Below are 60,948 nucleotides of genomic sequence, written 5' to 3'. Positions count from 1 at the left end.
AAGTCTGAACCAACAGGTTCTTGAACAGCTTCTATCTCCAAGCAATACAAATTATAAATAGCTAACAAAATAGCTACACTGGTTATCTGAGTTAACCTTGTACCTTTATTGACCTTTTATTTTAAGTTTTACACTGTCTCTTTGCACACTCACAGGACCCAACACACTCACACACACACTCACTCCATCATCTGCTCACTCACACATAATATGCACATACATTTATACTGACTCTACACACATGCACACCCACTCACATACAAGCTGCTGTCATCAAGTGTATATATAAATTATTGGTCATACCCCATGAGAACCCAAAATATAAGCTTGTTTTACTCCAATGTTTGTAAACAATGGAAATGTAAACAAACACTGCATAGCCTCAAAACATGGTTAAAACTATAATTTTGATATCATGGATGGTCAGTCCTTGCATTCATAGCTGTCTATGAATTTGAGAGTGGTTACATTTCTCCAGGCCCATCCCTCAGCTTTATACCAAAACAGGGGTGACCGCTTTGCTATTGTTTCAATTAAGGATTATAGCTTTAAAAATCTGTTAACTGAGGTGTATTCACTAGAAACCAAACGGAACGAAACGGGGAGGGACCTACCTGAATTTGTCCAATATAAACTCTAGTTTGTGTTGCAAAACGTTCTCCATTTGGAGTAAACGGTTTTGAGACGTTTTTCAACCGAATACGGTAGTGAATACACCTCTGGTAAGGAACATTTGACACAGCAAGCCTTAACATGTGACTGTTGTTTTTTCGACTCTGCCTAAACCATAAAGAATGATAGAGGACTCTTCTTTGTATAATAATAATAATAATAAATAATATGCCATTTAGCAGACGCTTTTTGTAAGTGCACGGGCATTGAGGCCATTTCCATTTTGAGTAGTCCATTTTATTCTTCTACTACTTGGTAAACAAACTAAACCGGTGAATACTACCACCTGGAATGAGTTGTTGGAACAGGTATACATTTACTGCCACCTGCAGTTATGGAATGTTTACTCACGAGCATAATTCATTGGCTATGGATGGGATTATGTGATCCTTCCTTAACCCATAGGTCAGGGTTTCCCAAACTCAGTTTTGGTTTTTGCCCTAGCACTACACAGCTGATTCAAATAATCAACTAATCATCAAGCTTTGATCATTTGAATCGGCTGTGTAGTGTTAGGGCAAAAAACAAAACGTGCACCGACTTTGGGAGACCCTGTCATAGGAAGTCCCACCCGGTTGACAATTTCAATATGATGAAAGTCCATAATGGCGCTGCCCATGCTAACATAGGCTTTTGTGCACTAGAGTCCTCTATCTTTCTCTATGGCCTAAACGCATTATTCCCTTCATGATCTGTGCTTCCGGACTCATAGCCATCGGAAAGATCATACTACTGTCACTTTTATTGATACAGGGCTGACTGTAAATCATTCTCTGTCCTCTCTTACGATGTCGGTTTTACCATTTATTGTGTTGATCTTGGCATCTTTTTGTATTGGTAAGTAGCTACATGGCTAGCGCATATATATTCTTCTATGTTGACAGTCTTTTTGGCAAACCCTTCCATGTCTAACGAGTCGCTGTCACTAAATGGCTGTCGCTACATATTAACAGTTACAAAAATAGACCTGGATTCTGCACAAACACATCCGTTAAAACTGCGCTAAGAAGCAGTCGTGCTATTTTCTGATTTTGACCACAGTGCTTTTTTTCTTCAATTAGCAATGCCAGATTATGGAAGATATTTTGCTTCCTTCCCACTGGGCACACACTGGTGGAATCAACGTTGTTTCCACGGAATTTCAACAAAATTACGTTGAACCAACGTGGATAGACGTTGAATTGACGTCTGTGCCCAGTGGGTTTTTCCTTTGCATAACGTAGAATACGTTAGGCCTGTTCAAAATTTGGGACATGATGCGGTCTGGTCCTTGCCAGATTAGGCTGGACAATTAAGACGGCAGGTATGAATACATTTTTCTAAAGATCGATCAAATATCGGTTCAACAGGGGTGTCATTTTCTTTTGGAACTTGTCTTTATTGCGACAAATGATGGAAACGGTGTTTTTCGAATAAATGATTGCCTAATCATTTTTAAGGTACGCGGGGCACGTGATGTCACGCCTAACTACACTGAACAAAAATATAAACGCAACATGTAAAATGTTGGTCCCAAGTTTCATGAGCTGAAAGAAGAAATCCCAGCAATGTTCCATACACACAAAAGTCTTATTTCTCTCAAATGTTGTGCACAAAATTGTTTACATCCCGGTTAGTGAGCATTTCTCCTTTGCCAAAATAATCCATGCACCTGACAGGTGAGGCATATCAAGAAGTTGATTTAAACAGCATGCTCATTACACAGGTGCACCTTGTGCTGGGAACAATAAAAGGATACTTTAAAATGTGAAGTTTTGTCACACAACACAATGCCACAGATGTCTCAAGTTTCGAGGGAGCGTGCAATTGGCATGCTGACTGCAGGGATGTCCACCAAAGCTGTTGCCAGAGAATTGAATGTTCATATCTCTACCATAAGCTGCCTCCAGCATCGTTTTAGAGAATTTGGCAGTACATCCAACCAGCCTCACAACCACAGACCACGTTTAACCACGCCAGCCTAGGACCTCCGCATCTGGCTGGGGGGGTGCTGAGGAGTATTTCTGTCTGTAAAAATCCCTTTTGTGGGGAAAAACTGATTCTGATTGGCTGGGCCTGGCTCTCCAGTGGGTGGGTCTGGCTGCCAAGTGGGTGGGCCTATGCCCTCCAAGGTCCACCCATAGCTGCACCCCTGCCCAGTCATGTGAAATCCATAGATTAGGGCCTAATTTATTTATTTCAATTGACTGATTTCCTTATGAACTGTAACTCACTAAAATCTTTGAAATCGTTGCGTTAATATTTTTGTTCAGTATATAAAGTTCCACTCCACACATAATTCTTAATGTCTACTGCTTGCAAAGTCATTATTTTTCATATAAATATAAATATGACTTTCAAGAATCCCTGACTCGCTTTGCATTTCAGGTTGGCAAGTTTCACCATTCAATTATTTCAGATCTATGGGAGTGCAAGTTTCACCATGGCACGGACCGTGGCGATACGTTGGCACATGAGAATTATTGGAATATGGCAAATATTAGTCAATTGCGTTCTATCCATGCTTGCTTTCGCAGGCTACCTGAGACACGAAGATAGGTGGGAGGGCATACAGGCTGTCGCCAATTTATTAATGCGCAATTTGCCTAAATGTGTAATGAAAACATTTCAACCACTACATTTTTATTCGACACTAGGTTTTTGCGAAAAACCGTTTTTTAGGTGTGACGTCAATACGTCCAGCTGTTTTTTATCGACACAAGATAGTTAAATGGAAACGCACCCAAGTAGGCAATTGTCGCATCTATTTTCAATGCGAACTTTATAAATGTCGAAAAAAAATCGCTGAACAACTTAATGGACACAGCTGTTGGCAAGAGAGCAGAAACAAGACTGGCACCAGGCTAGTGCCTTATTCCAATATCTGAATAGAAATGATGTATTGTACTAGTCTACATCTGACCTAGTTAACAACTTTTGTTTATACTAACAAACTAAACTGGGGGTTATTCTGCGGGATCTTCACAGGTGAGACCATGGTCATCGGTGAGCCTACCAGGGCCAAGTTGGGCATCACACAGCAGTCTTCAGTAAGATATAAATTGCTGTATGTGTGAAACCAAAATATCTAACATGTCTCCTCCAGGACCAGGTTTGATGGAGACTACACCCATTAACTCAAGTAGTCACCTGTTAATAGTTACCAATTGTATAACTTGTATTCTCTATTCTAGGGGATATAGCCCTGTACTTGGTTCATAAATCATTAATCACATCTATAGAAAACTCCATATCTTGGCCACATATTTCTAGTAACACAGCCCGTTTCACCAAGCCTGTGCTTTCACACACTACAAAACAAGTTATTTTTAAACTTCAGAAAGACAGTTGTTGTGGTGTGCCGTTTTTCATCAGAGATTCCATGCCTGAACTGTACACATGCTGAAGAGCATGTGGTTATTAGGTTAGAGATGTAGGGGGTTATGCCTGAACATTTTAAATTATAGTTACTCGCTGACCTCTCACTTCTGACCTTCCCCTTCTACCAGACAACTGACATCTGCTCAGACTGCAGCCAGATCATTGAGCTATTCACAGACATGATCTCCAACACAGACACCCAGGTGAGTACCCATTCTGATTCTGCTGAAGTATGTCTTCTGTCATTGTATTTTTGTAGCCAGAGTTGCAGATAACACCCTGATCAGAAAGTGGTACTTCGGATTTCATTTCTGTAGACAAGAGATACAAGGAAATATGAAAAAAGCCTTCTGGTCTCACGCCATTCCTCCCCCATCTTTCAGTTCCTGTTTATTGTGCAAATATAGAATACCATATCTCGGAGCAACTCCCTTATAGTAGTCAACAGAGACTACATTATATTGAACTCTAAGCTTGAAACCAAGACTGCTAGAAGGATGTCAAATTCACATGTCATTGTGCATCTCACCCCTCAACAAAGTGAGCCACCAGTAGTGTACTGTAACTGTATGTGTACCTGTGTTGATTGTTTAGGAGCTGATCCACAACACCCTGGATGCCCTGTGTCTGCGCCTCCCCGGAGATGAGGCTAAAAGCCACTGTATATCCCGGGTGCAGATGTACCTGCCCCAAGCCATCCAGTACCTCACTGGCATACTGGTGAGTGTCTGAGCACTTCAAACATACAGAGAGGGAAGTCCAGTTTACAGGGATTTTATACAACATAACCATCCAAAATGTTCCTACATTCCCTTTATCATGGGCAATAATGTTGTGATTCTATAATAGAATGACTTCTCAATTGTCTTTCTCCTTCTTCATATCTGTAGAAGCCAGGTGAGACATGTATGGTTCTGGGCCTGTGTGCTGTCCGCTCAGAGAGAAGAGCACCTGAACAGCTTCCTCCCACTTTCACTGACATCGATCTGTCCAATGCTGTACTCGACTCAGGCACCAGCCCAGAGGTGAGTGTGAGAGCTGAACTTTTGTACAGTCTAGGAACGGAAGTCCCTTGCCTGCCCTTTTTGTTTGTTTGTCAATGTGTTTTTTTTTCTAGTTCTGCATTTGTAATTTTTCTGTCTGCATTGAATGCTCTCTCACCAGCTAATCTCATCTCTAGGTGCAGGTCAGCCCACAGTGTACCTTCTGTGTTTATCTTATGAAGAAACTGGAGAGCATGTTGCCTATGGAGAAGACTGAGGTAACTCTCTCAATACGTCTATATTTTCCCCACACGTGTCCACACTCACTAACAAATTGTTGGACACCCTTGACCCTTACAGGATGCCGTAGTGAAGCTAATGGGTGAGGTGTGTGGCCTCCTGCCTGCAAGCTACAAAGACCAGTGTGATGACTTCATCAACAAGTATGGAAAGGAGATTGTTGACTTCCTGCTGTCGTCAGCCGCCCCTCACTCCATCTGTGTCATGCTGCACCTGTGTCTGTTCCAGGAGACCCCCAGCATGGGTGAGTGGGGTGATTTGGTCAGACCAGAGCTCATGTCTCAATCATAAGGTCATACAGTGCATTCGGGAAGTATTCAGACCCCTTGACTTTTTCAACATTTTGTTACTTTACAGCCTTATTCTAAAATTGATTAAATTGTTTTTTTCCTTCATCAATCTACACACAATACCTCATAATGACGAAGCGAAAACAGGTTTTTAGAATTTTTTGCAAATGTATCAGACCCTTTGCTATGAGACTTGAAATTGAGCTCAGGTGCATCCTGTTTCCATTGATAATCCTTGATGTTTCTACAACTTGATTGGAGTCCATCTGTGGTAAATTCAATTGATTGGACATGATTTGTCTATATAAGGTCCCACAGTTGACAGTGCATGTCATAGCAAAAACCAAGCCATGAGGTCGAAGGAATTGTCCGTACTGCTCCAAGACAGGATTGTGTCGAGGTACAGATCTGGGGAAGGGTACCAAAAAATGTCTGCAGCATTGAAGGTCCCCAAGAACACAGTGGCCTCCATCATTCTTAAATGGAAGAAGTTTGGAACCACCAAGACTCTTCCTAGAACTGGCCGCCCGGCCAAACTGAGCAATCGGGGGAGAATGGCCTTGGTCAGGGAGGTGACCAAGAACCTGATGGTCACTCTGACAGAGCTCCAGAGTTTCTCTGTGGAGATGGGAGAACCTTCCAGAAGGACAACCATCTCTGCAGCACTCCACAAATCAGGCCTTTATGGTAGTGGCCAGACAGAAGACACTCCTCAGTAAAAGGCACATGACAGCCTGCTTGGAGTTTGCCAAAAGGCACCTATAGGACTCTCAGACCATGAGAAACAAGATTCTCTGGTCTGATGAAACCAAGATTGAACTCTTTGGCCTGAATGCCAAGCGTCACATCTGGAGGACACCTGGCACCATCCCTACGGTGAAGCATGGTGGTGGCAGCATCATGCTGTGGGGATGTTTTTCCAGAGCGCTCAGGACCTCAGACTGGGGCGAAGGTTCACCTTCCAACAGGACAAAGATCCTAAGCACACTGCCAAGACAATGCAGGAGTGGCTTCGGGACAAGTCTCTGAATGTCCTTGAGTGGCCCAGCCAGAGCCCGGACTTGAACCCGATCTAACATCTCTGGAGAGACCTAAAAATAGCTGTGCAGTGACGCTCCCCATCCAACCTGACAGAGCTTGAGAGGATCTGCAGAGAAGAATGGGAGAAACTCCCCAAATACATTTGTGCCAAGCTTGTAGCGTCATACCCAAGAAGACTTGAGGCTGTAATCGCTGTCAAAAGGTTCTTCAACAAAGTACTGAGTAAAGGGTCTGAATACTTATGTAAATGTGATCAGGTTGTTATTTGTAATACATTTGTAAACATTTCTAAAAACCTGTTTTTGCTTTGTCATTAAGGGGTATTGTGTGTAGATTGATGGGGAAAAAAAACATTTAATACATTTTAGAATAAGGCTGTAACGTAACAAAATGTGGAAAAAGTCGAGGGGTCTGAATACTTTCCGAATGCACTGTATGTGTGTGGTCTCATACTGATATGACTATGTGGGCTACACATTTCCTTTCTGCTCTCTCCTCTTCTTCCCTCATCGCTTATGCTCTCCTTGATCTGTAGATTCTCTGTCTCACTTGACACTGCTCTCCCACATTGTAGCCCTCTGTAACCCTGACCCTCCTCTCCAGAGATGCCCCTCCCCTCTGACTGTGATTCCTGCCGTACCCTTGCGGTTCTGAGCCGGCTCCACCTGGGTCTCAATGCCACTGAACCTCAGACCACCTCTTTCCTCCAGTCTGTCTGCCTGCAGCACCCCAACGCCATCCCCAAGGTCTGCCCAGTCCCTCTACTTTACATCCACCCGTTAGCCCCTACATGTTTATTTAGTGTATGAGAAGCACAACAGAGCTTATGCAAGTTGCCTCCACTACCAGTACCAGGAGAATAGGCCTAAATATAGTGCTCTGTGCTGTAGTCACCGTAAGAGACAAGAATAACAAAACTTTAGTTGTGTTAAAAGTAGTTACGTCAGTTTCATTGTACCGGTCTTTGTGTTCTATCCAGTGTGAAATGTTCACCAAACTCTATGGCCCCAGGCTACAGAAGGTTCTGGGAAGCCAAATGGATGCTCCGGATACATGCGAGGTAATTAAACCATTCCCATCCAGCCGTAGGAGGTCCTCCTCTGACTCTACAGTGTCTGTGACATTGCTAACCTCACCATCTATATCCCCAGACCACTTCTTCTAATTACTAACCATGACCACTGCTCTTATATAGAGTGACTGTCCCAGTGACAAGTGGTTTGATTGTGTGTAAGGTGACGGAGTCTTGTCTTAGTATATCAGCTGATTATACACTGAGTGTACAAAACATTAGGAAAACCTGCTCGTTCCATTACATAGACTGACCAGGTGAAAGGTATGATCCTTTGAGGTCACTTGTTAAATCCACTTTTAAATCGGTCTAGATGAAGGGGAGGAGACAGGTTAAAGAAGGATTTTTAAGCCTTGAGACATGGATTGTGTATGTGTGCTATTCAGAGGGTGAAAAATATTTAAGTGCCTTTGAACGGGGTATGGGTTTTTCACGCTCAACAGTTTCCCATGTGTATCAAGAATGGTCCACCGCCCAAAAGACATCCAGACAACTTGACAACTGTGGGAAGCATTGGAGTCAACATGGGCCAGCATCCGTTGAACGCTTTCAACACCTTGTAGAGCATGCCCTCGGCAAATTGAGGCTGTTCTGAGGGCAAAAGGGGGTGCAACTCAATTTTAATAAGGTGTTCCTAATGTTTTGTACACTCAGTGTATATCTCTGTGTCCTCCAGAGAGCTGATGTGTGTGTTGCTGTGAAAGAGCAGCATCTTCTGGGGAAGAACCAGTGTACCTGGGGACCCAGTTACATCTGCAGGGACTTGAAAACCGCTCAGGGGTGTGGCGTAAGTAAACTAGATCTGCCATGGGCCCGGTTTCCCGATAGCGATAGAACAAGTGTTTTTAACAATGCATCTTTCCTACAACGATCGTAGATGTAACATGAGAGAGCGGTCGCTAAGTGTGTCGATACTGATAGGATCGATAGAAAGGGAGTGCTGCTCTCAGATCAGGTTTCTCCTTTCAAATCTTTCCTTAACATTATAATTATTTCACAATACTGACGGATCAGCTCCTAGAGAGATATTACCACCTACGGCTGCAAATATTGAGGCGGCTAATTCTAATGCTTACCCAATAAAAATGCACTAAATAACCGATTTGGCACATCATTGCGCACTTGTTAGGCTACACATCATGAAATATTGAGACAAATTAGACAGTAGCCTATAAGTAGCAAAATAACTTAGCCTACATTTCATGTTCAATCAGTTATTTCAATATGTTTGAAATAGGCCTATAGCCTTCTGCTTATATTTTAATGCAGTCATCTGGGTTTTCATTTGAAGTATATTTTTATACTGTACATTGCTTGTTTGTATCAATTGCAAAGACATTGACAACTTTATTTGTAGTCAACTTTGTTTTGTTATCGGCGGTCAGAGACGGATAAACCATGTGATTCCATGTTTAGCGGAGATCTTCTGTGTATAAAAGCATCTAACGATACTTAGCTGTTCTACGAGTTGTCTGAGGCAGGCGTTAGATTACGACTTCGTTAGATTAGATTAAGTGCAACGTTAATAACAATGGTTTTGGGAAACAGCTCAGATTTAACTATGCTCCTACGAAGGTTCTAACGATGAACTTACATTTTAGTCATTTAGCAGACACTCTTATCCAGAGCGACTTACAGTTAGTGAGTGCATACATTTTATTTTTTTCATACTGGCCCCCCGTGGGAATCGAACCCACAACCCTGGCGTTGCAAACGCCATGCTCTACCAACTGAGCTACACGGGACCGGTCTTAAACTTAAGATGCTTTTGGGAAACTGGGCCATGGTCTTATCTAATACAACAACCCAAGTACAAGTCATGTCTGCCATTGTGTATTGTCTGAAAAACAACCCTACCCACACCAATGTTTTGCTGCATTATTTCTGATCTGGTTTTATTTTCATTTTGATACAACTCCAGATGGTAGACCTCTGCCAGAAGTTGATGTGGAACTAGAGCTGAGAACCACTCCCAGAGTTCTCCCTCCATGGATGAAGCTGATGATTTATCTGCCAAACATATGTTTTAGATTTGCACTTGTTACTAACTGATTGCACTGTTGCCTTAATGATTTTTCTTTGCCACAGTATAAATGAAATATTTGTCAATTTCATTTAACTGGTCATCTGATATTACACTGAGCAATTTGAGTAAAATTCCTGTATATTTAAATAATTCCTTGATTTGCACTTCTGGTAGGCTGTTGTAGCACTGAGATGATTTGCACTGGGTAGGCTGTTATGAGTACAGTAAGTAATTAAGTCAATGTAAATTATTGACTTAAAATAATATTGGACCTATTTAAGCACATATCCACAAGTATAATAATTTACATTTGAAATGTGTTGTGACTTTTCAGTTGTCTACAATAAAAGGTAGGCTATAGTATCTTCAGTTAAAATCAGTCATAATCAGGAAGAACAAATATAGTACAATAAATGAAAAAGTGGCAAAGTGTCTTGAAGATATTAGTGAACATGTACCTCCTGTTGAGAAATCCTTTAAATCAGTAATGTCAACATTTTAATAATGCATTACCTTAATATACAATTTAGATTTTTGTGATCCAACTAAATGTACATGAGTATACAGTGGGGAGAACAAGTATTTGATACACTGTCGATTTTGCAGGTTTTCCTACTTTGTATGATTCACATTGTATGATTTTTAAGTAATTAATTTGCATTTTTATTCACCTGTTTGAACGTGTTTGCTGTATAAAAGACACCTGTCCACACACTCAATCAAACAGACTCCAACCTCTCCACAATGGCCAAGACCAGAGAGCTGTGTAAGGACATCAGGGATAAAATTGTAGACCTGCACAAGGCTGGGATGGGCTACAGGACAATAGGCAAGCAGCTTGGTGAGAAGGCAACAACTGTTGGAGCAATTATTACAAAATGGAAGAAGTTCAAGATGACGGTCAATCACCCTCGGTCTGGGGCTCCATGCAAGATCTCACCTCGTGGGGCATCAATGATCATGAGGAAGGTGAGGGATCAGCCCAGAACTTCACGGCAGGACCTGGTCAATGACCTGAAGAGAGCTGGGACCACAGTCTCAAAGAAAACCATTAGTAACACACTACGCCGTCATGGAAAAAAATCCTGCAGCGCACGCAAGGTCCCCCTGCTCAAGCCAGTGCATGTCCAGGCCCGTCTGAAGTTTGCCAATGACCATCTGGATGATCCAGAGGAGGAATGGGAGAAGGCAATGTGGTCTGATGAGATAAAAATATAGCTTTTTGGTCTAAACTCCACTCGCCGTGTTTGGAGGAAGAAGAAGGATGAGTACAACCCCAATAACGCCATCCCAACCGTGAAGCATGGAGGTAGAAACATCATTCTTTGGGGATGCTTTTCTGCAAAGGGGACAGGACGACTGCACCATATTGAGGTGAGGATGGATGGGGCCATGTATCGCGAGATCTTGGCCAACAACCTCCTTCCCTCAGTAAGAGCATTGAAGATGGGTCGTGGCTGGGTCTTCCAGCATGACAACGACCCGAAACACACAGCCAGGGCAACTAAGGAGTGGCTCCGTAAGAAGCATCTCAAGGTCCTGGAGTGGCCTAGCCAGTCTCCAGACCTGAACCCAATAGAAAATCTTTGGAGGGAGCTGAAAGTCCGTATTGGCCAGCGACAGCCCCGAAACCTGAAGGATCTGGAGAAGGTCTGTATGGAGGAGTGGGCCAAAATCCCTGCTGCAATGTGTGCAAACCTGGTCAAGACCTACAGGAAACGTATGATCTCTGTAATTGCAAACAAAGGTTTCTGTACCAAATATTAAGTTCTGCTTTTCTGATGTATCAAATACTTATGTCATGCAATAAAATGCAAATTAATTATTTAAAAATCATACAATTTGATTTTCTGGATTTTTGTTTTAGATTCTTTCTCTCACAGTTGAAGTGTACCTATGATAAAAATTACAGACCTCTACATGCTTTGTAAGTAGGAAAACCTGCAAAATCGGCAGTGTATCAAATACTTCTCCCCACTGTATGTATCCTATAATGTAATGCTTACAATAGGAACATCCTTTTGTAACTCTCACTATTTGGTAATGTCTTATTCAAAATGTTGACATTTTATTTATTGTTTTTACTACCTTGTTTCACAAATAAAGACCCAACTCTGGCAAAGATTCGGGGGGTGAATAAATCAACACATTTCATCCAAAAAGGTCAAACATATCAAATAATATTAATGACTGGAAACAGACATTTCAAAGCTGCTTTAATTCCACCATTTACAGTTAAAAGCTGACGTGAAGAACCAAAAAATAGTAGACATTGTTTTCTCGATATCCAAAATCCACAAATAAAAAGTCCTGTGGTGGGGGCTTACCCTGAGGTCATCTTGGACAGTGTCCAGTTCCACTCTGGTGGCTTTTTGGGGCTCGTCTGACCACTGGCCGGCAAGTGACATCTCTTGCCTGTACAATCAATCTTTCAATACGATCAATGCCTTATTCACACCCCTGTGTGGTTAGTTTTGTCATCTTTGTTCTCTCTTCTTTTCCAAATCTGGAACACAGAACCACACAACACAACAGCATCTTGTATAATCAGTTGTCAATGTGACAACAGAGCTTACCCGAATGTAGGCCTCTGACAGTGTGATCATCTGGGGCAGGATATCTGTCACCTGTAGGTCCTGCAGCTCGTACCACTTCCCAGTGCCCTTCAGTGACCCCCCAAAAAAGGCACACATTAGCACCAATAACTGAACAGGACGAGTATTTATTTCACTATGTCATAAAATACTGCACATCTAAAGCTCTGCAAATGTGATCCTTTAGAGTACACTAGGAGAAAGTCCTAAAAAATGCAGCTGTCACTTACATGATGCAGGACATGTATTCTGTATGCCCCATCAGTGGGCTTCCCATCATGCACCACGTTGGCCACCAGGTCATAGGTGGTGTTCTTCTCTGTGACCTGTGCCTCTTCTGTCAGGTACTCACAAAGGTCTACGTTCCTGGTCAAGGAGCAAATGCAAGGAGTCAAAAATACAGACATGAAATCATCAGGCTGAGCATGATGCTAAATAACCATTGAGTACATGGGGAAAGTATGCAACAATCTCTTACGTGAAGGGGAAGTTGACGATGGTGGGGTTCTTCTCCACAAAGAAGTTGTTCTTGGTGAACCTCTTGATGCAGAAGATGAGATAGGGGGGAAGCTTGAGCAACTGGAACCTTTTTTAGGAAATTCTCTTTGTAGGTTTTATACTCCTAAAAGCAAACAGGAGGGTGAAGGGACCAGAGGAAAGTGCGAAGAGGTGAGGAAAATCAAGAGGTGATAAAGCACTTAAGATTATTTCAAACAGAAGCTGAAGTCTCACAGGCCATCTTTCCAAATCTTGTCCCGTTGACTCGACTTTTGAAAGATTTTGCTTTGGATGGGAGCGCTGGCTGTTAACACTCGCTTTTGTTTTAGTAGCCTATGCAGCATTAGTTTTGTATCCTATGCTAGCTAGCTTGTTGCAAGTCAGAATTTTTCTGAAACAACATTGGTTGGTAGAGCAACCCATGCAACATTTGTTTGGCTTGATAAGTGGCAACGCATCACTAGTTTCCATCTAGCCCACACCTTTATACCGTCTTCATGAGGCTTTCAAACAAAACGTGAGAAGCCTAGGCTTCTGAGGCTAGTTTTCATTTAACTTGGTGGGAGAGATGGTTGGCTTGAACATAGGAGTGCTGTTCCTCTGAGCTAATGTAAGTGGGAGTTTGAGGGCAGTACCTTCTCTGTGTTGCCGTTAAACTTGGCCAGGATGTTGAAGAGGGGGACCTGTGGGATGATGAGCTGCTCCTTCTCATCCTTGTACTGTGGGGAGGTCAAGGGTCAGGAAGAGGAAGGTAGACTCCGACATCTCCTCCTGGTACTCCTCCTTCAACAGCAGAGCCTGCTTCTCTTCTGGTGGCTGGAGAGAGAGAAAGGTATGTAGTATTAACTATTTAGATTTTCAAATATGTAATCATATTGAAGTCATGAATTTACAAGTAAGGATTTAAACTTTGATACAATGATGCAGTCTTCATTTTACAAAGGTCTGACAATAAGCCACTCACCAAATCTGGGTGAGGAAGCTTCTTGAAGAAGATACTCATAGAACCCTGGAACACTTTGGTAAGGCTTGCTATATTGGCGATAGGCGACAGATGGGACAGAAGAGGGAGATATCTTTGTTAATCTCATAGGTTGTATAGTGAGGAAGACAACACTGAATGATAAAGACAATGAAAAAGGTTTAAGTCATATCCTTCCCCAACATCACTCCCTCCACCCCAGTCATCAGTCCCCTTCACCTCCCACTCACAAGGTTTCTTCTTGGTTCCTCCCAGTGCGCTGTGCAGAGCATTCATGAACCATGACAGAAAGTCCACAGCATCCCCTACAGGACAGAGACCAATCAGCAGATTAGTTTATTCGCAACATAAAGGGCAACACATACAGTTGAAGTCGGAAGTTTACATACACTTAGGTTGGAGTCATTAAAACTCATTTTCAACCACTCCACAAATTTCTTGTTAACAAACTATCGTTTTGGCAAGTTGGTTAGGACATCTACTTTGTGCATGACACAAGTAATTTTTCCAACAATTGTTTACAGACAGATTATTTCACTTATAATTCACTGTATCACAATTCCAGTGGGTCAGAAGTTGACTGCCTTTAAACAGCTTGGAAAATTCCAGAAAATTATGTCATGGCTTTAGAAGCTTCTAATAGGCTAATTGACATCATTTGAGTCAATTGGAGGTGTACCTGTGGATGTATTTCAAGGCCTACCTTCAAACTCAGTGCCTCTTTGGGACAAAGATCGTACTTTTTGGAGAAATGTCCTCTGGTCTGATGAAACAAAAATAGAACTGTTTGGCCATAATGACCATTGTTATGTTTGGAGGAAAAAGGGGAAGGCTTGCAAGCCGAAGAACACCATCCCAACCGTGAAGCACAGGGTTGGCAGCATCATGCTGTGGGGGTGCTTCGCTGCAGGAGGGACTGGTGCACTTCACAAAATAGATGGCATCATGAGGAAGGAAAATGATGTGGATATATTGAAGCAACATCTCAAGACATCAGTCAGGAAGTTAAAGCTTGGTCGCAAATGGGTCTTCCAAATGGACAATGACCCCAAGCATACTTCCAAAGTTGTGGCAAAATGGCTTAAGGACAACAAAGTCAAGGTATTGGAGTGGCCATCACAAAGCCCTGACCTCAATCCTATAGAACATTTGTGGGTAGAACTGAAAAAGCGTGTGCGAGCACATTGTAGGATTTGTAATGAATTTATTAGCAATTTATGGTGGAAAATAAGTATTTGGTCAATAACAAAAGTTTCTCAATACTTTGTTATATACCCTTTGTTGGCAATGACACAGGTCAAACATTTTCTGTAAGTCTTCACAAGGTTCTCACACACTGTTGCTGGTATTTTGGCCAATTCCTCCATGCAGATCTCCTCTAGAGCAGTGATGTTTTGGGGCTGTCGCTGGGCAACACGGACTTTCAACTCCCTCCAAAGATTTTCTATGGGGTTGAGATCTGGAGACTGGCTAGGCCACTCCAGGACCTTGAAATGCTTCTTACGAAGCCACTCCTTCGTTGCCCGGGCGGTGCGTTTGGGATCATTGTCATGCTGAAAGACCCAGCCACGTTTCATCTTCAATGCCCTTGCTGATGGAAGGAGGTTTTCACTCAAAATCTCACGATACATGGCCCCATTCATTCTTTCCTTTACACGGATCAGTCGTCCTGGTCCCTTTGCAGAAAAACAGCCCCAAAGCATGATGTTTCCACCCCCATGCTTCACAGTAGGTATGGTGTTCTTTGGATGCAACTCAGCATTCTTTGTCCTCCAAACACGACGAGTTGAGTTTTTACCAAAAAGTTCTATTTTGGTTTCATCTGACCATATGACATTCTCCCAATCCTCTTCTGGATCATCCAAATGCACTCTAGCAAACTTCAGACGGGCCTGGACATGTACTGGCTTAAGCAGGGGGACACGTCTGGCACTGCAGGATTTGAGTCCCTGGTGGCGTAGTGTGTTACTGATGGTAGGCTTTGTTACTTTGGTCCCAGCTCTCTGCAGGTCATTCACTAGGTCCCCCCGTGTGGTTCTGGGATTTTTGCTCACCGTTCTTGTGATCATTTTGACCCCACGGGGTGAGATCTTGCATGGAGCCCCAGATCGAGAGAGATTATCAGTGGTCTTGTATGTCTTCCATTTCCTAATAATTGCTCCCACAGTTGATTTCTTCAAACCAAGCTGCTTACCTATTGCAGATTCAGTCTTCCCAGCCTGGTGCAGGTCTACAATTTTGTTTCTGGTGTCCTTTGACAGCTCTTTGGTCTTGGCCATAGTGGAGTTTGGAGTGTGACTGTTTGAGGTTGTGGACAGGTGTCTTTTATACTGATAACAAGTTCAAACAGGTGCCATTAATACAGGTAACGAGTGGAGGACAGAGGAGCCTCTTAAAGAAGAAGTTACAGGTCTGTGAGAGCCAGAAATCTTGCTTGTTTGTAGGTGACCAAATACTTATTTTCCACCATAATTTGCAAATAAATTCATAAAAAATCCTACAATGTGATTTTCTGGATTTTTTTCTCTCATTTTGTCTGTCATAGTTGACGTGTACCTATGATGAAAATTACAGGCCTCTCTCATCTTTTTAAGTGGGAGAACTTGCACAATTGGTGGCTGACTAAATACTTTTTTCCCCCCCACTGTACACCAGCTCTGTCAGTAGGAATGGGCCAAAATTCACCCAACTTATTGTGGGAAGCTTGTGGAAGGCTACCCGAAACGTTTGACCCAAGTTAAACTATTTAAAGGCAATGCTACCAAATACTAATTGAGTGTATGTAAACTTCTGACCCACTGGGAATGTGATGAAAGAAATAAAAGCTGAAATAAATCGCTCTACTATTATTCTGACATTTCACATTCTTAAAATAAAGTGGTGATCCTAACTGACCTAAGACAGGGAATTTGTACTAGGATTAAATGTCAGGAATTGTGAAAAACTGAGTTTAAATGTATTTGGCTAAGGTGTATGTAAACTTCTGACTTCAACTGTACATACATTTGACTGTACTAAAAACATTTTGTTCTTAAGAATCATGGCTCACGGCCTAACTGAATGTGATATAATAAAATCGTACCTTACTTGGTGATCTGGAAGTTCTTCTTGCTACACAGCACTACAGCCTGTAACATCTCGTGGGGTGACACGTGGGCCTTGAAGTTCCGTGGGTTCCACAGCTTGCGCATCAGCTCACCGAATCGCTGCACCAGCAGGACCATGATGTCACCAGGTGGCCTACGGATGCCGCAGTAATTCTCCTCTTCCAGAAAGTAGTTCCGCAGTGGGGGCACATTGGACAGTGCCTGGAAGGATAAAGACAGTTCACAATAATCATTTTACATTCAAGTCATTTAGCAGACGCTCTTATCCAGAGCGACTTACAGTAGTGAGTGCATACATTTTCATACTGGTCCCCCGTGGAACTCGAACCCACAACCCTGGCGTTGCAAGCGCCATGCTCTACCAACTGAGCTACATGGATGATCACACAGGAAAAGGTTTAGCAGCATGTGAATGGTGAGAGGTCTGATTCACCAGTGGATACTCTGTGGAGGATAACAGTCTTACCTGCAGCACCACATTAGCGTAGTCATTAGCCTTGATGTTGTTGAGCCCCACTATGCCAGGCAGATAGGTGGTGCCATCATAGGCTCGATACAGCTTGCCCTGCTTGTCCAATCCAGAAATGTTCTGTCTGGTGAACGTGGGCTTCAGTACATACTAAACACAAAGAACAAAAATATATGACCACCTCCATTATTGCACAAACCATGGCTGAACAATAACAGTTATACCTTATAATTCAGAACTATTGGTTTAGCACCATTTAATCAGTGCATGTTTGAATGAATGCATCTGACACTTCCTCCACTGCTTGTGCAGTGGAGGAGATCTTCGTGGGCTATACTCAGCCTTGTGTCTGGGTAGTAGGTTGGTGGTCTGTTGATATCCCTCTGGTGGTCTGGGGGCTGTGATTTGACAAAGTGGTTGGGGTTATATCTTGCCTGGTTGACGATGCACCTGTCCCGACACCCCATCTCAGCCTCCAGTATCTATGCAGCAATAGTCTATGTGCCGGGGGGCTAGGGTCAGTCTGTTACATTGAGGGAAAAAAGTATTTGATCCCCTGCTGATTTTGTACGTTTGCCCACTGACAAAGACATGATCAGTCTATAATTTTAATGGTAGGTTTATTTGAACAGTGAGAGACAGAATAACAACAAAAAAATCCAGAAAAACGCATGTCAAAAATGTTATAAATTGATTTGCATTTTAATGAGGGAAATAAGTATTTGACCCCTCTGTAAAACATTACTTAGTACTTGGTGGCAAAACCCTTGTTGGCAATCACAGAGGTCAGACGTTTCTTGTAGTTGGCCACCAGGTTTGCACACATCTCAGGAGGGATTTTGTTCCACTCCTCTTTGCAGATCTTCTCCAAGTCATTAAGGTTGAGGCTGACGTTTGGCAACTCGAACCTTCAGCTCCCTCCACAGATTTTCTATGGGATTAAGGTCTGGAGACTGGCTAGGCCACTCCAGGACCTTAATGTGCTTCTTCTTGAGCCACTCCTTTGTTGCCTTGGCCGTGTGTTTTGGGTCAATGTCACGCTGGAATACCCATCCACGACCCATTTTCAATGCCCTGGCTGAGGGAAGGAGGTTCTCACCCAAGATTTCACGGTACATGGCCCCGTCCATCGTCCCTTTGATGCGGTGAAGTTGTCCTGTCCCCTTAGCAGAAAAACACCCCCAAAGCATAATGTTTCCACCTCCATGTTTGACGGTGGGGATGGTGTTCTTGGGGTCATAGGCAGCATTCCTCCTCCTCCAAACACGGCGAGTTGAGTTGATGCCAAAGAGCTCCATTTTGGTCTCATCTGACCACAACACTTTCACCCAGTTCTCCTCCGAATCATTCAATGTTCATTGGCAAACTTCAGACTGCCCTGTATATGTGCTTTCTTGAGCAGGGGGACCTTGCGGGCGCTGCAGGATTTCAGTCCTTCGCGGCGTAGTGTGTTACCAATTGTTTTCTTGGTGACTATGGTCCCAGCTGCCTTGAGATCATTAACAAGATCCTCCCGTGTAGTTCTGGGCTGATTCCTCAACGTTCTCATGATCATTGCAACTCCACGAGGTGAGATCTTGCATGGAGCCCCAGGCCGAAGGATATTGACAGTTATTTTGTGTTTCTTCCATTTGCGAATAATCGCACCAACTGTTGTCACATTCTCACCAAGCTGCTTGGCGATGGTCTTGTAGCACATTCCAGCCTTGCGTGGTCCTCTGTAGCTCAGCTGGTAGAGCACGGCGCTTGTAACGCCAAGGTAGTGGGTTCGATCCCCGGGACCACCCATACACAAAAAATGTATGCACGCATGACTGTAAGTCGCTTTGGATAAAAGCGTCTGCTAAATGGCATATTATTATTATTACTATTGTGTAGGTCTACAATCTTGTCCCTGACATCCTTGGAGAGCTCTTTGGTCTTGCCCATGGTGGAGAGTTTGGAATCTGATTGATTGATTGCTTCTGTGGACAGGTGTCTTTTATACAGGTAACAAACTGAGATTAGGAGCACTCCCTTTAAGAGTGTGCTCCTAATCTCAGCTCGTTACCTGTATAAAAGACACATGGGAGCCAGAAATCTTTCTGATTGAGAGGGGGTCAAATACTTATTTCCCTCATTAAAATGCAAATCAATTTATAACATTTTTTACATGCGTTTTTCTGGATTTTTTTGTTGTTATTCTGTCTCTCATTGTTCAAATAAACCTACCATAAAAATTATAGACTGATCATTTCTTTGTCAGTGGGCAAACGTACAAAATCAGCAGGGGATCAAATACTTTTTTCCCTCACTGTATATCTGGTGAAAATTCTCCTGTCTTATCTGGTGTCCTGTGTGGATTTAAGTATGCTCCCTCTAATTCTCTCTCTCTCTCTCTCCCCTCCCGGAGGACCATGCCTCAGGACTTTCTGTATAGCACTTTGTGACATATGCCGATGTAAAAAGGGCTTAATAAATACATTTGATTGATATGGTATTTCTTATTACAGGGTTAATGTGTGCAAACCCATCTATGTGGACTGAACGTGATGTCTTCCAGGATGAGTCAATGATCTCATAGTTATCTGGCAGACAGTAGAACTTGAGTGTGTGCAGATTGAGGAACACATGGTGGGTGAGCTGCACACTGAGACACACACACACATTAGTTTAGGTCAAATCATTTCTGAACACTTCTCAGGTAGGGAGGCAAGTAACAATGTTAATCTTGAAGTATTGGATACTTTACCTTGGAAGTATTTCCCACAGATGAGACAGGCATAGACGTTGATGTGGGAGAGCGAGATGGAGCACAGCTTCTCAAAATCAAAGTCCAGCACACTCCTGAAGACAAAGGTATTAGAGGTGAGTGACACAAATATTACACATTCAAGAAATGCCTGTTCTTGTACACGTTACCTATTGATTGTGTCGAGGTAGGGACAGTGGCGACTTCTGCGGTCCTCGGATGAACAGCCTATTTTCACAGGCACTGTAGCTATAAGACAAAGAACATGACAACAAATAATTCAGTGTAGCTAGCTAATTTGATGCCTAGCAATGACAACAATCGTAGCTATCTAGCTAACAGTAGCTACATTACGCCAGAGCTTTCTGTTTACAAAAAGCCTCTGGCTAACACTAACTTAGCTAGAAGTTGCCAGAAGATACCTACTCTACCATTGCACTTGAGATGCACTGGGTTCGGAATGCAGTCATGGTTACATTAAGACACCGTGGAGCCGGCGCGAGACACGAGTTGGAAAATGTACCTCAATGACACTGCCATTCCAAAATGGCTGTGGTGGCCACTGGTAGCTAGCATGAGGACGAAAATGACAATTTCAAGGGGAAACTAGCAGTATTTCAATCTTCTCTGTGAAGCCATGTTAACAAACAGATCACCGTCCATTTCTAATCCCACCGTACCTTATCCGCTATGCAATCTGGTTTCCAAGCTGGTCATGGGTGCACCTCAGCCACGCTAAAGGTCCTAAACGATATTATAACCGCGATCGATAAAAGACAGTACTGTGCAGCATTCTTCATCGACCTGGCCAAGGCTTTCGACTCTGTCAATCACCGCATTCTTATTGGCAGACTAAATAGCCTTGGTTTCTCAAATGACTGCCTCGCCTGGTTCACCAACTACTTCTCAGATAGAGTTCAATGTGTCAAATCGGAGGGCCTGTTGTATGGACCTCTGGCAGTCTCTATGGGGGTGCCACAGGGTTCAATTCTCGGGCCGCCTCTATTCTCTGTGTATATCAATGATGTCGCTCTTGCTGCTGGTGACTCTCAGATCCACCTCTACGCAGACGACACCATTTTGTATACATCTGGCCCTTCATTGGACACTGTTAACAAACCTCCAAACGAGCTTCAATGCCATACAACACTCCTTCCGTAGCCTCCAACTGCTCTTAAAACGCTAGTAAAACTAAATGCATGCTCTTCAATCGAACGTTGCTTGCCCGACTAGAATCACTACTCTCGGCGGGTCTGACTTAGAATATGTGGACAACTACAAATACCTAGGTGTCTGGTTAGACCGTAAACTCTCCTTCCAGACTCACATTAAGCATCTCCAATCCAAAGTTAAATCTAGAATCGGCTTCCTATTTCGCAGCAAAGCCTCCTTCACTCATGCTGCTAAACATGCCCTCGTAAAACGGACTATCCTACCGATCCTTGACTTCGGCGATGTTATTTAGAAAATAGCCTCCAACACTCTACTCAGCAAATTGGATGTAGTCTATCACAGTGCCATCCGTTTTGTCACCAAAGCCCCATATACTACCCACCATTGTGACCTGTACGCTCTCGTTAGCTGGCCCTCACTACATATTCATCGCCAAACCCACTGGCTCCAGGTCATCTATAAATCACTGCTAGGCAAATCCCCGCCTTATCTTAGCTCATTGGTCACCATAGCAACACCCACCCGTAGTATGCACTCCAGCAGGTATATCTCACTGGTCATCCCCAAAGCCAACACCTCCTTTGGCCGCCATTCCTTCCAGTTCTCTGCTGCTAATGACTGGAACAAACTGCAAAAATCTCTGAAGCTGGAGACTCTTATCTCCCTCACTAACTTCAAGCATCGATTGTCAGAGCAGCTTACCGATCACTCCACCTGTACACAGCCCATCTGTAATTAGCCCACCCAACTACCTCATCCCCATATTGTTATTTATTTTGCACCCCAGTATCTCTATTTGCACATCTTCTTCTGCACATCTATCACTCCAGTGTTAATACTAAATTGTAATTATTTTGCACTATGGCCTATTCATTGCCTTACCTCCATAACTTACTACATTTGCACACACTGTATATAGATTTTCTATTGTGTTATTGACTGTACGTTTTGTTTTATCCCATGTGTAACTGTGTTGTTGTTTTTAATCGCACTGCTTTGCTTTCTTGGCCAGGTCGCAGTTGTAAATGAGAACTTGTTCTCAACTGGCTTACCTGGTTAAATAAAGGTGAAATAAAAAATAAAAAATAAAAAGCAGTGTGGATAAAGGTACAATTTGGAGTTCAGTGGCATATCCCAGCCCTGCATTGAGGTACGTTTTCCAACCTATGATGTGTATAAACCCTGGATGACGGACAGGGGACGCTGTATTGATGCCACAGCGCAGCCATCTTGGTACTCCTCCTCCATTGTAAACAATTATACATATGTGGGAGACCCGTTTGAGGTGTTGAATATGGTGAAGTATGCGCTGGGAAAAGTAGAGTCTGTCAGAGTGACCAGGAGTGGTCTTATTTTGTTCATTGTATTTCTTTAGAACAGAGGAAGATTGCACTGAGGCTCAAAAGAATCCGGACAACAGAAGTTTTGTTTTGAACTTCGGAGTAGAGCACCCATCAAAGGAGTCATCTCAGGGGTGACGACGGATGTTCAGGTGGAATACCTGAAGAGGATTCCTGGTGTGGTTGTCTGACCTGCTGGGTGAATGGAGAAAAATATGGAAGTCCGTCGGTCCTGACAGAGTATACTGAAGAACAGATGACGGTGTTGATCCCGAGTTCCTGGAGTGCCCTGTAAGGGTGAAGGAGATTAGGTGGCAAAAGTTAGAGCTGAGGCGATTAAAATAATTGAGAAAACAAGTGATGCTAGCGAAGATATGGTAGTGGACGCACCACAGCCTGTAGTAAATGTTTGCTGCCAGTCAAAAGATACCCTGTGTGTTAAAAGGGTGGATTTTGTGGTGTTCATTGCCACAGTTAAACTGTATGGCACAGGTCTCAAAGAAGTCTGGACATTATTGTGGCTGCGGTATAAATGTTTTTGGGACTAAATTATTTTACATCTGAAGACTTGCAAGGGATACTGGCACCGGAAGACCCGCCCTCCCAGGTTCCCCTTGAGCTTGTGTTGGGATCAGATCTATTTAATTTAACAGAAAAGTAGTTTAGTTTATTTATTTTTTCCGTTTTTTGGGAATCCCGTTTCATTAAATTGTGCGATCGCCAATATAACATAGAATAATTAGAAGTAGTGTCTTAATGTGTTGCGTTCCGACCCCAGTGTAGCTCAGTGTAAACAAGCGTAACAGTAGGGTCGGTATCTTCTGGCAAAACTAGACGGACACTTTTGAAGCTGGGATCTTAGCTAGTTAACAATACATTAGTCAACTAGAACTAGCTACCTACCGAGAATGTTATTTAGGTTAACTAGCTAACTTGGCTAGCAAATATTAACATATACGCTTGGAAATAAACGCTAGCTTGTCACTAGCTAGCGTTAGCTTATACACGGTTTCAAATCGTTAACGTTAGTTACCTTCATCGTTTTCCAAGTCAACTTCTCTCTCCCGTTTTACAAAGACCATCGTGTTAATCTTTGATGCGTATGGGGAAAAATAGAGATAATATTACTAAAGCCAGGGGTGAGTTGATTTTGCTAGTAGCTAGCTAAGCTCCCCAAACGAAGAGCAGTGCACACATCCAAAACTCCCGGTTTCAATATCAAGATGGCCAACCAGAATTTAACCCCGTGTTTTCACATTTACTCTGGCAAAAACAGAACGGTTGAGATTAAATAGTGTTGGCCATTTTTATTTGGGCCTCTAAAGAGCAACGCAGCTTTTAAACAATTTAAAAAGAAAATAATTCATGAAGATTAAAAATATGAGAAAAGTATCATTTGCAGGGGTAGAAACTTTATCCTAAAAATAGATTATGGACAGGCTCGCAACTCCGTGTGCAATTCTAGTTAGACAGTAGCCCAGACCACTTTGAAAGGTTCGTCACTAGTTACCACAGTCACAAAGTCATAAACCCCGCCCATTTCTACTATTTCTCTTCTTAAAATGTGATTTTAAAACCTTAACCACAATGATAACCTCATGCCTAACCTTAAATTAAGACCAAAAAGTACGTTTTTGTTTTAATGAATTTTTACGATAGCCAAGGTTGACTTAGTGGCTGTGGTAACTAGTGGAAGCCCTTAGAAAGATTGATTAACGTTATGATGCAGTTGATGGTGTTGTGCATATAAAGAAGTAATAATGTTCCATTTTAAATACTAAATACATTGTCCATCATCTCTCACGATGGAGATTTTGCGGGATGATGAAGAACAAGCGCTCAAATATAAACGTACGGGTCGTTTGGACATGAGCCATGGTTTCTTATACCACATTCGAAGGAACCAGATTGCCAGGTGAATCACTAATCTGAGCTAACATGCCGTGCGGGGTGTATATTTGTCTATCTATTTTGTCAATGTAATCAATTCTGAGAGCGTTCAGTTTCGAGGGTTTTCTTGATAATGTTGAAATTCATCGCTAGTACGCCTACTCATTCCAACCTCTACTGGGCATGCGCACAACGTCTAACAGAGAACTGCCCCTCTTACATTTTACATTTTAGTCATTTAGCAAACGCTGTTATCCAGAGCGACTTACAGTTAGTGAGTGCATACATTTTCATACTGGCCCCCGTCGGAAACGAACCCACAACCCTGGCGTTGCAAGCGCCATGCTCTACCAACTGAGCTAAAGGGGACTCTTCAGAGTATCAATACCATTGACAGATATTGCTGTCTGCTGTGTACAAACTACACCCATCACAGCTCACTCATCATGGATATTGTTAGAAGTTGGACACTCACAATCATTCCAATGGTTTGAATTAAATGGCCTTCTTACTCTCTAATTTATATAAATAATGTCTCTCTTACTGCAAGATTCAGACACTGACTTATCACTTTGATGTCTTGCAGAGATGACTATGATAAGCAGGTAAAGCAGGCCAATGAGCGTCAGAGGACCAGGCTCACCACTACCCCCCGACGGCCCCGCCGGCCAGATATCCAAGTGTACCATCCTCGACGCGGAAGTAAGAAAACACTGCTGCTAGTATGAACTCTTCTGTCAACTTGATGTAAGACTCAGTTTAGTGGTGATGTGTATTTATGTATGTGTCTCCAGATGGATCTGAGCCAGGAGGGGGTGCAGAGACTGAAGAGGGGAATGAGAGTGGGTCGAGTACAGAGCCAGAGACCCATGGAACTGAACTCTTCTGGCTGGACTACCAGGCTGACTCTGGCCGTGTCACCTCCTTCATTGTACACAAGGTCTGTCTGTCTATAGTGTCTATATAGTTATGATGGTGCTCATCCTGTTGCATGCAGAACAATGTGCCCTCGTGACCCCTGTTTCCTGTCTCTTAGGAGGACAAGCCAGAGAGGGTGGTGGAGCGCGTAGCAGAGGAGAATGTTCTGGACTCAGCCATGAGGGTGACACTGCAGGCCCGGGTTCGAAAGGAAATGGATAAACGTCTGGACAAACGCTGAAGGAAGAGAATTAAGTTAACAGACAGTGATGAGAGAGAGGGGTGAGGAGGAGCCAGAGGCCTTTGTTTACCCTCCAGCCAACCCTCTTCCTGTATGTAATGAATACTAGTAGCAGAGGTCTACTCTGGACTCACATTCTGAGGGACGGTTAACCAGGATCTGAGTGACATCACACAGCCGCGCTGTCCCCTCTGTGCTAGTGTACAACCATGGTGAAAAGACTGACTTACAGAAGGGTAAAAATGGAGCCGTCCTCATATCTCCTGTATTGGGCTGGCATCTCTGACCCTGGGTCATGTCTGTAGGGGCCCTGTGAAACTGGTGTTGTCTTGTGGTTGAATGGACCATTGGCTGTCAACCTGCTCCAAAGGACAGAGTTAAATGTGAAACGCTGTGTGTAACGTCCATTTTTATAGTTTAGTTCGCTACTTGAGTCATCTCTATCTGCTCTCTCTCTCCATGCTGCTTTCCACACAGCCCTAGCCCCGCCCCCTGTCTCTCAAGGGGCACGCATTTGTTGTTCCTCGACCTTGAGACACTTAGTAGACCGGTAGTATGGTTAGGCTACAGTATTGCTGTACGATAGGAGCACAACATAATAGCCTGTTTAATCTCAAAGGCAGGAGATAGACACACAATCATGTATTGATAAACAAAATATTTAACAACAATTCATATTTTGCGTAGACATGTGGACTGTAGGCAGCATTTACTTTGAATTTGTTCAATAGACAATCAATGTTGTAGAATGTGTAGCCAGTGTTTGGCACTCGCTATAGGCGGCATGCATTTTTTGTTTTAATTAAGTCACTGCAAAAAATTAAAACATTCTGCCCATACCTCTACAGAAATGTGATCACATTTGCCATTGCGCTTTCCTTTAGCAAATATCATGGCCCAGTTCCAACATCTCCAAATCATACAGCAAATGAGGGCGTTGTTGTTACCATAAAAGGTGAATGGAGGGCATTTTCCAGGCGGAGTTGTAGCGTTAGTTCACGCACAAATATAGTATGGCTCTGATTTACCAATGAAAACATGCATATATGTTGTGTGCGACAGTTTGATAGATCCCAATCATTTGTTTGCACGTAAATCCTAGAATCTCCACGTACGCCAGAATTTAGTTCGACATTTATGCACGGTTAATAAATGAGGCCCCAGAAACTGTGACGCCACCCCTGTGAATGTTTGTTTTTAACCACACAGTGACATCCTCTGCCCCATAGAAAGTGTGATGCGTTTGCTGTGTTTACATAATGTACTTTTAGTTTATATGGATGTGGTTTAAATCCAGTGGAGGCTGCTGAGGGGAGGACGGCTCATAATAATGGCTGGAACGGCGCGAATGGAATGGCATCAAACACATGGAAACCATGTGATTGATGTATTTGATACCATTCCACCTATTCCGCTCCAGCCATTACCACATGCCTGTCCTCCCCAATTAAGGTGCCACCAACCTCCTGTGTCACATTTGTTTTGCAAAGTGCTGTGAATGGGATGTCATTGCAGTTATATTTTTGGGGGGTTTTCATGAAAAAGCGACCATTTTGATTTGCTATCTGCAGGGTTACATTTGAGGTTACTGTGACTGAAGCGATATGGTTGTGTTTTGTGATAAATCAATATGACTAAGGCTGGAGAGCAAATCAATTGGTCGTAGCAGTTTCTTGTTTGTGTAAAAAATGTGCCGGCCGTGGTCATGACTTCTCTGTATTCTAATTTATTTTTGATTGGCCTGTATGTTCTAAGAGTCTTATTTTTTTATACTGTCATTTTCTGGAGAGGTCCTTATTGTTTCAGCATTATATATATTAAATATAGTTATTTTCCAAAAGTGTTTATTGTATATTTATTTCCAAAAAGTGGTTGGATGTTCACTGTATGCAGATGAATGTGTTAAAGGTGACCGAGGCCGTACGTTACTCTATCCTCCTCCGTCTCAATGTTTTAATTTACGGCTTGGGTGATGCATGGTGAGGGCTGTACCATTAGTGTGGGGGATAAGGTCATTGTCATGGTTGAAATTCCAGATGATGTGCTTCATGCAATCCTAAATTATATGGCCAGATTAGACTAGCGCATGTCATGGAGTGAACAGAAAGCACAGGCCTGTATAATGGGAAAATAACTCACTTCTCTCTAGGGGCAATGTAATGTTACTATTTGTCACTAGGGGGAAGCATCTACCATTTTTACTTAGACAGGGCACAGAAATGTTCCAGTTTGATGTTCAATACAACAAAATTGATCCACAGAGACCTTTACCCACTTGTATTTTTCCATCTATTCTCCTTCATGATGCTCTTACACCATTCCCGTATTTATACTGTTATGATTTCTCTTTCAGCAATGACAGGAGTGAACCTGTTTAGACTAGGTTTACACATCCATTTGGGTTCAATGGCCTCAACACTTTCAGACCTATCAAATAACTTTTAAAAGTATTGCACCGCAATGTACCTTATTTTGGAAAACTTTTTTGGCTCCTTATTTTAGAAAAATTGACGAGCATGGTTAAGTCGTCCAACCTTATGTGTAACCAGAGTCAGCCATTGAACCACAGTGATAGTATCCTGCAACCCTAAGGAGTCACATGGCTAACCTCCGTTCATAACACAGGCCTACTGACACTAGTACACTACTGCAAGGTTATAGAGTTGTATAGAGATCGCAACATTGTATCTGTCCAATTATGGCGTCTGTGAGCGCACGACAGCGCCATTGAGGCCATTTCCATTTTGAAGTAGTCCATTTTTTTCTACTACTTCTATAAATTGGTAAACGAACTGAAAGGGTGCATGCTGCCACTTGGAGTGTGTTGTTTGAACATGTATAAAGCCAAGGTTGCCAATTTACTGCCACCTGCAGTTATGGAATGTTTGCTCACAAGTATAATTCATTGGTTGATCCCTCCTGATGACCTGGATGGAATTATGTGATCCTTCCCTAACCCATAGGAAGTCCCATTCAGTTGACTACTTAAAAATTGTGTCTTCAGTGGCACTGTCAATGCTAAAATAGGTTTTTGGGCACTAGAGTCCTCTATACAACTCTTTTTAGAGATTAAATTAAAGAACTAACTAAATAATGTTTTTTCCTAGAGCTGTGGTACAACTTGTTCCTAAGGGACTCAACAATCCCATCCAAAGAAAAATCAAAAGGGGGATTAGAACTAACAATCGAGTGGACAAACTGCTGATTCCCACCATTTGTGGCCGATTAATTCATTGTTTTCAGCAATGCATGAGAATATGTAAACTTTATCCCAGGACCACATGCCTGGCTAGTCTTTGTTGCTGTTACATAAATCCCCTTTTCAGGGGGAGTGGTCCCTGTGATGCTATTGGTGGAACAAGGCCACCCCCCTTTGGACTCATGCCCCTCGCTTGCTGAATCCCCCCCTCCCCACACACACATTCTCTGCATGTGACTGCTATTGTGAGAGGAGAACAGGACACATTCCCACATTCCCATGTCTGTTACGGCCTCTCCACAGAACCTCACCAATTTCACCATTCCCCAATTGGCCGAAAAGATACCCAACCAACACTCTCGCCTTCACTCCCTCTGACATCCCATGCATTCCCATAGGGCAGCCTCACATGGACTCTTATGCAACAAGCTTTACAGGTTTGTCAGCAAGACGTAACAAATTGATTGTGAGTGGCCCTTTTCCCTTTTTATATCAGTGACACGCTATGATCTGTTGATTTGATTGACAGGACAGAACAGTGCGAACAGCCATCACAGATCTGTCTGTAGTTAGATCTGACAGTCTTCTCTTTCAGGTCTTGGACACACGCAGGTGTACATACTCAGGTCTTTGTTGCTCTGACAATAATGGTATATTATATCTATATACTGTATGTATTATACTGTATATAACTGTGTGAGGTACCATTTGTCACCATTAATTGTTTTCAGTTTGTTAGCCTATACAGGGTCTCCTGATTTGGAATGAATTAATGAACCTCTGTGTGGCAGGTCTGATTTAGAAAGCAGAGCAGACAGACATCCATACTGCAGTCTGAACATGACTGAACATGGTGCAATTACTAAGAGGATTTTGTGGCTTGCATTTCCTTCCTCACCTTTGACTATTTTTGCAAGTCATCGTTGTTCAATTAGCGTATTGCAAAACACTTTATGTTGCGAAAGCAGTTGAACCAATCTCAGAGACATTCAAGTGTTATAAAAGGTTAACATGTTAAGACTGCATGACTGGATAGACAACAATACTCCTCCAGCGATGACGGAATTGTACAAATAAAACCTGAGTGTAACTCCATTATTTTGAGATACTGGATGAGATCAGAGATACATAGATTTCAAAAGTTCCTTATCTTATCATTTACAAAAACATAGTAAAATGAATTATGTTTTTATGGTTCACGTAACCGCATTGCATAACCCTATACATTGCATTTTTGTTTGTAGCTGGAGAAGTTGCCCTGGGGCCACAGACCTATGGGCTTTTGAGAGGTAGTGAAAACAGAGAGACAGATTAGATTAGTGTCATCCAGACACCAGAGGAGGCTGGTGGGAGGAGCTTTAGGAGGACTGGCTCATTGTAATGGCTGGAATGGAATAAATGCGGCATCAAACACATCAAACATATTTAATGGCATCAAATGGAATGGCATCAAACACATCAAACATATTGAATGGCATCAAATGGAATGGCATCAAACACATTGAAACTGTGTGTTTGATGTATTTGATACCATTCCACTGATTCCGCTCCAGACATTACCACGAGCCCCTCCTCCCCAATTAATTAAGGTGCCACCAACCTCCTGTGTGGGACACATACAAACAATGGGCTTTCTCTACATACGTAACCCTCAGAAAGTACTATGAGGGCTGTAAAAGCAATTATTCTGGATGGAAGCACGGGATCTGGGCCGGGAGACGCTACTTTTTTATCCTGCATAGACACCCTGCAAAGATAACATCTCTACTAATGTTGCATCATACCATCTACCTAACCCTGCAGAGCCACCTGGCCTGATCATGACTTTCTCCATGACCTTCTCACCATGACACCACCCCTAGCCCCCCAACGCCCATTCTTGGAGTTCAATGAGACTCAGAGAATTTTAGCCACCAACCCTTCATACCAAAGTCTGTAAACTAAGAATGTACAGTACTAGAATGTAAAATAACATTATTTTTTTGTTTAGTCTCATCTCCAAGGCAGTGGAGGCTGCTCCGGGGAGGCCGGCTCATATTAATGGCAGGAATGGAGCAAATGGAATGGCATCAATCACATGGAAACGATGTGTTTGATGTATTTGATACCATTCCACTTATTTTGGAATAAGCGAGCCCATCCTCCCCAATTAAGGTGCCACCAACCTCCTGTGCTCCAAGGCTGTATAAACCTGTCAAACACATGTACTGTCATTTCACCTCTGTTTATTCTACCTCTTGGACAAAACACACTTAGCTGATACACATCCTTCCCAAGGTGATAACATTAGCTACAGTATAGTTTTATAACAATACACTCCTTCAAGAGAGGTTCAACAACAGTAGAATTGTGCAGGGACAAAGGTGGCACAGGCTTGATTAAACCACTCTGCCCATACCCCCTCCATTCATATTTGTTGGTCAAATAGGTATTTTTTTGTGTCTCTAATTGTGTGTGAAGTACTGTATACAGTGCCTTCAGAAAGTATTCACACCCATTGACTTTTCCCACATGTTGTTATGTTACTGGCCTACACACAATAACCCATCATTTCAAAGTGGAATTATATTTTTAGACATTTTTACAAATTAATTAAAATGAAAAGCTGAAAAGTTGTGAGTCAATGGGTATTTAATTATGGCAAGCCTAAATAAGTTCAGGAGTAACAATTTGCTTAACAAGTCACATAATAAGTTGTATGGACTCACTCTGTGTGCAATAATAGTTAACATAATTTTTGAATGACTACTTCATAATCTCTGTACCCCATACATACAGTTATCTGTAAGGTCTCTCAATCGAGCAGTGAATTTCAAACACAGATTCAACCACAAAGGAAGATGTACATGTTTATAGTATCTTCTGATTGCATTTAATTAAAATATGAGACATAATAATTGTAATCTATTAGCTTCCAAATTCTAAGTAGGTAAATCTAGCTGTCGGATAACACATTCTGATTGAATGGCTTGTCCTGCACTGTAAAAACCCAGAGTGCATTGAGTGAATGTTGGACAAAGATATTGGTTCCTTTCTAAACATAGCAATGTGAATGCAAAGAGGACTCGTTCCACAAAATAGATGAAGTGAACTGGCAAAATAGTTGATTCCTCATTCAAAGGCAAGGGCAGTGTGCATACAAAACAGAACTGAAAATATATCCTTTATAGTAAAGGCATTGAATGAATCTATCATCGTATTTACTGGTCAGAGAAAAACTAGCCATTTATAAACATTTCATGCAATTCTACATATTAGCGAATATTTTAATACCGTACAATTAACCGAAATTACAGACTAAGAATGGACAGAGAGATAGGCCCATGTGTTCATCTTATCATATTTCTCCAATGCCAAATCAGTGTGTTTTGTTTGCAACAAAACTGTCCCTGTTTGCAAATATTTACATCTGAGACGTCATTAGGAATCTGAGCATGGTACTTTCAAAAAATGCGCCTACCTTTCCACCCCAGAGAGAGTAGGCCTACCGACGCAGAAAAATGTAAGCTTTAACTGCTGGATACTTTTCTTCCGTGATTTAACCCAACCCATCGGACTCACGTCTTTCCCGGGTATTTTACAGCTTGTCTCTAGCATAAAGCATTGTGGACCAAAGCGTTTTTATAGATCTCTTTATATAATTGGATCCATTTTATTTTCTTCAAAATCTTAAGCTAACATGGGGTATGCCTGTGCTTTTTTTTTCAATTATTCTTTAATAAAAGGTAGACCGATGGCAAACCCCCTCAATTCGAGTCTTGGTTTTAACTTAACAGCCCTTCACTGACACGGAGGTAGGCTCTTTAAAGAGTACATGGTGGGTGGAGGAATTTACCCACAAATCTATGGATATAGCAGCCTATAGCCTAATTTACATCTGTCAAACAAGTAGGCCTACCTCTTATTTCTTAAATAGGAAGAAATAAGCTCCAACACAAAGCCCTCTTGTTGTTAGTAAAGTCTAATTAAAATGAAGACAGTTGACATTAATTATGCCTACTCGAATTTGTCTACTTTCAGTACCATGAGCTGTCCATTTCTGATTGATTGTGCCGCTGCTGCTGCTTGAAGTTTCAGCACCACAGTGTAAGTTACTCGAATCAATAACTCTGATAAATACATTGTGGGCAAGAAACATATTGTTTTGAATAAAATCAATAATATACTGAATAAAAATATAAACGCAACATGTAAAGTGTTGGTCCCATGTTTCATGAGCTGAAATAAAAGATCCATAACATTTGCCATATGCACAAAAAGCTTATTTCTCTCAAATGTTGTGCACAAATGTGTTTACATCCCTGTTAATGAGCATTTCTCCTTTGCCAAGATAATCCATCCACCTGACAGGTGTGACATATCAATACACTGATTAAACAGCATGATCATTCCCGGCACAAGGTGCACCTGTGTACAATAAAAGGCCACTCTAAAATGTGCAGTTTTGTCACACAACACAATGCCACAGATGTCTGAAGTTTTTGAGGGAGTGTGCAATTGGCTTGCTGATTGCAGGAATGTCCACCAGAGCTGTTGCCAGAGAATTTAATGTTAATTTCTCTACCATAAGCAGCCTCCAACGTCGTTTTAGAGAATTTGGCAGTACGTCCAACCGGCCTCACAACCGCAGACCACGTGTAACCACGCCAGCCCAGAACCTCCACATTCAGCTTCTTCACCTGCGGGATCGTCTGAGACCAGCCACCCGGACAGCTGATGAAACTGAGAAGTATTACTGTCTGTTATAAAGCCCTTTTGTGTGGAAAAATGCATTCTGATTGGCTGGGCCTGGCTCCCCAGTGGGTGGGCATAAGCCCTCCCAGGCCCACCCATGGCTGCGCCCCTGCCCAGTCATGTGAAATCCATAGATTAGGGCCTAATGAATTTATTTCAATTGACTGATTTCCTTATATGAACTGTAACTCAGTAAAATCGTTGAAATTGTATGTGGCGTTTATATTTTTGTTCAGTATAGTAGTACCAAGCTATCAAAGTTGACCTCCGGTCCTCCTTCTCATCTTTGCGCTTTCCTTCTCAAACTGAACAGAACATAGGCTATGGGCAAAAGTGACTTTTTTTGGACTAGGCTTAATAAATATAAAAATATGGAAAGAAACCTTTGACTCTCCTCCTGAACTGCCACTGTAGCCCTACACAGCACAGCCATTAGTTAAGCAGCACTCAAAAAAAGTTTTTGATCAGCAAGAGCAGAGCAGGCCAGGGCTCAGGGTTGGAATATCCATTGCCGTGTGTAATGCAGCCTAGTTTCATTTACACCATCCCAGCAGCTGTCTTAGACATAACTTTGCTCTGTGCTTCTCCGAGCATGCACTTCGTAAGCTATGGATCATTTGATTGAAACCACACTAAAGAGCCTCTAGGTGCACTTAATATTGCGCGCCCAGCGGAGAATCAGAGATGGAGGGGCGGCATCGGGCACACTTTTATTTATATACACTACCGTTCAAAAGTTTGGGGTCACTTAGAAATGTCCTTGTTTTCCAGGAAAACATACATAACATTTGTTTGAATAGGAAATATAGCAAAATGAATAGGAAATGTAGTCATTGACAAGGTTAGAAATAATGATTTTTAATTGAAATAATAATTGTGTCCTTCAAACTTTGCTTTCGTCAAAGAATCCTCCATTTGCAGCAATTACAGCCTTGCAGACCTTTGGCATTCTAGTTGTCATTTTGTTGAGGTAATCTGAAGAGATTTCACCCCATGCTTCCTGAAGCACCTCCCACAAGTTGGATTGGCTTGATGGGCACTTCTTACGTACCATACGGTCAAGCTGCTCCCACAACAGCTCAATAGGGTTGAGATCCGGTGACTGTGCTGGCCACTCCATTATAGACAGAATACCAGCTGACTGCTTCTTCCCTAAATAGTTATTGCATAGTTTGGAGCTGTGCTTTGGGTCATTGTCCTGGTGTAGGAGGAAATTGGCTCCAATCAAGCGCCGTCCACAGAGTATGGCATGGCGTTGCAAAATGGAGTGATAGCCTTCCTCCTTCAAGATCCCTTTTACCCTGTACAAATCTCCCACTTTACCACCACCAAAGCACCCCCAGACCATCACATTGCCTCCACCATGCTTGACAGATGGCATCAAGCACTCCTCCAGCATCTTTTCATTTGGTCTGCGTCTCACAAATGTTCTTCTTTGTGATCCGAACACCTCAAACTTCGATTCGTCTGTCCATAACACTTTTTTCCAATCTTCCTCTGTCCAGTGTCTGTATTATTTTGCCCATCTTAATCTTTTATTTTTATTGGCCAGTCTGAGAATTGGCTTTTTCTTTTCAACTCTACCTAGAAGGTCAGCATCCCGGAGTTGCCTCTTCACTGTTGACGTTGAGACTGGTGTTTTGCGGGTACTATTTAATGAAGCTGCCAGTTGAGGACCTGTGAGGCGTCTGTTTCTCAAACGAGACACTCTAATGTATTTGTCCTCTTGCTCAGTTGTGCACCGGGGCCTCCCACTCCTCTTTCTATTCTGGTTAGAGCCAGTTTGCGCTGTTCTGTGAAAGTAGTAGTACACAGCGTTGTACGAGATCTTCAGTTTCTTGGCAATTTCTCACATGGAACAGCCTTCATTTCTCCGAACAAGAATAGACTGACGAGTTTCAGAAGAAAGTTTTTTGTTTCTGGCCATTTTGAGCCTGTAATCGAACCCACAATTGCTGATGCTCCAGATTCTCAACTAGTCTCAAGAAGGCCAGTTTTTTATTGCTTCTTTAATCAGCACAACAGTTTTCAGCTGTGCTAACATAATTGCAAAAGGGTTTTCTAATGATCAATTAGCCTTATAAAATGATAAACTTGGATTAGCAAGCACAACGTACCATTGGAACACAGGACTGATGGTTGCTGATTATGGGCCTCTGTACGCCTATGTAGATATTCCATTAAAAATCAGCCATTTCCAGCTACAATAGCTACAATGATTATAGTGGCGCCGGAGAAGAAGGCTGCTGTTTTACAGCCCTCTAACCAATTGTATTATTATGTGGGTTTTTCCTTGTTATTTGTCATTTATTTTGTACATAATGTTTCTGCCATCGTCTCTTATAACCAAAAAGAGCTTCTGGATATCAGGACAGCGATTACTCACCTCGTATTGGACAAAGATTTTTTCTTCAACGAGGCGGCCGCGAAGGATATCCTACAGACACCTGACAAGGCCCAAATCCCTGTCATTCGCATGAGGAAGAGACAGAGATATCGTGGACGTAGGTCGGGGTGCCTTGTAAGGATCCGACGGCGAGCGAGTAAACTGCCCCTCCCATCAATCCTATTAGCCAATCTTCAATAATTTGAGAATAAATGGGATGACCTAAGATTACGGTTATCCTACCAACAGGACATTAAAAACTGTAATATCTTATGTTTCACCGAGTCGTGGCTGAACGACGACATGGACAACATACAGCTAGCGGGCTATACGCTACATCGGCAGGATAGAACGGCTGACTCCGGTAAGACAAGGGGTGGCGGTCTGTGTATATTTGTAAACAACAGCTGGTGCACAAAATCAAATACTAAGGAAGTCTCAAGGTTTTGCTCGCCTGAGGTAGAGTATCTTATGATAAGCTGTAGACCACACTATTTACCAAGAGAGTTTTCATCTATATTTTGCATAGCTGTCTATTTACCACCACAAACCAATGCTGGAATTAAGATTGCACTGAATGAGCTGTATAAGGCCATAAATCAACAGGAAAACGCTCATCCAGAGGCAGCGCTCCTAGTGGCCGGGGACTTTAATGCAGGGAAACTTAAATCCGTTCTACCTAATTTCTACCAGCATGTTAAATGTGCAACCAGAGGAGAAAAAAAACTCTAGACCACCTTTACTCCACACACAGAGACGCATACAAAGCTCTCCCTCACCCTCCATTTGGCAAATCTGACCATAACTCTATCCTCCTGATTCCTGCTTAAAAGCAAAAACTAAAGCAGGAAGCACCAGTGACTCGGTTAATAAAAAAGGGGTCAGATGACGCAGATGCTAAGCTACAGGACTGTTTTGCTAGCACAGACTGGAACATGTTCCGGGATTCTTCAGATAGCATTGAGGTGTACACCACATCAGTGACTGGCTTCATCAATAAGTGCATCGATGATGTCGTTCCCACAGTGACCGTACGTACATACCCCAACCAGAAGCCATGGATTACAGGAAACATCCACACTGAGCTATAGGGTATAGCTGCCGCTTTCAAGGAGCGGGACTCTAACCCGGACGCTTATAAGAAATCCCGCTATGCCCTCCGACGAACCATCAAACAGGCAAAGAGTCAATACAGGACTAAGATTGAATCGTACTACACCGGCTCTGACGCTGGTCGGATGTGGCAGGGCTTGAAAACTATTACAGACTACAAAGGGAAGCACAGCCGCGAGCTGCCCAGTGACACAAGACTTCCAGATGAGCTAAACCACTTCTATGCTCGCTTCGAGGCAAGCAACACTGAAGCATGCATGAGAGCACCAGCTGTTCTGGATGACTATGTGATCACGCTCTCCGTAGTCGATGTGAGTAAGACTTTTAAGCAGGTCAACATTCACAAGGCCGCAGGGCCAGATGGATTACCAGGACGTGTACTCCGAGCATGTGCTGACCAACTGGCAAGTGTCTTCACTGACATTTTCAACATGTCCCTGACTGAGTCTGTAATACCAACATGTTTCAAGCAGACCACCATAGTCCCTGTACCCAAGGACACTAAGATAACCTGCCTAAATGTCTACCGACCCGTAGCACTGACGTCTGTAGCCATGAAGAAATTTGAAAGGCTGGTCATGGCTCACATCAACACCATTATCCCAGAAACCCTAGACCCACTCCAATTTGCATACCGCCCCAACAGATCCACAGATGATGCAATCTCTATTGCACTCCACACTGCCCTTTCCCACCGGGACAAGAGGAACACCTCCGTGAGAATGCTATTCATTGACTACAGCTCAGCATTCAACACCATAGTGCCCTCAAAGCTCATCACTAAGATAAGGATCCTGGGACTAAACACCTCCCTCTGAAACTGGATCCTGGACTTCCTGACGGGCCGCCCCCAGGTGGTAAGGGTAGGTAACAACACATCTGCCACACTGATCCTCAACACAGGGGCCCCTCAGGGGTGCGTGCTCAGTCCCCTCCTGTACTCCCTGTTCACCCATGACTGCATGGCCAGGCACGACTCCAACACCATCATTAAGTTTGCCGACGACACAACAGTGGTAGGCCTGATCACCGACAACGATGAGACAGCCTATAGGGAGGAGGTCAGAGACCTGGCCGTGTGGTGCCAGGATTACAACCTCTCCCTCAACGTGACCAAGACAAAGGAGATGATTGTGGACTACAAGAAAAAAAAGAGGACTGAGCACGCCCCCATTCTCATCGACGGGCTGTAGTGGAACAGGTTGAGAGCTTCAAGTTCCTTGGTGTCCACATCACCAACAAACTATCACGGTCCAAACACACCAAGACAGTCGTGAAGAGGGCACGACAAAGCCTATTCCCCCTCAGGAGACTGAAAAGATTTGGCATGGGTCCTCAGATCCTCAAAAAATTATACAGCTGCACCATCGAGAGCATCCTGACTGGTTGCATCACCGCCTGGTATGGCAACTGCTTGGCCTCCGACCGCAAGGCACTACAGAGGGTAGTGCGTACGGCCCAGTACATCACTGGGGCCAAGTTTCCTGCCATCCAGGACCTCTATACCAGGCGGTGTCAGAGGAAGGCCCTCAAAATTGTCAAGTCTCCAGCCACCCTAGTCATAGACTGTTCTCTCTGCTACCGCACGGCAAGCGGTACCGGAGTGCCAAGTCTAGGTCCAAAAGACTTCTCAACAGCTTCTACCACCAAGCCATAAGACTCCTGAACAGCTAATCATGGCTACCCGGACTATTTGCACTGCCCCCCACCCCCACCCCCCACCCCATATTTTTACGCTGCTGCTACTCTGTTAATTATTTATGCATAGTCACTTTAACTCTACCCACATGTACATATTACTTCAACTACCTCAACTAGCCAGTGCCCCCGCACATTGACTCTGCACCGGTACCCCCCTGTATATATAGCCTCCCTACTGTTATTTTATTTTACTTCTGCTCTTTTTTTTCTCAACACTTTTTTGTTGTTGTTTTATTTTTATTTTTTTATTAAAAATAAATGCACTGTTGGTTAAGGGCTGTAAGTAAGCATTTCACTGTAATGTCTGCACCTGTTGTATTTGGCGCATGTGGCCAATACAATTTGATTTGATTTGATTTGAATACAAAGCGTTATGTTTGGGGAAAATCCAACACAATACATCACTGAGTACCACTCATCATATTTTCAAGCATGGTGGTGGCTGCATTATGTTATGGGTATTCTTGTCAACGGCAAGGACTAGGGAGTATTTTAGGATAAAAATAAACAGAATCGAGTTAAGCACAGGCAAAATCCTAGAGGAAAGCCTGGTTCAGTCTGCTTTCCAACAGACACTGGAGACAAATTCATATTTCAGTATGACAATAACCTAAAACACAAGGCCAAATATACACTGGAATTGCTTACCAAGATGACAATGAATGTTCCTGAGTGGCCTAGTTACATTTTGGACTTAAATCTGCTTGAAAATCTATGGCAAGACTTGAATATGGCTGTCTAGCAATGATCAACAACCAACTTGACAGAGCTTGAAGAATTCAATCAATTTTGAATTCAGGCTGTAACACAACAAAATGTGGAATAAGTCAAGGGGTATAAATACTTTCTGAAGGCACTGTACCTTCGGGGTGGTCAACATATGGCTGTTTTTTATTGTGTGTGTGTGTGTGGGGGGGGGGGTTATTATTTTGGGTTAATTAAACACTCCAGGCCACTGTTGAACATCTAAAACTAGATGGAAAGTTATAATGTACCTATGTGTTTTCAAATAACTGCCCTTTTTCTGGCCCACAAATTGGTTTTGACGAACAAATTGGTCCTAAAAGAAATCTGTGCGGCCCTCCGCTGAATTTAGAAATCCTGATGTGGCCCTCGAGCCAAAATTATTGCCCACCCCTGGTATACCTAATAGTGAATAAGTCCATGGACATGGTGGATTGAGGCTGCCATAGTGCAGCCGTAGTGCAAAACCCAGCAATCTAACAGAGAGTGTGAGTTAAAAATAGAAGTTTGAGTAAGCATTCTTGATGGTGTGAGTGGACAGCAGCTGCAGAGTGTAGTCAATTAGTGGCAGACAGTTTGGACTCTAGTCACATGAGTAACTTGAGTATCGAAGCTATTTATGGTCCCTGGTTAGTACAGTGTAACTGTAGTAATGTACTACCTCATGATCCATAAAATGTGCTTCAGTAGTCCTAGTTCCTGAAGATGACAGAGTCAAGGGGAGCCATTAATGTCACCGTTTTATTTGGTGTCACAGGGGAGTAGTTATACTGATGACATAGACAGGTTGCTCACACTCACAGAGATCCTATTCAATTACTATATGGGATTATTTAAGTAATTCTATGAGGTTGATGCTCTCTTTGTCTGAGGACAGATTCCAGTTCTTCAGAAGCATCAGAAGAAAACAAAGAATGTAACCTGTGCTTTGGAGTCTTCCTTTAGGGTAGACACGTGTCCTAAAGCCGACACGCCATCTGAGCCACCATCTACATACCTACAACCATATTTGGGGGTTCACGAGGAAAGCGTCTATCTCACGCATGTTGCTTGTAATGTGAAGGCACGTCAAGCTAGCAATAAATATACCTTCATAAAGATACACCGTTCGTAGTTATTGTATTCACGTATAGACCAGTTAGATTACACAACAGTTGCCTTGCCAAGATGGTGATAAACCGGAACAGGCAGAAGCAGAATGGTGCCCAGGCTATAGCACAACATTGATACCCAATCCCCTTCAAGATTACACAGACTCTGGGTTGAGCAGACTATGAAATCCATTCATAAATTTTAAAAAACAGCCAGACAAATGGGGCACAATGTAACAGAGCAGTGAACACCAAAGTAATTAGAAGAGAAGCAGCTCAAAAGATCACTCATTTTGAACAGCTAGCTACTGGTTTGGATTCTGATTAACGAACTGAACAGGATTTGGCTGCTGATGATAAATGGTCTACCTGAGAAAGTGTTTCCATTGCCAATCAGAGACTGAATGCTTGGAACCAGTCAAGAAGGGTCACAAGAAGGACAATACGGAATGAAGCCGTTGTATTTTTTGGGAAGCAGATTACGCTCTAAGAATTACAGATAGAACAATCTGTACAGAGGACAAGGGGGGCCTTTTATTTGTAAATCAGGAAGTTAAATAATACTGGGCTAAGAGACTAGGGCTGGGAAATGCCAGGAACCTCACGATACGATATTATCACGATATGACACAATATATACAGTACCAGTCAAAAGTTTGGACACACCTACTCATTCAAGGGTTTTTCTTTATTTTTACTATTTTCTACATTGTAGAATAATAGTGAAGACATCAGAACTATGAAATAACACATATGGAATCATGTAGTAACCAAAAAAGTGTTAAACAAATCAAAACATATTTTATATTTGAGATTCTTCAAATAGCCACCCTTTGCCTTGATGACAGATCTGCACACTCTTGGCATTCTCTCAACCAGCTTCACCTGGAATGCTTTTCCAACAGTCTTGAAGGAGTTCCCACATATGCTGAGCACTTGTTGGCTGCTTTTCCTTCACTCTGCATTGCACATTCAATACCACCCCCTAAGACACGCGCTATGTCCTCAGACTTCGAAAAACTATATCTCAGCCTTTACTGACTGCCTCTGGATAGCAAGTTTAGTAAAGCACGGATTTAGTTTGCAGGTGTGGGTAAAACATGTAATTTCGTTTTGGTATCCTACTGTATGTACACCCTGCCTGAAGGAATTATTTCAGTCAATGGACCAATGAGGTGTGTCTGCGTTCTGTGAGGTGATTGGTTTACGAACATCTGATGGTGCGTGTGGGCGGAGTAGTTTTTGCAGCCTAGGCACTGGCATGTACCCCAGGGCCGAGACTCACGTTCAACTAAAAACTGCAGTAAAACAAATTATCCTAAAGATTATGTTTGTCCTTCAACTTGATCCTGGATTAATCAATTCGTTTAAGTATAAAATATACTCAGAGAAAACCATTTGATGGGTCATATTTTAAAAGTTTAGTATTTGAGTCACCAAGTGTCCATTCCTCTCACATGTAACAAAATCAAGACAGTACCACAGAGTTTCTAAATGCTTGCTAAACGGACCAAGTAGACCAGGCCGAAGTTTGAGAAGTCAATGAGAGATGTGAAAAATTATTCCTTAGTTGTTAATTTTCTCGAAACCTAAAGGCACAACCGAAATTCGAACCAATGTCTTAAGTAGTTGAACATGTCATTACTCCAACCTCGTGAAAGTGACAAACTGACACGTTTTAATTTTCGTCAAAAACAACTTTATATCGAAAGAGTGCCTTTGACATGATGGCCTGCATATGCGCAGTTCGGCGCGAGATGACCGTCAACTCAGATTACGTGTTTCTGCTCATGAGCTGTTAGCCAACGTCACCATGACGTCGCTGTAAGGGAGTGTGGACACTTATTACTATGCAATTATTAGCGGGACACCTGTCCTTTCTTTGACAAAACTGGTCTTCTAAGGTCTGATTCATGAGTTATTTACAATAACTGACAAAAATGTGAATAATAGTAATACGTGTATTAGCTGAAGGTATGAATTCTTTGAGAATCAATGAGTTTCCCAGAATAAGAAAACAAACAAGTTATTTATACATGAGTGATCATGAAAAGGTAGGAAATAGAACGAAAGACAAGAGACCTCATGAATATTGAAGATGTGATAGTCTGTTAACAAAATCTGTTGTCCTTGGCTCTTGTTAGGCCGCATGGAGGTGAACAAAGGAAATATGGTGGTGTCCTCCTTTGTCCTGAGTTGAGGGGTTCCTTGGTGGTTTCTTGCTCCTTTCCTCTGAGTTTGGATGGTCCCTCGTGTCGTGTCGCTGGTTGCTCTGTCTGATGGCTCTACCTTAGAGTTGCAGAGGCTGTGCTCTAAATAGTCTTAGTTCCTTGATACATTCAAATCAAATCACATTTTATTGGTCACATGCGCCGAATACAACAGGTGCAGACATCACAGTGAAATGCTGTAAGTAAGCATTTCACTGTGATGTCTGCACCTGTTGTATTCGGCGCATGTGACCAATACAATTTGATTTGATTTAATCTTAAAATGTACCGTTCAGGCTACACTAGCTCTTTAAAGACCAAGTTTCCTACAAGGACCGTTTAGTGCATGGGCTCTTCAGTCCCAATTTCTGTACTGAATTACAGGTACTATTCCCAAAAACGTTCTTTCCTAACTTATCAGTTCACGCCATTAAAGCCTACTGAAGATGGAGGTTCTTCGCCCTCATTGAGAAAGGTCCAGCAGGATAAGAGGCTAAAAGGGGGAGACAGCAGAGTCCTTTTGTAGTCCTGTGAGGTCACATGGTATCGCACCTAGATGTTTAAGGGCCACTTCGATTACCCTTTGTCTTAGAGCAGGGTTTCCCAAACTCGGTCCTGGTTACACAGCTGATTCAAATAACTCATTATCAAGCTTTGAATCAGCTGTGTAGTGCTAGGGCAAAAAAACATGCACCCAGGGGTTGGGAACAGGACAGAGTTTGGACAACCCAGTCTTAAGAGATTCAGTAGTCCATAAAAGTTCAGCATTATAGACAGAAAAAGGATGTTCAACATATGACGCCTACAAGTGTGATTGGGGATTTATATTGGAGAAGTCATTTCTGCCCATCTTCATACTGTCATTGACAGTACACAAAAACCACTATACAGGTGTAATTTCCCACCATAATATTTACCAGTTTGTTGACTATATACACGTTTGACCTTACGAGTCACTGTGCTGGGGAAACACTGGCAAAGCCACCATAACAAACTGCCAAAGACTTGGGACTTGGTTGGGATCACCTTTATCAAGGCAAGATACGACCATTACAAAAGAGGGCAGTAATGTCCCTAAGGCATTTCAGATTTAAAATAAATAGAAATCTGTGCTGCAGACCCAGTTATGGGACAGGTGTAATCCATGGCTCAAATACCCAGAAACACATGGGATGATGCCAAATCGCACTGCTATTTTTCATATTCACTACCCATGATCGACCAGACTCTGATAACACCATTCACTACTTATTGATGATGGATTTGTGGCACCACTGGTCAAAGAATTCCATGTGCACAAAGATCTAGCTAGAGTATAGACATTTAATGAATGTGCATTAACTTTTCAAATACAATCTGACAATGAATGAGACAACAAAAACATGCTTCATGAAGGAAAGTTGACATTTATTGCAGATCTTTGACATGAGAAATCCGTATCGAACCTCTGAAGACTGATGCATTGACAAGCTACCTGTTCCTCAGGATGTCGGACCCATGTTGATAAAGAGCAGGAGGGGTGAAAGGGGTTCAGTACAGGGGGAGGCACTCTTACACTCACAGTAGCCAGAAGACTAGCCTCAGTGGCAAAAAAAAGGGAGAAACAAAGCACCAAGGGAAACCCTATCCATACAAACAAGAGACCGCTTGTAAACCAGGCTGGTTTCTCTGTACCACACCAGCCAAACGTCTCTTCATGCAAGGATGAGTAAGGGGGGGGGGTGTTAGAGAATGGTCTAATTGTATTGACCAGAGGTGTATAGTCAATACAATCTCACCCCATAAAACTGCAGTCCAAAATACTCATCACATCAGCCAGTGACAGTTCCGTGGAGGCAGACCAAAGCTTTTCTGTATGACACTTCGGAACCACTGAAAATGTAACCTAGTTATGGCATTCAGTAAAGTCAATATGTGAGATCAAAAATAAAAACTCTGGGGTTTAAGCTGCCTTCTGAATCCTTTGCTTCTGTATCCATGCCAAGTTTCAGAGAACAAATAAATATATATATAAAAAAATAAAAAAAGGTGTTCGCCAATAGTAAGAGCTCTTCATTGTGGCAAAGACGGCCCTCCTTCAGGATCAAGATGGCGGTTTCTCTGTAGCTACACCTGCCATCAATACCCAACGAAGAAGAACCTTGACCTTAAACCATTTTATAAAATGTAAAAAAACCAGAAGGAAATTAAACTACCTTTTGAAGGAGTTTAAAAAGACAATCCAATGACAACATGTTTTAAACAATCAAGTATAACCAACACCCCTACAGGCCTTAGCAGTGACATAGCAGCTTCTGACTTTTCTGTATTACGTCAGAAAACAGCACAGACATCTGCAGGGGCATCCCAGATTTTACTGAGTATATTCAAGAACGTGACTTGAAAATAATCAAGATTGGTCTTGTTTCTCAGCCTGCAATGCATAGCATTTCTTTGAAAATCACAATAACCATTGACCCTTAACGGTGCTGTTCTTACATCCTCCACAAATGATAAGGGGAGTGAAATAAAGCTTCAAAAAGGGAGAAGGATTAGGGGTTGGGGGACTAACAGAAAGAAGTGTAAACTAAAGGGAAAAGATTAAGGGGCAGGGAGGGGGCCCTTCCTTCATTCAGTAGCACCAGTAAATTAACATGATATCAACATGTAGCTTTGGTAGGTCAGACTTAACGGGAGCAAAATATTCCAAAAGCTGATCAAGTTTAAGGACAGCTAAGCCCGGATAACCAAACTGCAGTATTTAGTTTCTCAGTGATGCTGGGCAGGGGCTAGGAGTTAATAACACAGTCATGTGTGCATAAATTTTTACGTATGGGTGGTCCCGGGGATCGAACCCACTACCCTGGCGTTACAAGCGCCATGCTCTACCAATTGAGCTACAGAGGACCACCCATACGTAGATTTGTAGTGTGAAAGACATAAATGGAAGACAGGAAGACTAGGCTACCGTATAAAGAGCCTAGTAACACTGTACAACAAAGAGGGACTTGAATGAGGCGCAGCTTAAAAGTCGACGCAGTAAAGGGAGCGAGACTGCTACAGCTGTTTTAGATCAAAATAAAATATTACATTGACCATATTTTTGGGAAGACCAATTGATTCAGAGTTCGGGCATATCATTTTATAAGTGAAAACTACTTCTAAGATGCGTACTAGGGTTGGGCAATGTCAACCTTTGTCTTATCATGATCAAGTATCCATAAAAAACATTGATATACAATGCCCCCCCCCCCCCGTAATATTTGTCATTCAAAATAAAGCTTTGATAGAGAATCATCTATAGACTGACTTTCACAATTGTTCCCATTTGAAAGCTGCAACTTTACGACATTAAACACCATTAGAATAGCCTATTTTGGAAATACTCTTCATAACTTTAAACTTGTCTTAATGCTTTTGATAGGCCATTTTAACTAGTAGGATTTGGCTTTTGGTTTGCAAAGGCAAGCTTCGCGCAACTAAGGTTTGTTAAAAACTACTCGTTCGATTTTTCTATTGTTTGTTCTACCTCATTACCTTAGGTCCATCATGTTTAGGTAATTCAAAAACACTAACTTTATGACAGCCTAGAGCGTTGTTAGATAAATTAATTGATCATGAAGTAGTGTGGTGGGAGAAAGCCAGCATGCATAAAAGTCATATGAAATGTAGAGCAAATATAAAATTAGGTTTTTAAAATAGACACACCGGAGGCTCCACTATAAAAAAAAAAAAGCAGCGCTATATGGCCCAGAGCTGACACTGACAGATCAAAATAAACATTTGACTGGACATTTTGTGCCGCTTTGGTGAAAATCTTTTGCCTTACTCACCTTCTACTGCGCTATGTTCGCTACATACTTCAGTTGGAATGCCATCGTTGAAGTCGTTTGTGGTGACCTCAAAATGGGGGTGTTGTATAAAACAAAGTCAGTGATTGGATCATACCTAACCAATCAGAATATCAAAGCAAATGATTAATTTGAAAAAAAGACGCTTTACCCAGGTGCGTTCTGGCTCTGGACCAACCCATCAGTTTCTGGGACCAATTAGAATGAGTTCTAGAAATCGCTGGGGAGGTACGCCGATCCAAACTAAGTCTGTGGGTGTGGCGTAGCGTTTGGCCAGAGCAAGGAGTTTGTGTAGCCAAGCAAGAACATCTTCTTAGCCCTGTCTAAATTGTGCTCTTGAATTCTGTAAATTGCTTATAACATTTATTGAAAGTAGTTATGCAGGCTATAGCAAAGGAATAGGCCACTTGACATGGTCCTGCTGTGGGCTTCCCGGTCAGCTCTTTACGGTGTGGCGCCAGTGAAGTTGAAATAGGCTAGACATCGGTCACATCACGAAATCACCATCGACTATAGCCGTCAATCTTCAATATTGTAGTAGTCGACCAACCCTAACGCGTACTTTCAGATTTTACTAACTTAAATTGTTAAAATCACTTGCACTGCTCACATTTAAGTCCACAATGTAGGGGGGAGGTTCTAAGGGTTGCGCTAGATGGGGGGGGGGGGGGGCAGAGATTGGCAATTAAAAATCAGAAGTTGTTTCGTCCGCGCCTGTCATAGCCTCCATTCAAGTCCCTTTCTGAGGCGCGGTGAAACCAGATGAGTTGACAGAGAGAGACTGCTGGTGGAAGAGATTAGGTAGCTAGCCAACACCCTCCTATTATTAATCTTCTCAACATTACTTTTCTGAAATATTTTTGAGAAAGTTAGTAGTCAAGTTAATACTACCAACAGCAAAAATACAGTACAGATGACTGGAGAGGGGAAGTAGAAAGAGAGTTGGGGTGTATTTTGAGGGACGGTGGAAGGGGTAGGGTTCTAATATGCCATTAAGAGGGAAGGGAGTTAAGGGCCTTTCACCCCCAAGACCGTGTAAGCTTCTCTGTAGTATACACCAACAGGCCTGGGGGGAAAAAGCTTCACAAGTTTAGTATCTGAGCTTTTTGGGCATCTCCCATGGGAATGAGTCGCGGCCAAAGTGGCCGTAGGCAGCGGTCCTCTGATACATGGGCTTCTTCAGCTCCAGCTCCCTGGAATACACAATCGACTCATTTAGCGGCCCATCACAGGAAATGACCTCAGATCAACGCATCAATACTCAGCCAAACGCTCAGCTAATAGGGAGTGTCAAGAGCCACAGAAAGAAAGCAATAATCAGAAAGGTTAATTAGGCCAGCTAGTAAAGTGGGGGGAGGAAGGGATGAAGCGTTGACACTTACCCTGCTAACCAACTCATCCTTGAGCAGTGTGGGGACTGCAGCTTGGAGATTGAAAGCGCACTAATCCCATTTATAAATGGCATTGAACTTTAACAAGGTCTGAGAAACCTATGCCCTTTCAGTTGGATGTGAGCAGGAAACCCTTCCTTATACTGGGTATTTAACATACCATCTAACAGATCAGACAGCCTCTACTGCAGCTCTCAAAGCATTACATACTGTACTTAACTGGCATTTAAAGCGAGACAGGTTGGACAGGAATATCAGGATTGGCAAACTGATCACAAGCCCTGATTGACGCATAAGTCAAAAAGAAAGCAGCAGTAGCTAACAGGTACGTCATTAATTACACCACAGTAGAGAATCATACAGTAAAGGGTTAGAACCATCTCTGAACACTGGCTGACAGCTCAGGCAGAACAGAAAGACGATAGAGGACGTGTGAGTAAAAGGAGAGACAGAAGGTGCAGATTCAGAGAGGCACACAGATTCAAAAGGGGTATACTTTACCTGACAATGACACCAGGACGAAGGTCAAAGTTTTTCTTGACGATGTCCAGCAGCTCCCTCTCACTCTTCTGGGATGTGCCGTAGTGGAAAATGGAGATTGAGAGTGGGTGGGCCACGCCGATTGCATAGGCAACCTGATGTATAGTCGTGAGCATAGAAACATGCATCGGACTTTAGGTTTGATTTTGTGGCACCCCTTTGCGCCTGTGATTTATGTACAGTGCATTCGGAAAGTATTCAGACCCCTTCACTTTTTCCAGTTATGTTAGAGCCTTACTCTAAAATTGATTAAATAGTCCTCCCCCCCCCTCAATCTACACACACAGAATGACAAAGCAAAAACAGGTTTAGAAATGCAAGCTAAATTACAAAAAGGGAAATATCACATTTACATAAGTATTCAGACTTCACTCAGTACTTTGTTGAAGCACCTTTGGCAGCAATTACAGCATCGAGTCTCCTTGGGTATGACGTTACAAGCATGGCACACCTGTATTTGGGGAGTTTCTCCCATTCTTCTCTGCAGATCCTCTCAAGCTCTGTAAGGTTGGATGGGGACCGTCGCTGCACAGCCATTTTCAGGTCTCTCTAGAGATGTTTGATCGGGTTCAAGTCCGGGCTCAGGCTGGGTGCACTCAAGGATATGCAGAGACTTGTCCCGAAGCCACTCCTGCATTGTCTTGGCTTCCTTAGGGTCGTTGTCCTGTTAGAAGGTGAACCGTCACCCCAGTCTGAGGTCCTGAGTGCTCTGGAGCAGGTTTTCATCAAGGATCTGTAGTTCTCGGTTCATCTTTCCCCTCGAGCCTGACTAGTCTCCCAGACCCTGCCGCTAAAAACATCCCCACAGCATGATGCTGCCGCCACGCTTCACCGTAGGGATGGTATTGGCCAGGTGATGAGCAGTGCCTGGTTTCCTCCAGACGTGACGCTTGGCATTCAGGCCAAAGAGTTCGATCTCGGTTTCACCAGACCAGAGAATCTTGTTTCTCACGGTCTGAGTCCTTTAGTTGCCTTTTGGCAAACTCCAAGCGGGCGGTCATGTGCCTTTTACTGAGGAGTGGCTTCAGTCTGGCTACTTTGCCATAAAGGCCTGATTGGTGGAGTGCCGCAGAGATGGTTGTCCTTCTGGAAGGTTCCCCCATCTCCACAGAGGAACTCCGGAGCTCTGTCAGAGTGACCATCGGGTTCTTGGTCACCTCCCTGACCAAGGCCCTTCTCCCCAGATTGCTCAGTTTGGCCAGGCACAATCCTGTCTAGGAGCTCTACGGACCATTCCTCCCACCTCATGGTTTGGTTTTTGCTCTGACATGCACTGCCAACTGTGGGACCTTATATAGACAGTTGTGTGCCTTTCTAAATCATGTCCAATCAATTGAATTTACCACACATGGACTCCAATCAAGTTGTAGAAACATCAAGGATGATTAATGGAAACAGGATGCACCAGAGCTCAATTTCAAGTCTCATAGCAAATGATCTGAATACTTATGTAAATAAGGTATCAGTAAATAAAAAATGAAAAAGATTTTTTTATTTATCATTATGGAGTAGTGTGTAGATTGAGGATTTAAATCAATTTTAAAAAGACTGTAAATGTAACATGTGGAATAAGTGAAGGGGTCTGAATATTTCCAAATGATCCTTATTAGGATCACCCTGCCCTCACCTGGACCAGGACCCTCTTGCACAGCTCCGCCTTCACCAGAGACTTGGCCACCCAGCGGGCAGCGTAGGCAGCAGAGCGGTCCACCTTAGTGTAGTCCTTCCCTGAGAAGGCTCCTCCACCATGGGCCCCCCAGCCTCCATAAGTGTCAACAATGATCTTACGGCCCGTCAGGCCAGCATCACCCTGCAGGGGAAGGAGGAATGGTTCATGCTCATTCCTTTTCAATTTACCCGAACATAATTGACAGTAATCAAAAATATGGATCAAATATCATGTAAAAATGCTTTATATGAACAGTTAAACAACCCCATGCATCAAAGTTACTTTAGTGTTGACCCCTTCAAGCACAGGGTACAGGTCCTAGATGCCCAGTCCTACAACCACCACTTATTATGGTTCCTAATTTCATGACTTAACCAAATTTCCATGACCAACAATTGGCAGCATCTATATGTACATATAAATTAGTAAGCATAATGGGGTAGACACTGGGAGGCTGATTTCTGATCCCATTTACCATCTCTCGTTGCACAAGGCACTTACACACACTCCCCCAACAAAGTAGAATACCTGTTAGGCAACTGTATAAAACATGTGGTCAACCCTCAGTCTGGAGAGCTACTGGGTGTGCAGGCTTTTGATCAAGCCCTGCTCAAAACAGAGCCAGTTTATCAAGGTCCAGTTGAGCAGTCTGGAGAGCTACTGGGTGTGCAGGCTTTTGATCAAGCCCTGCTCAAAACAGAGCCAGTTTATCAAGGTCCAGTTGAGCAGCGAATTTCTAAAATGTGGTTTGTTAGACGGGACTGGAAGAAAAGCCTGCAGACCAATTAGCTTTCCTGGAGGATGGTTCACCACCCTTGATGTATAACATTGAACCAAATTTGTTTTATGCCTTTTGAAATAATTCGCTCATTCAATGTCAAAGATCAATTGGCTATGGTAGGCTACAAATATTTTTATTTCAGCTGAAGCAAGCACACAAATTCTCTTCAGGAAATGTACCGTCGAGTTTAGTCATATTTAGCTACCGTAACATTTTTTTTTTTTGTGTTCACTTTGCAGGCTGACTAGCAGCTATTGAGTTGAAATGTCCCATACATTGGATGCCCAAATGAACTGGAAGTGTCTACCAAACAATTTGAAGCCACATAATCCAAAAGGCTACAAATATTTTCCTAAAATGACTGTTTGCGATTCACAAAATTATTTTGATTCATATGATTCGATTCACCGTGATTGAACCAAATCGCAACTAATATAATGGCGAAGTGAATTGTTCGTTTAGTCAAAAGTATCATTTAAATGAATCGGTAAAAAAGTAAATAAACTTTGTATGGCCTTATTCGCGAGTGTTGAATTTTTTTTGGGGGAAACAGATGTGTATCATTCTACTATGTTGATTTTATTTATAAAATATTTTTTAAACGGCCTAAATAAAATTACATTAACAGAAATTATGAGACACATTTCCATGACTTCTCCAAAACTTTTCAGATATTTATCATTTTCCTAAACTTTTCCAGGCCTGGAATACACCATTTTAAAATTCCATGACTTTTCCAGGATTTATGACTGTACGAACCCTGACTTATAGTCTCACCTGTGGGCCTCCGATGACGAAGCGCCCACTGGGCTGCATGTGGTAAATAGTGTCGTCATCCAGGTAAATACAGGGCACCACAGCCTTTACGACCTTCTCCTTGAGAGCGTCGCGCATCTCGTCCAGGCAGATGTGCTCATCATGCTGCACGGAGACCACGATGGTGTGGACACGCACTGGCAACATGGCACCACGGTCCTGGCGGTACTGAACTGTCACCTGCACAAAGAAACAGATTCAGCAGGATTGTTCAACAGCAAGCCTAGATTAAGGTTGCTTTCCCTTACTCAGACATTGCATGCGTCAACCAATGGTTGCATGCTAATCATCGACTGTGCCGTCAGGCACTAGAATGCAAAAATATATGATGTAGTTAGCCGAGACGTAAAATACCAATCCAGGCATTGTAAGGTCTGGCATGTTTCAGCAATGTCTGAGCAGGGGAACAACCTAAAACTAGTTATATGCTGGAGTTACTGCTGGCCCCAAACAAGGTTGGAGAGATTGAGTAAGAAAAGTAATATTGCACTCATCAGAAGGTGTGATAGACTAGGACAAACTAGTTATATAGGCATTTCAGCATTCTCAATTTAGCCTCATGTAAATAGTCTATCAATTGCACACAGGCAGCTTACCTGGGTCTTGGAGTCAGGCCGGAGCCAGGGCAGGGTGCCATTGCGACGCAGTTCAGCCATCTTGGCGTTGAGCTTGTGGGCGAGCATAATGGTGAGGGGCATGCACTCCTCAGTCTCATCAGTGGCATAGCCAAACATCAGGCCCTGACAATTGAAAAAGTATAACTTCTAAATCTGAAAGGAAAGCTGCATATTTAGCAGTCTGATAAATGTACAGCTAACGTCGCTACTGCAGTGGTCCTCTGCACCCCAAGTCATACCTGGTCCCCTGCCCCTACGTCCTCCTCATTGCGGTCAATGTGAACACCCTGGGCGATGTCTGGAGATTGCTGCTCTAGGGCCACCAGCACGTTGCAGGTCTTATAGTCAAAACCTTTGGAGGAGTCATCGTATCCAATGTGGCGGATGGTGTCGCGAACAACCTTCTGATAGTCCACTGTAGCACGCGACGTCACCTCACCTGCCAGCAGGATCATCCCAGTCTTAGCAACAGTCTCTGAAAAATGTGGAGGGGGAAGAGTACATTAGAACCATATCTTTCCAGAAAAAGCATATCAATTAATACTCACCTGTCAAAACTCTGGGGAGTTGTGCCATAATATAGGCCTACTACCATTAAGAAGATGCAGAGTTTATTGAGATGCTTCCATTCATGTGGTCACAGCTGACTCCAGTGCAGCTAGAAGTTGTATCAGAGGAAGGATGTGCTTTTTTCTTACCACAAGCAACTTTAGCATCAGGATCCTGCTTGAGATGGGCGTCAAGCACTGCATCACTGATCTGGTCGCAAATCTTATCTGTAAAATGAAGAATACAGATGGTACCAGTTCACAATCCTACACTGACATTTGTGCAATTTACTGGTAGGTTGCTTGTTCAAGAGCACATAAAGCATGGCACAAATGGTAATAATTAAAGTGCTCTTCTCCAATGGGTTTGGATTATGCTGGACATGTTTGTATTGTACACAGTGCTCTACAAACTGCAGTTCTAGAGTTGTACACATGCTGTACCATATGTCAGGATTCTGGCGATGGTGGGAGGGGCCTAGCGGTATGTGTAGCCACAGAGAGATTTATACATCGGTCTCTTTGGTCTGAAGCATCCAGTTGGCGTTTCCACTCACCACCAAATATGGTGAGGAGGGGGAAGCCCAGTGGGAGAAAATAAGATTTTGGCCGACATTCTGCTAATTCTCGTGGATTAAACATTTGTTCTGTTCCCAAAACTATAATCTGTTTTGAACAGAGTGGACTACGTTTTGTAGACTTCACCATTTGCCAAAGTTCCCAAAAATTGAGTTGTTTAATAGGAAAACAAGGATGAATTGAGTTATTGCACACGCGCACTTCAGAGTAGGCGTTCCCTAACGGAATTATGCAAATACATGCTAGAACGCGCCGATAGGTTGTCGCTAGCGTATCCTTGGCTCCGCTCAGCTCACCTGATTGCTTGTTCTGCCCATTATGGTTAATTTGCTAACATTGGAAAAACGACCATCGTGGTCCATCTTGGGTCAGTTATTTTTTATTTATTTTTATTGGTGTAGCCGTGCGATTAGCATAAATCCGCCACCATTTCCGCGAGTTCAAATGCAACTAAAAATCTGATTTGTTTGGATTTCCAAGATGAACTACGACCAGTATAGACAAGGAGTGGCACGGAACTCTTAATGAATCCACTTCAGTGCCCCTTGCATAGCAACCAAACGCTATACACAGACAACACATATGGCCTTGTTCCCTGAGAGCGCGCGCGCAAACTGGTCTGAATATTGAGATCTGCAGGGGGCTCTGGCTGGGCAAAAGCGCTCTTGAAATAAGCATGCTTATGACAACGACTACAGGATGCAAATGTGTAACGACAATCTATCCCAAGGACGGATAGTAATTGCACAATAGAAGCCATGTGACCAACGCTCAGCAAAGTAGCAGGCTGGTTAGCTAATAAACTAAGAACAATTTGGGCCTCACATGCGGCTTATGCAAGATGCTGACGCCGGCGTGGTTTGATCAGCAGAGATGGTTAGCTCGCTAACGATAATTAGCTACCTAAGAAGGCTAAGGAACACCGACGCGCATGTGCTAACTAGCTATCTAAACAAATAGCTGCCAAGCCATAACACATTGGCTGTATTTGTGCCTAAATTAGTTCTCACCGGGGTGTCCTTCTCCAACTGACTCCGAGGTGAATAGGAAGCAGTCCTCGTCGATAAGGGAGTTGTGAAAACCGTTAATCTCGCCATTCATCATTGTTGCTCTTTTTTGGCAGATATAATAAAGAAATGTTGTAGCTAGCTAAATTATGCGTATTTTAATGATTAGTTCCCCGTGCTGGTGTTCACACACGACTTCTCATCCATTAGTTAAATCCACGCGTTCACTTGTGGCGCTCTGGTATTTATTCAGAAATTCACAGACGTCACTGTCGGCCGCATTGGACTATACCATATTAAACGTGGGGGTGGAAACGTTGACCAGGTGCACTGAGAGGAACGCAGTTGGGTATGGGGTGGGCCAACGTCATCCTTCTCCGGTAATCAGAGAGGAAGAGGCGAATGGGGGGCAATGAGAGTGTCGAATTTAGTCAATTAATTGCTATTTTGATACGAGGATTATTTGATCTAATAGACGTTTCGTAATGCTTAGGGTCCGGTTTCCAAAAAGCATAGTAAGGCTAAATTAATCGTTAGAACCTTCTAAGGATCATCGTTAAATGTCCGAGCTGTTTCCCAAAACCATTGGTATTAATGTTGAACTTGAAAACGCTCGTAATCTAACACCTGCTAAGTGCGTCGTTATATGCTTTTTTTGCTCTCTCGCATTACTTCATACACAGAATATCCCGCTAAACATTGAATCACATGGTTTATCCGTTTCTGTGACCGCCGATAACTTCAGAACAAAGTTTACTACACATTCAAAGTTACCATGCAACAACCAAACGACGTATAAAAATATGCTTCAAATGAAAACCGAGATGACTGCATTAAAATATAAACAGTAGGCTAAAGGCCTATTTAAATCATATTGAAATACATTCCATGTTCAATCAATTTAGTTATATTTTGCTACTTGTCTGTAATTTGTCTCAATATATTTTATGATGTGTAGCCTAGCATGTGCGCAATGATGTGCCAAATCGGTTATTTAGTGCATTTTTATTGATTGGGTAAGCATTAGAATAAGCCACCTCAATATTTGCAGCCATAGGAGGTAGGCCTAATATTTCTCTAGGAGCTGATCCGTCGTCAGTATTGTGAAATAATTATAATGTTAAGGAAAGCTTTGACAGGAGAATCCTGATCTTTCGATCCTATCAGCATCGACAAACGCTCCAACTACGCTCTTAGCGACTGTTCTCTCTGCGTGGTGTTTTGGGAAACGAATGTTACATCTTCGACTGTTGTAGGAAAGATGCATTGTTAAAACACTCGTAAGCCTAAATTCCATCGCTTTCGGGAAACCGGGCCCAGGTTGTTATGAGTACAGTCGTGGTCAAAAGTTTTGAGAATGACACAAATACTAATTTTCACAAAGTCTGCTGCCTCAGTTTTGATGATGGCAATTTGCATTTACTCCAGAATGTCATGAAGAGTGATCAGATGAATTGCAATTAATTGCAAAGTCCCTCTTTGCCATGAAAATGAACTTAATCCCCCAAAAACATTTTCACTGCATTTCAGCCCTGCCACAAAAGGACCAGCTGCCATCATGTCAGTGATTCTCTGGTTAACACAGGTGAGAGTGTTGATGAGGACAGGGCTGGAGATCACTCTGTCATGCTGATTGAGTTAGAATAACAGACTGGAAGCTTTAAAAGGAGGGTGGTGCTTGAAATCATTGTTCTTTCTCTGTTAACCATGGTTACCGGCAAGGAAACACGTGCCGTCATCATTGCTTTGCACAAAAAGGGCTTCACAGGCAAGGTTATTGCTGCTAGTAAGATTGCACCTAAATCAACCATTTATCGGATCATCAAGAACTTCAAGGAGAGAGGTTCAATGGTTGTGAAGAAGGCTTCAGGGCGCCCAAGAAAGTCCAGCAAGCACCAGGACCGTCTCCTAAAGTTGATTCAGCTGCGGGATCGGGGCACCACCAGTGCAGAGCTTGCTCAGGAATGGCAGCAGGCAGGTGCGAGTGCATCTGCACGCACAGTGAGGTGAAGACTTTTGGAGGATGGCCTGGTGTCAAGAAGGGCAGAAAAGAATCCACTTCTCTCCAGGAAAAACATCAGGGACAGACTGATATTCTGCAAAAGGTATAGGGATTGGACTGCTGAGGACTGGGGTAAAGTCATTTTCTCTGATGAATCCCCTTTCCGATTGTTTGGGGCATCCGGAAAACACCTTGTCCGGAGAAGACAAGGTGAGCACTACTATCAGTCCTGTGTCATGCCAACAGTAAAGCATCCTGAGACCATTCATGTGTGGGGTTGCTTCTCAGCCAAGGGAGTGGGCTCACTCACAATTTTGCCTAAGAACACAGCCATGAATAAAGAATGGTACCAACACATCCTCCAAGAGCAACTTCTCCCAACCATCCAAGAACAGTTTGGTGACGACCAAGGCCTTTTCCAGCATGATGGAGCACCTTGCCATAAGGCAAAAGTGATAACTAAGTGGCTCGGGGAACAAAACATCGACATTTTGGGTCCATGGCCAGGAAACTCCCCAGACCTTAATCCCATTGAGAACTAGTGGTCGATCCTCAAGAGGCGGGTGGACAAGCAAAAACCCACAAATTCTGACAAACTCCAAGCATTGATTATGCAAGAATGAGCTGCCATCAGTCAGGATGTGGCCCAGAAGTTAATTGACAGCATGCCAGGGCGGATTGCAGAGGTCTTGAAAAAGAAGGGTCAACACTGCAAATATTGACTCTTTGCATAAACTTAATGTAATTGTCAATAAAAGCCTTTGACACTTATGGAATGCTTGTAATTATACTTCAGTATACCATAGTAACATCTGACAAAAATATCTCATAACACTGAAGCAGCGAACTTTGTGAAGACCAATACTTGTCATTCTCAAAACTTTTGACCACGACTGATATAAGTGGGATGAATGTGACATCCTGGCAACAGCCCGCAGTTCCACTCTGTGGACAACAAATCCCATTGTTATGGCGGAGACATAGGCATCTCGTCATTATATCACAGATTATCCATTATATTGACCAGATACTCAAGTGGCCGCTCTAACAATGAAAATAAATGTCTTAAAAAATGGAAAGCAGTCGGGAGGAGGCAAGATCAGATGGGACCATGCAGATACGCATGCAGATACAGGCACAACTTCGATATAAAGTGTTATTTTCTCAAAGTTGCCGGGATGTCACGTGTGCTACTTATATCAGTGCATTCATAACAACCTAACCATTACGAAATGTATATTCTACAACGGGTTGGTCAAAACAAGCATTGTGATTGGTTGGGATGCGTTCTAAGTCATTCCCCAATTTTTTTTTAGCACGGGTAAGCCTATGACGCAAAAATGGGCATCTTCTTTTCTGTTCTATCTGAGAAATCCCTGCGCATCCACTGTCCCATCAGCCCAGCCAGCCAATTCCTTAACTTGATCTCAACTGTAAAAAGCATCTAGACATCATATCCCCTTGCTTCTAGTCTAACATTTGGTTTGCAACAACATGGGTTTGCACAAACGTTGGGGTCATAACAGTTTATTGCCAAAGAGGTTCAAACACTACAGAAAATCAATTCAACATGCCAAATTGGCTTCAGAAACCACCAGAAGCTTCTGTTTACCACTGAGAGAGTTTGATTCTATCTGTTCTCCTTTACCTTTCCTGGCAGGCAAAGTACCAGTGAATGTGCAACCTGGTCTCAGAGCATTTCGTATTATTCTTCATGTAAATCCGAGACACTCCATTTAGTATGATATGTTACCTTTCATATGGTATGTATTAATTTGTGGTTGTCCATCACCCATTTCGTATGATATGTTACGAATTATAATTAGTATTATATGTTACGAATTTGCTAAACTTATGATACAGTGGGGAAAAAAGTTTTTAGTCAGCCACCAATTGTGCAAGTTCTCCTACTTAAAAAGATGAGAGAGGCCTGTAATTTTCATCATAGGTACACGTCAACTATGACAGACAAAATGAGAAGAAAAAAATCCAGAAAATCACATTGTAGGATTTTTAATAAATTTATTTGCAAATTATGGTGGAAAATAAGTATTTGGTCAATAACAAAAGTTTCTCAATACTTTGTTATATACCCTTTGTTGGCAATGACACAGGTCAAACGTTTTCTGTAAGTCTTCACAAGGTTTACACACTGTTGCTGGTATTTTGGCCCATTCCTCCATGCAGATCTCCTCTAGAGCAGTGATGTTTTGGGGCTGTCACTGGGCAACACGGACTTTCAACTCCCTCCAAAGATTTTCTATGGGGTTGAGATCTGGAGACTGGCTAGGCCACTCCAGGACCTTGAAATGCTTCTTACGAAGCCACTCCTTCGTTGCCCGGGCGGTGTGTTTGGGATCATTGTCATGCTGAAAGACCCAGCCACGTTTCATCTTCAATGCCCTTGCTGATGGAAGGAGGTTTTCACTCAAAATCTCACGATACATGGCCCCATTCATTATTTCCTTTACACGGATCAGTCGTCCTGGTCCCTTTGCAGAAAAACAGCCCCAAAGCATGATGTTTCCACCCCCATGCTTCACAGTAGGTATGGTGTTCTTTGGATGCAACTCAGCATTCTTTGTCCTCCAAACATGACGAGTTGAGTTTTTACCAAAAAGTTATATTTTGGTTTCATCTGACCATATGACATTCTCCCAATCCTCTTCTGGATCATCCAAATGCACTCTAGCAAACTTCAGACGGGCCTGGACATGTACTGGCTTAAGCAGGGGGACACATCTGGCACTGCAGGATTTGAGTCCCTGGCGGCGTAGTGTGTTACTGATGGTAGGCTTTGTTACTTTGGTCCCAGCTCTCTGCAGGTCATTCACTAGGTCCCCCCGTGTGGTTCTGGGATTTTTGCTCACCGTTCTTGTGATCATTTTGACCCCACGGGGTGAGATCTTGCGTGGAGCCCCAGATCGAGGGAGATTATCAGTGGTCTTGTATGTCTTCCATTTCCTAATAATTGCTCCCACAGTTGATTTCTTCAAACCAAGCTGCTTACCTGTTGCAGATTCAGTCTTCCCAGCCTGGTGCAGGTCTACAATTTCGTTTCTGGTGTTCTTTGACAGCTCTTTGGTCTTGGCCATAGTGGAGTTTGGAGTGTGACTGTTTGAGGTTGTGGACAGGTGTCTTTTATACTGATAACAAGTTCAAACAGGTGCCATTAATACAGGTAACGAGTGGAGGACAGAGGAGCCTCGTAAAGAAGAAGTTACAGGTCTGTGAGAGCCAGAAATCTTGCTTGTTTGTAGGTGACCAAATACTTATTTTCCACCAAAAGTTGCAAATAAATTCATAAAAAATCCTACAATGTGATTTTCTGGATTTTTTCCCCTCAATTTGTCTGTCATAGTTGACGTGTACCTATGATGAAAATTACAGGCCTCTCTCATCTTTTTAAGTGGGAGAACTTGCACAATTGGTGGCTGACTAAATACTTTTTTCCCCCACTGTATGTTACGAATTCTACCTAGGTGGATAACATTAGCTAGCTGGCTAATGTTAGCTAGGTGTAACAGTGTTGCTTCCGTCCCTCTCCTCGCCCCTACCTGGGCTTGAACCAGGGACCCTCTGCACACATCAACAACAGTCACCCTCGAAGCACCGTTACCCATTGCTCCACAAAAGCCGCGGCCCTTGCAGAGCAAGGGAAACAACTACTTCAAGGTCTCAGAATGAGTGACGTCACCGATTGAAACGCTACTAGCGCGCACCGCTAACTAGCTAGCCATTTCACACCGGTTACATAGGCTAGGGCAGGGTTGCCCAACCCTGTTCCTGGAGAGCTACCCTCCTGTAGGTTTTCGCTCCAACCCCAGGTGTTACTAACCTGATTCATCTTATCAACCTGCTAATTATTAGAATCAGGTATGCTAGATTAGGGTTGGAGCAAAAACCTACAGGACGGTAGCTCTCCAGGAACAGGGTTGGGCAGTCCAGGGCTAGGGGTTAGGGTTAAGATTAGGAGTTAGGTTAAAGGGTTAGGGTAAGGGTTATCTTAAAGGGTTAGCTAAAAGGGTTAAAGTTAGGGTTAGCGGAAGGGTTAGGTAACATGCTAAGTAGTTGCAAAGTAGCTAAAATGTAGTAAGTAAATGAAAAGTTGCAAATGAACTAAAATGCTAAAGTTGTCTATGATGAGATTTGAACTCGCAACTTTTTTTGCCTTAAGTAACCATCTGTCTTATGTAACCATACAAAATGTAAGATTTCATGCTTTTTGAGTGTCTACTTTTACTATGCTACGTCTAGTCTATGAGACTAGGCTGGAATGTGTGCAGTTTCAAATCAAAACATT

At 42.8% G+C, this 60,948-nt stretch overlaps 3 protein-coding genes and 1 pseudogene across 7 annotated transcripts; 2 read left to right on the top strand and 2 right to left on the bottom strand.

Annotated features, from left to right (window-relative positions):
- Positions 1–1,326: 1,326 nt before the first annotated feature.
- On the top strand, positions 1,327–11,868 carry LOC311141401 (prosaposin-like). Of its 2 annotated transcripts, XR_014614222.1 has the most exons (12): positions 1,327–1,509; positions 3,640–3,701; positions 4,161–4,235; positions 4,627–4,752; positions 4,923–5,057; positions 5,213–5,293; positions 5,376–5,559; positions 7,250–7,392; positions 7,626–7,706; positions 8,395–8,505; positions 9,640–11,527; positions 11,701–11,868. XR_014614222.1 is itself a non-coding variant. In XM_084176714.1 (11 exons), exons 1-11 carry the CDS (start codon positions 1,461–1,463, stop codon positions 9,673–9,675), a joined length of 1,083 nt encoding a protein of 360 aa, XP_084032840.1. In that variant the 5' UTR covers positions 1,327–1,460; the 3' UTR covers positions 9,676–11,868. The 2 variants fall into 2 exon arrangements, 1 of the variants encoding a protein (XP_084032840.1); XM_084176714.1 differs by having other exon boundaries at positions 9,640–11,868.
- Positions 11,869–11,985: 117 nt separating this feature from the next.
- LOC311141407 (ubiquitin carboxyl-terminal hydrolase 39-like) lies at positions 11,986–23,811 on the bottom strand (annotated as a pseudogene). Its single transcript, XR_014615521.1, has 13 exons — positions 23,672–23,811; positions 20,296–20,374; positions 20,071–20,220; positions 19,918–20,023; positions 17,392–17,544; positions 16,901–17,126; positions 14,049–14,123; positions 13,801–13,868; positions 13,472–13,652; positions 12,817–12,960; positions 12,569–12,704; positions 12,321–12,407; positions 11,986–12,250 (listed from the first exon to the last, which is right to left on the bottom strand). The product of XR_014615521.1 is annotated as a ubiquitin carboxyl-terminal hydrolase 39-like (transcript).
- A 551-nt stretch (positions 23,812–24,362) lies between these two features.
- LOC311141403 (UPF0561 protein C2orf68 homolog) lies at positions 24,363–27,485 on the top strand. The gene is made up of 4 exons (XM_084176719.1): positions 24,363–24,553; positions 25,115–25,230; positions 25,323–25,468; positions 25,565–27,485. Exons 1-4 carry the CDS (start codon positions 24,444–24,446, stop codon positions 25,685–25,687), a joined length of 495 nt encoding a protein of 164 aa, XP_084032845.1. The 5' UTR covers positions 24,363–24,443; the 3' UTR covers positions 25,688–27,485.
- A 16,766-nt stretch (positions 27,486–44,251) lies between these two features.
- LOC311141400 (S-adenosylmethionine synthase-like) lies at positions 44,252–54,863 on the bottom strand. Of its 3 annotated transcripts, none has more exons than XM_084176711.1 (8): positions 54,647–54,863; positions 53,208–53,285; positions 52,749–52,984; positions 52,489–52,632; positions 51,854–52,072; positions 50,254–50,436; positions 48,588–48,721; positions 44,252–47,888 (listed from the first exon to the last, which is right to left on the bottom strand). In XM_084176711.1, the coding sequence occupies exons 1-8, from the start codon at positions 54,738–54,740 to the stop codon at positions 47,786–47,788; spliced, it is 1,191 nt and encodes a 396-aa protein (XP_084032837.1). In that variant the 5' UTR covers positions 54,741–54,863; the 3' UTR covers positions 44,252–47,785. The 3 variants fall into 3 exon arrangements, with proteins under 3 accessions (XP_084032837.1, XP_084032838.1, XP_084032839.1); XM_084176712.1 differs by having other exon boundaries at positions 48,588–48,655; XM_084176713.1 differs by having other exon boundaries at positions 47,797–48,721.
- Between the last annotated feature and the right edge of the window lie 6,085 nt (positions 54,864–60,948).

The sequence above is a fragment of the Coregonus lavaretus genome, assembly GCF_964263955.1.
Source record: "Coregonus lavaretus genome assembly, chromosome: 14".
Lineage (NCBI taxonomy): Eukaryota > Metazoa > Chordata > Actinopteri > Salmoniformes > Salmonidae > Coregonus > Coregonus lavaretus.
This window is presented reverse-complemented; position numbering and strand designations above follow the sequence as displayed.

Excerpts from the sequence above, each read along its gene's own strand:
- LOC311141401 (XM_084176714.1), top strand. The coding sequence starts at position 1,461 with ATGTCGGTTTTACCATTTATTGTGTTGATCTTGGCATCTTTTTGTATT. Across the intron at positions 5,294-5,375 it reads TGCCTATGGAGAAGACTGAG|GATGCCGTAGTGAAGCTAAT; the intron begins GTAACTCTCTCA and ends TGACCCTTACAG. Across the intron at positions 7,393-7,625 it reads ACCCCAACGCCATCCCCAAG|TGTGAAATGTTCACCAAACT; the intron begins GTCTGCCCAGTC and ends TGTTCTATCCAG.
- LOC311141403 (XM_084176719.1), top strand. The coding sequence starts at position 24,444 with ATGGAGATTTTGCGGGATGATGAAGAACAAGCGCTCAAATATAAACGT. Across the intron at positions 25,231-25,322 it reads GTACCATCCTCGACGCGGAA|ATGGATCTGAGCCAGGAGGG; the intron begins GTAAGAAAACAC and ends ATGTGTCTCCAG. Across the intron at positions 25,469-25,564 it reads CCTCCTTCATTGTACACAAG|GAGGACAAGCCAGAGAGGGT; the intron begins GTCTGTCTGTCT and ends CCTGTCTCTTAG.
- LOC311141400 (XM_084176711.1), bottom strand. The coding sequence starts at position 54,740 with ATGATGAATGGCGAGATTAACGGTTTTCACAACTCCCTTATCGACGAG. Across the intron at positions 50,437-51,853 it reads TCGTCATCGGAGGCCCACAG|GGTGATGCTGGCCTGACGGG; the intron begins GTGAGACTATAA and ends CTTCCCCTGCAG. Across the intron at positions 47,889-48,587 it reads CGTCCTGGTGTCATTGTCAG|GGAGCTGGAGCTGAAGAAGC; the intron begins GTAAAGTATACC and ends TGTGTATTCCAG.